This window comes from Danio rerio, chromosome 10 (assembly GCF_049306965.1).
Source record: "Danio rerio strain Tuebingen ecotype United States chromosome 10, GRCz12tu, whole genome shotgun sequence".
NCBI classification, from domain to species: domain Eukaryota; kingdom Metazoa; phylum Chordata; class Actinopteri; order Cypriniformes; family Danionidae; genus Danio; species Danio rerio.
Genome location: NC_133185.1, coordinates 23724327 through 23782786, shown reverse-complemented (window position 1 = coordinate 23782786; position 58460 = coordinate 23724327). Strand labels below are relative to the sequence as shown.

Genomic DNA, 58460 nt, shown 5'->3' with positions numbered 1-58460 from the left:
TAAACATAAAAACAAAATAAATAAAAGTAGAAAGAGTTCATTTCAGGACTTGGGCCCTGTGGCTGCAATTGCTATGGCCCAAAAAAATCACTAAATCCACCCCTGGTCATAGTGGTACACAAACAGACCAAATGAATGGTAATTTACGACACTAAGAAAAACTCAAACAGACTTATCGGAATATTTTTTGAAACTATTTTAATGGTTAGCATTGCTGTAGATAATGCATTTTTGGGGGGATTTTAACCATCTTGTACTTATTTTAGTTTTCTTGATATGCTAACAGCCATTAGCATCGTTCACCAGTGTGTTTCGAGGCCAAGGAAGTGAGGTTTACACTTTGTTTTTATGCATTTTAGCAGTTTATTCTAAATGTCAACCTTGCCATAAAAAAGGTAAAACTTTATTTTGATGGTCCATTTGAGTATTAGTAGACTGTCTGCTTAATATCCGTTTACACTGCTGCTAAACAGACATTTAACTGACTATAAGAAACTTTGCAAGTACGTTAACTTACACTAACCCTAACCCCAACCCTAACAGTCTACTTATAATCTAATGAGAATTAGTTGGCATGTAGATTCAATTTAACTTAATTTCAATAAACAGACCATCACAATAAAGTGTCTGAAAAAAAAAATAGCCTTACTATTTTTTTGTAGGCTTGTATTTTATAGTACTTTTAAATGTCTTTGTCAATGTTTTCAAACAATTATATTTGATTTTCCAAAGTCACACAAGGGCCAAATTCACACCTGTCACATCCATAACAAAGCCTTTTCCTCATGAATGCAAAAATATAAAATAAAATCAGTCATTTTGTTATATAGTGAGCCAACTCTTATCCTTTTGATTAGCGTAATTTCTTTTGGGTTGGGCAGTTTAATTCCTAGTTTCTATGGAGTTGTATACTGCAAACTCGCATACTTGGTCACATCCAAACCATATTTATTTCCCTCAGTTAAACTTTAAAAAAATGTTTACAGAATAATATTTTTTCTTTGTGGATAGCTATTTTTAAAAAAAATAGACAGATGTTTTAATATAATGTTAACATATACTTTGTTCATTTATGTTTTGAGTTTTTACTGCAAATGTCATATCCGTTTTTGAAAATGCTGCGGCCGTTATCCTTTTTGTGTAAACCCTCAAGACATTGAATCTTTGAAAACTGCAACATTATGCGTGTTAAGTTTGTAGTATGCAGACATGTCGATTTTTAAGGTGAGCGCAATCAAACATACACAATAGTGGCAAATTTCATGGTGGTATTGTTCTAATGATTGCCAAAGGCTTCTTTAGCAAAGTGTGAATTTACTTCTCCAACAGTACAACCGACAGCATAGATGGATTATATACACACATGGCAGAATCTAAATAAACACCAGCAGAGTTGTCAATGACACAATCTCTTCTCTAGAGGAACTATTTACACTAACACCCAATACAGCATTGGGTGTTAATAGTGTGTTTTCCCCAATAATTTTCAAAACCTTTTCAAAATGCAAGAGAAAAACTTTTGCATTTTTGGCTATATCATGTAAACGTAGCCTAAATGTCACTCTCTTCCAGGTTACGGCACCTGCATGTCCAGAAGGCATGTTAATAAGCTCACTAAAGACCACAGCTTATAGTGTATGCTTAATTATAGGTTTCTGTTAAATACCAGTAAAACATGGTTCTATCAAACTGGTTGATGAATGGATGGACAATTTGAATGCAAGTTCTGCTTTCGATAAGAAAACTGTGGGGTTTAGGACTTAAAATTAAGGTTTAAAATTTGGAGAACACCGCTTGTCACCAGACAGAAGTCTGTCGTTTCACCATGACATTTGGATTAAATACTACAATCTCAATTTTTGTTTCAGATGAAACCTGTACATGAAGAAATAACCATAAGTTCCAGAACATGCATTCACAAAACGGGATTTTTTTGGTCATGTTCACTTTTTTAAATAACCCAAGTTCTGACCATTTATTACAGGTATTAAAACCACTAAAATAGTAATTTGTACCAATATTGACCACGATTAATGTACTAATTTTAAATAGGACCTAAAGAAAAACAGTTAAAAACTAAATTAGTAAATCTAGAACCAGTATTTGCAACAACTGTAACTAGCCATAAGGAACAAATGTTAAATGTCCGTGCCCTGTTGATGTCCCATTTAGTGGCTTGTATGTTCTTTTTTAGTTGAATCAGATTTTAAAATTAAAATATATCAGATAAAATTGCTGATCTATCAGTCCATAATCATCTGAGACAGGGCATTCAGCTCAAAAAGCTTGTAACAGTTTTTAATATCACTATATGCTGCAAACAGTCAACTTGTTCCCCTCATTGTTCGCAACAATCTTTATTATAATATTAAAAAAAAAATATATATATATATATTTTTTTTTTTTTTTTTTTTTGCAGTTTCTTAACTGGTATGGCAAGAAGACTATAAACCAGGGGTGTGCAAACTCGGTCCTGGAGGGCCAGTGTCCTGCATATTTTAGTTCCAACCCCAATTAAACGCATCTTAACAAGCTAATCAAGCTCTTTCTAGGTATACTAGAAACTTCCAGACAGGCGTATTGAAGGAAGTTGGAGCTAAACAATGCAGGACACCAGCTTTCCAGGACCGAGTTTGCACACCCCTGGTATAAAGGTGAGGTCAGAGCCCGCTCCAAGTGGGTGGGACTTCATAAACCTAGTGTTTTTATTTATGCAATATCATTCTCACAACACAGAATCCAACATTGAGCTTCATGAATGTCTATCCCTACCCTAACCCCAACCTCACACTTACCTGTTGATTTTTATTAATATCTACACCTGCCCCAGCCTCACATAACCTGACTCATTTTTAATGTCTACTCCACCTAAACCCAGCCTACTTGTGCCATAAGTCCTTCCCACTTGGAGGTCACCTAACATACTTGCAGTGTAATCCCTACTTGGAGGTATCTGGGCTGCAGGGGAATCTACTTGGACATGGTAAGCAACAGTTACACATTTCAAAGAAGAGGACACGACTCATTTATTTGTTTGTTCCGTTTATAAATACCATTTCGTTATCATAATCTCTATAATCTTTCTCAAACTGTAACTCTTGAGATAGAGAAGAGTGTTGACAGAAATCGGGCATGGGTCACAAAGGAAAATAAACCCTGTAAGGCTGAATGACTTGTACATGAGTGAGCAGTCCAACTGGGAGTGTATGTGCTTGAACATATGTAGAAGGTCAACTACTACAGCAAACATGGCAGTGCCGTCTGTGCCACAAAGAAAACCAACAAGAAAAAAAACTCTTTGGGCCAAAGCCATGGTGCATGGATATCTGAAACGAAACGTGGCTGAAACCATTTTGTAGCTGTATGGAGTGGAACGGGACAGTATGAAATGTATAGAGTAGTAAACTAAAAAGAAATAAATCTAAAAACGAAAAAAGAAGAGACACTTATTCTTGAAACAGAATTAAAATGAACTAAACAACTTGGCAGTTTCTCTGAAAAGAGTTTAAAAACGGTTACAATGGCACAAACAACATCGAGGATTAAAGGACACAGGGACACATCCATATGAGTTCAAATTAGTTTTTATACAGACACCTTGAAGAAACCGAAGCCAAAAAAATGAAAGAAAAAAAAAAACTAAAGAAAAAAAAAACTGGTTGAAATCTGTCAGAGCTTTGCTGCCCATTTCATCCCTGGGCTCGGACTGACTTGTGGGTAAAGGGGAAAAGGGATGGAGGGTACAGACACAGGTTGGCACAACATCACCAGTGCAAGGCGCATGTCATGGTGCCACAGAGGCCAAAGCCAGGTTGCGCTTCTTCTCCAGACCAGCTTGAACCAGTTATCTCAGTATTGGCAGCCGCTAGTTGGCTCAACTAGTTCATCCTGTCCTGGAGTAGGCCAAGGTTGGTTTATGTGATGACGGTGGTTGTCACAGAAATGATTCTTGCTAGTTCAACTTTTTTTTGTTGGTTTCACATAGAGCGAGAGAGGTTCGGAGGTTTTCTTTCCCCGTGATGACAGTATTAGTTCACTTTTTCCTGGAAGATGTAGAGGTTGTTGGTGGTTGCCACTGCGATGATGTTTTCCTGCGGGTGCCAGGCGGTGTGTAGGATCTTCTTGTTGAAGTCCAGGCTGTCCACGCTGATCTCGTCCTTCTTCCGCTTGCCTCCTGCGCAAACCCTGCGCGGCTTGAGGACCTGCCGGGGCTTGCAGCTCTCGCGCGAAGCCTCCAGGGTGACATCTCGCCGCTGGGTGCGGTCCAACATTCGGAAGAAGTTGTTGTATGATCCAGTCATCACCACGCTGAGACCAAAGAAGAAAACCGGAGAGACAATGCTATTAACAAACCTGCTCTGGCCAGTTAAAGGGATTGATCACCGCAAAACTACAATCCTGTCATCGCTTATAAATGCTCATGTCATTCTAAACTTGAAAGACTTTAAGATTAATCTTTGAAAAGGAAATGAAGGAGCTGTTACATACCAGTATTAACATGCATTTTCTCAAGCCAGAAACAATATTGGCATCTTGTGGCCGCATTTCATTGAGACCCTTCCCTGTTTTTTCAGAACACTCTACGTCTACATCACTTTTATAGGAGTGCTCAATGTGACTCAAGTATTACTAAACGACAAACCCATGTTTTGCAGCTTAGGGACAGGGAAAGTAAGTGAATGAATAGGATATGGATGGCAACAACTTCAAACTTAATCCATGTTTTGGTACAACACAGCGAAATATGCATGACCGACCAGCCAGGAACCGGAATTGGCCAATTTTTCACATGACCTGGCCTGATTTCAGCCAAGCTGTTCTGTTAGCGTTGGAAAGTGTTACTGCAGTGTTGTCAGAGACACCCGCGTTTACACTTACAGCTGCAAATGACAAATCTCTGCACAACTTTTTTCCACAGTGTATAAATGTGGGACTATTTTCATGATTTGCAGCCACAACCACCTTACAAACCTTGGCGTAACCAACTTTAATATAGCAATCAAATCACCTTCACTTAAATACACAATTCAGACTCAGAGTTACATTAAGACCAATTCATATTTCTGCATCGAGTCTGTGTGGCAGGGTCAAGTGTAGCAAATGTATTTTTTTTGTTAATGTGGTTAATTTTTTGGACTATACGTTTTTTAAAATGATTTTAATATTATAGTTATGCAAAAATTGGTATGAGCAGGTCACAGCACGCTTACCAAAAAGAAATTGGAATCGGTCAAGATATGTAGACCAAAGCACTGATGATGATGAAGACAGACAGACAGACAGACACACAAAAAAAAAAAACATACAGAAATAACCTGCTGTCCCATTTTACATGTAAACCAATAGTCCGGAAATATGAATATTAGTTTATTTCTTGGTAATGACACCAAAGCATAATTATTTGCATGTATGACAGAGTATATTATTTTTCATGTTTGATGTCATGCTGAATCAAAAAAGTGTTTTGTTACATTAAACATAATTGGTCAAGTGTTTTTAAGTGATAAAAACCTAAATTAAATCTGTTTATCTTAAAGTGATTAACTCTCTTTATAAGTGTTGGATTCAACCACTGGATTTCTGTTAATTTGCCTTTATGGCCCATTTTGATTATGATCTTTAGTTGTCTGGACTTTTAAAAGAGGGACAGAAATTTGGTCATATTACAGCATGCTAGTCAACATGAGGGTCAGTAGAGCATGACATTTTACTTTGTGGGTGAAGCAAACCTTTAACCTGCATAACTTCCCTGACAATGATTATAACGCGTATATATTTTTAATCATAAAAGGTCCATTATAATAACTTCCAGCAATACTTTTGTTTTTGTTTTTCTTCCAATTTGAGTATTTCAAAAAGTGCCCTACAAAAGGCTTGAAGTTTTAAGTAGGTAATTGGAAGACTCTTCAGTTCAGGGGACAGGATGTAGTTGACTATAGACTAATTGACAATTGAGACTAATTTAGTTGAAGACGAGTGTGTTCAATAGCACTGACGTGTCTTCATGACATTCTATCCCAATCTCCCTCTGACCTTGACCACCGTTCGGCCTGTCTTTGAGTGATTAGAGGCTCCTCAAGATAAGAGTCAGTCCGGGCCCCAATAGAGCGTCATGCAACAGGTCTAAATATTGAGCGCTACTTGACTAAATGTCAGCTAATTAAATCTCAGGAAGCATGTTCTTTAATAGGTTTTCATTTTGTTTTAGTCCTGTGTTCACATTACCATTTATCTTATTTCATGGGGTCTGCTGAATGCTCGATTCTAATTGACTGCTAATCGTTCTAAGGGGCCATGTACACAGAACACATCATTGGATCTTAAAATATACTGATATATATATATATATATATATATATATATATATATATATAAGTATATTTTTAAGTGATATATAATATATATATATATATAATATGTATATTATATATCACTTAAAAATATATTATATATCACTTAAAAATATACTGATATATATATATATATATATATATATATATATATATATATATATATATATATATATATAAGTATATTTTTAAGTGATATATAATATATTTTTAAGTGATAAAAACTTAAATAATAATTTTTTTTTTTTTTTTTTTTTTAATGCCCTCTGCCTATTGTCAAATCAAACAGTTTTCATGTCAACTTGCTACTGGTGCCACATGTAAAAGTTGAAATTCCAATAACTTGACAGTCTTAAAAATTAGATGGTTGTGTGAAATGCTTGTTATATAAAAAACAATAAAAAGTAGGGCACAGAAATGGAAAAACCCATTGGATAAATGGCCCCTAATGTATGAAATTGTTTTCAGGGAACTCAGTCATAGCTTTATTTTTTTCTTAAAATTCAGCAGGCCATTATCAGTTATTTTTTTTATATAGTCAACCTTTCCCATTAGACTAAACTAACACTAGACTGTTTAGTTATTATAAAAATATATATTTTAGAAAATGTGTTTAAATGATTTAAACTCAAAGTTCTGAACAGTATAGTTTACTGAAGTATCGCAAGGGCTAATGTTAGAATCTGTGAGAGTCCATCTGTAAGACTTTAAATTGCTTTACCTCTCTTGGATTTAAAGCTGCATGTACAATACGACGTGACTGAAAAAGGGTTTTGGAATTGAGTAGTTTGGAAATATAAGAGCACAAGGTAATTTTACGAAAACGACAGCAATCTTATAAAAAATTGCTCAACTGTGAAAGTGCAGTGTTTAATTCAGGGTTGAACATTCTCCAACTCTACACATTAAAAACAATAAAACAGCACTTTGCTTAAAACTACTGGAGTCAAAAACGCAGAGCTCTTATAGAAAACAGAAAAAACACCTTTGCCTTGGGGAAAAAATGCTTTGGTTGACACATACCCCATGAACAACAGCAGGATTTTTAACCAGCTGATACAGTAAAAAAAAAAATGCAGATCTCAGTTATTATTTTTGATGCGATTTTTTTTTTTAACTTGTAAGTGCAGTATGGTAATTATTTAGTAGTTACATATGGCCCCATTCCAAAGAGTGGTACGGTACACTTTTATGACCGTTTCCACTGTTAAAAGTTACCTAAAAGCGAACTGTACCGTAATACTTTTTGGGTACCCTTTCGAAAGGGTACCTGGTATAACAAAAGAGTACCAAAAGGCGCAGTCAGATGCGCAGCTGAACACTATTGGTTTACAGAAATACGTCACTCGCTCGTGCAAAATCCAGAAGAATGAAAATAATACAAGTGCCATTTTTAAATACACAGCCGAGACATTACACCGTAATAATATATACATGTAATGACGAGCCACGGTCGACCCAAGCTTAAACAAACCTTGTCGCCGTTTTGATAATTCAACTGATTCTTAAGCTGATTATAATAATGTGAGTGTGATTATTGAAGTGCTTCTGAGATCCGATCCATTCAGACTTGGACAAACATGAGAGTGAATATGCAAAGGAGAAGTAAAAAAAAAAAAACAGAGCAGCATTTGATTCTTACAGCAACCTAAAACATAAACAAACTGCCATGTTTAACTATTATCATCACCTTTTGGACTATTATGAACTAAGAATAACAAAATTATTTTCTAACAAGAAATTACATGTGCTTGTGAAGATCAAAGATAAAGATGAGAGGTTTGCACAGACTTTGAGCTATATGTTGAGTGTTGTTTTTGAAGCCAAATAAGGACTAAATGTTTGCTGTGTGTAGTTTTTCTGTAATTGGTAACATATCAGAAACTGTAAGGGTCTGTGTGTGTTCATATGTTGCATTTAAGTATTTATTTTATATAATTGCAGATGTCACAGAGGGCTATTTCGCACTATCATTGATTTGCAGTTATGATCAAATCATGCTCATAGAAAGGTTAGTAATAAACATTTATACACAAGTATTTCTGTGTATGAAGCATCTGTTTTGTGAGAATTGCTTCTCATACAGTATGCTATGTGAACGACCTGTACAGCTTTACTTTGACATTTCCTTGAGCGAGAATCAAGTCGACTGAAACTTTGTCGTACTCCACGGCCATTGGCATTGGTACAATTTTGGCAGTGGAAATGCAAGCCAGTTAAAGGTGACCTGTACCAACCCGTACGATACTGTAATGTACCACTCAGTGGAAACAGGCCAATAGTTGATATATGTTACAGTTTGAATTTCACAGTCACAGAGTGAATTTCGAAATAGTTTAATTCTGATTTTTTTTGTCATATTTTAATAACATATTCAGAACTCCAGCGAATAAACAAAGATAATGCAGTGTATTTAAAAATGCAGCTCCCGGTGTTGTTATTCTTCTTGTAGCACAACAAATTGATAATCATCTATAAACCCGTCTGCATTTTGCTAGATCAGAGTCTAGATCTGAGGGAGGCAACCTGGGGCCCATATTGAACACTTATATCCAGTCAGCGAAGCAGTTTTTAAAAACTAATAATTTTGGTTTCATAATTAGTAAGTTGATAATGAAGTTGATGTACAGTCAGCGACCACAGTAAAATTAGAACACGCTCTCAGAAATGCACTCGATCATTAATGAGTAAGGGGAAAAAAAGAAAAGTTGACAATTTTGTGTTTTTGAGGAAGAATGGACAACAAAACACTTCAATATCGGACAGAAAGGGGAATTTCTAATGTCAAGAAAGTAACGTCAATGCATTTTTTAATTTTTAAAACCTCAGTCATCATTTTTGAAAATTAAATTCTCATCATGTTAGATTTTTTTTGTCAGGTAATATATTTTCCATTTTCCACTTAATTTTTTTTTTTTATGAGGGATTCATTTAATTGTTTAATGGTATTGATAAGTACATATAATAGTAGTGTAAATTAGTTTGTCTTGTGATTTTAACAATAATTAGGATTAAAAAAAATTCTGTTACATGTTAACGTGACATGCTTCTGTCATGTTCCATGCATACTGGCACTGTAAATACAAGTTATTTAAAAGGATTTGGTCTCTCACTTGGTTCGCAGAATTTGATGAGGCCTTCTGGTCTAAAAAGTTTGACTGCCTCTGGTCAAGATGCAACAGTACATTTGTGTGCTAGGTGGCCTTAGGTAAGGGTCCCAAAAAAGAAACCTAGTACAGTTCGCTATTTTGGTACCACTCACAATTTACAGCAGAAACAAAAATAAGTGTGTAATGTCTCTACTGTACTGCTCAGTGGACACAAGCCTTCACAGACCCCCATTTTTTACTGACACTTTTATAAGAGCGTGAGAGTTGAAACTAGCAGCGTTTACATTTGGGAGGCCACTCTTCCATTAGAGAAATGTAACAATACAGACTCATAGAGCAAAAGTCTAACCTGTCGTTTCCGTTCCAGCAGCACTCGAATTTGTCAAAGATGCAGTCGTTCTCATAAAGAGAGCACAACTTACTCCTGAGGTACTCATGAACCTGCAGAACACAAAAACAAGACAGCGGGACATGAACTCTGATCTCCACTAATAACTTTCACTGCTGTGTCAGAGGCAATAACTCATCCACATGCTCAAGTACAGTAAAACGACACTGTCACATATGATGACTTCATCTAAACCATGAATGCTGATCAGAAATATCTGGGTGTGTAAAGACGCTCCCAATTGGTTGAGCCAAAACTGCTGACTTCTGACATGTTGATTTTTAATCCTACAGTTTTAAACTGTGCATGTAGCGCCCCCTAAAGTTGACTAATTCGTATTTTAAATAATACTTTTTTTAATTGTCTTAATACACAAACAAGAATTCTAGCAACTGAAGTGGATGACAATACATCAGTCAACATTTAAGGGGAAAAAACTTAAGCTAAGACAAGAATGAGTGTTGTTCAATAGTTTTAGGACAACTTTGATGAAAGGTTTTGATCCACTTCAAATGTTGACTACTGTACAGACCAATTGCTCTTTTGCTTGCTTCACTGAAATGCGGACTACATAGGACAACACAAAACTGTAAAATCAAGTCTAGTGCAGTTAAAGATTGCCTACATTTACAAACACACACCACAGTTATTATAATTAACATAAAACCACGAAAACAAAATTAATTTTACAGAAAAATCAATGAACAAAAAACATCACCAGAAATGTTTGAGTAGGTAGCTCACAATTTCATTAACCTCTCATTAACAACTTAAGCAAATCCTCAAAAAACAGGCTAAAACTTGAACATTAAAATAAAAATATTTAAATAATCTTAATTCTAACAATAACACTTATTGTAATAAGTCTGATATGATGTTAAAAAAATGCTTCTAATTATAAGTACTGAAAACATTTCTATTTTCCTTCCTACATTCCTTGTATATATAAAAAGTGTGGACCAAGGAGAGTGTTTTCCAACATTTTTGACCTCAACTAAATAAATTTACAGGAGTGATTTAACATTGCATATTAAATTTAGGTATAGTGTTTACTTTAATATTTCAAATAGCTACTTTGTCATTTGACATTTTTTATATTTTAAATGATTAAGTAGAAGTAGCAGCCTTTTAATGTCATTCACCTGAACAGAGTGCATATAAACGAAATTTCGAAACAGAGTGCAAAAACTATGTACATTTGTATAAAATAGTAGTTAATTATATATAAAGTTAATAAAATATTAAAGTAAAAACAGAAACTAATCTATCCAAAATAGATACCATCATCCATCCAAGTATCAAGAAATAATATGGCAATATAAGTATTAAGTATTTTGTCTTAATGTTATCAAAAGATTCTTCTTCTAAATATTAATAAGATGTTTTTGTTATACAGTGGTCTCTCGCTACAACATGATTTACCTTTCCTGGTCTATTGCTATTTTTTTCTACAGCTCATTGTGTTCTGTGTCCTGATTAGCGCATTGTGTTCTCCATCCTGATTTGCACATTGTGTTCTGTGTCCTGATTGGCTGTTGCCCATTGTCAATCGATCTCATCTATGCTGTGGCTCCTCTACAGTACAGAATGCATTCAGCTTGCAAAATTTACATAAATCCTTGATTCCTAGCAGTGTGACTATAAAACGCTGTACTGTATGTTTGCAAGTTTTCTCCCCACAATGTCGACGAAATGTCCTGCACCACCAAAGGCACCTGTGGTAGCACCCAAAAGGTAGAGAAAGGTCCTAACCATGGCACAAAAAGTTGACTTTCTGGACATGATAAAGGAAGGTACAAGTAAAGAAATAAGGATCAAAGGGTTTTAATCACTGGTTTCATTTTATGATACTGGACTTATCTTTTTATGAAAATTGTAACTTTTAGAGTGTTTAAACTAGAGAGAAAAGTGTGAAAATGTTAATGCCTTACTGAGAAAAGTGTATAAAGAGCAGTGAGGGCTTAAAGCGTCTATAATTGTAAAAAATAAAGCAGACTACTTCGCAGATTTCGAATATTGCAGGTTATTTTTTAGACAGTCCTGGGAATAACGAGGGAACACTGTATAAACCATCAGTACACTGTGACATTGTAGTGGGTTTTTCTATGAAAAAAAAAAAATTAAAAAGAAAAGGAAATGACCACCTTAGTTTTTGCTTAGAAAAATTTAATTATACATAACACTTTTTAAATTTACAAAAAGCAATATTTGTGCTACAGTAACTTATTAAAAAAAGGGTAAATAAACAATAATAATAATAAATAAATATATATATTTATATATTGTTGAAATGAAGATTATAAATTATACCAACAACAATTTAGGCACAATTACTCTAAGCATTTTTCTGAACTCTCACCTGGTATGTCTCAACGGGTCGATTTTCCATATTGAGGTCCCAGATTTTGACTGACAGGTAGTCTCGGGTCATCATGTAGCGGCCATTGTGACTGAACTTGACGTCTGAGATAGAGGAGATGATTTCAGAAAAGAAAGAGCGGTTGCTGGGGTCTTCAGGCTCCTCAAACACTAAAAGGACAAAAAAATGATGCATAAACACCTTTGGCAAGTATATTTTCTAAGTGCTATAACTTTGGATGTTTTCCACAGCCTAGTTTAAAATCAGGTGTCACATATGACAGGTTTATACTTGGTTTAAATCAGAATTCGAAATTCAGTGCCTCATTTCGATCCTACTTAAATGCTGGGAATTTGAGCTACATTTTAAATCCGTAACTAGTAAGTAACTGTAAATAACTGTAGTTTGTATTTGCTAACATGCTTGCTGGAGAAACATAGCCTGATTTTTCTAAACATGCATATGATGTTTGAACAGCTAGCACATGTGCTGTGAATTGTTTTTTTTTTTTTTTTGCATGGCTTAGTTTGGCCATATGTCAGAAGCTGAACTGGTCCATCGTTTGTTTAACATTTGAAAAAAGGAGAGGAAATGGCAACAGTGTAACTGAAGACAGCAATAATCCTTGATTTTTAAGCACGTATAAATATTTTTAACATTCCTAACTTTTGAGGGCTATAGCATGATAGACTGTGACTGAAAAGGTACGACATGAGTCTTTTGATTATTTTAATAGTTAAATATATTGTGTACACTCCATCTTTTTAAACAATCTCATGATAGGGCAGAATATGCAGTGAACAGGGAAAGAGGATGTTTTAATTGTACAGATTTTTTTTTTTGTAATTTTCTGCAAAAAAGTGTGTTGAAATAAATTAATACTTATTTAATTATTATTATTTTTTTTTTTAAATAAAAAAGCTGTTCTAATCACAATTGTTTTGGGGCCTTTTCAAAATATTAGTTTAAGCTCAATTCACATATTTTTTTTTTAAAAAGTTTTAATTTGCACTGATATAAGATATCAAAACAAACAATACCTTATCTGAGACTGTACCAAAGAGTCAGAGCTCTCTTTTTTTTTGCTGCTTTAATGTATAAAAGCAGTCTCATGCTGTACAAATTCTCTATCAAAAAATAATGTATTTCATTAATCAACATCAACAAAGAAAAATACTGTAATAAATGTATTGTGCATTGTTTATTCATTTAAATAAATACATTATCCACGCATACTGTAAAAATCTCTATCGACTGATACCCTCATATATATATATATCTCAGTGGGTGGTGTGTCATTTTTTCAGCTTGACTATTGTTACATACAAATATAAAAATAAACACGGCCTGATTTCACTTGTGTCAAATTGCAGAGCTCAAGCACAAGCACACTGCTATTATTACAGTATTTCCTAACTGCTGTCATTTTAGTTTATATTTATAATAAGAGGGAAAACACACAGCCCAAAGGGCATTATTCTAAAAAGTTGCTTTCAGCAGTGCGGATTTTACAAAACACTAAATCCAGTACTTGATTCAGTAGTGTAGATGACGTGGTCTGCTCCTATAACTCACATTTAGAGTGCTTGTCACAAAGTGCTGATGCACGCATGTCACACAGGCGGATGGTGCCTTTGCTGCTGCTGTAGACAAACGTGTTACATTGGTGAGGGTGAAACTCTGCGGCTGTGATAACCTCCGTTAGGTCCTCCATGTTGGCTGGTTTAATGTCCACAATGTCTGACACAAGAGTTAAAGCCACATAACACTGTTGAACCGACATCAAAAGCCACATCAATAAAACACAACATTTTAAACCACAGGAATTCTCCTTTATCTGCTGTATTTTGTAGGATACTGAAGCTGCGGTCTGTGATCTCCAAGTGCCACAAGTTAATGCGCAGGTCGTCTGCAGACAGATAGGTCTCATTGTCGCTGTTGACCGAGATGGAGTTGATGTGGTAGGTGTGAGCGTTGGCAAAGACCCTTCGCGGACTGGCCTCCACCATGAGATCCATAGGCCTAAATACTGGCACCTGCACAAACCGTTCACTCGCTTAATTGTTGAAATAGGCAGATGAGCATGTGACTCCTACATTTTTCTGTCATAGAAAGATGCAAGATGTAGAACTGCTGCAAAAACATTGCAAAATGCACTACTGCTTTGGTTATTTGAGACCATGCACCACAAACCTAGTGTTATGTTGCATGGGTATATTTTTGGGAATATCCAAAAATACACAGTAGGGCTCAAAATGATCTGATTTTAATTTGATCCCAAAAATTATGAGTAAATTTCTCTAAATTTCCTTCCACCAATAAATAAAACATGATTGTTAGTTAGTAATATACATTTCTAAAAAATAGTTGTACATCAAACAGTATGTCACACCACACATCAATGAAAAGCTTATTTATAATAGTATTTATATGATAAAGCTTATTTTCAAAAAATTGAGCCTTATGATTGGTTTTGTGGTCAAGTGTCACATTGATTGAAAATTAACACATAAATTTTACAAAGATGAAATAAACAGATCAAAAGTGAGATTAATGACAATTTTAATCTTGCTAAAGCCTTCTATTTTAAATAAGTGATATTTTAAAGCTTGCATTTATCAATACTTTGATCTAATATTACAGAATAATCATGTACTGGATGCAGTGTTGCCAACTTAGCAATTTTGTTGCTACCTTTAGCAACTTATTACCCTAGTAATAGTAGTCATATTACCCTAGCAACTTTTTTTCAAAAAAGCACCTAGCAACAAATTTAGCAATTTTTAACATTCATTTGGCTACCTTTAGCAATTTTAAAAGAGTAAGTTGCTAGCTCAGATTGTTTTTCATAACTGCTCATTCACTGATATTTGTTAACATGTATAATTGTTAGTAATTTAGGTAGTAATAAATTCCAATAGTGCTATAATTGTTGTCACTTTCACAATATTGTCAAATATTTTAATTTCACAAGTTAAAAAGAGTTAGTACACAAGCTGTGATTGTTTAAAAGAATGTAACTATTTATTAGCAGTTTTACAGATGAAAATATACAATTATTATCAAAAAGTGTTTGTATTACTTTTACTTTTAATACAAATCTAAATGGACATATTTTGAATAATGTTTTTGCTGAGATGGCCAGTCAACTTGAGAAAACATTAATTATTTTGTATACTACATGAAGATGTAGTTTTGAGTTACGCAAAGTAATATGTTAATAAAAACCTATTTATTGTGCATCTGGATGTAATGTTTTAATATAGTATAATACACGGCACCACAGAGAGTAGAGACATGACGGGCTTACGCTTGTCAGATATTATGCGATGACGTCACTTATATGCAAATTAGTGTGTGATGTCATCTGGCAACATTTAGCTACTTTTCATTGGAAATAGTTGGCAACACTGGCTGGATGTCTGAATGCATTCAATAACAAATGTTTAGACTATGAAAGTAATTCAATCAAATTTGTTTTTCGACTACCTTTGTAATTGGTCAAGTGGATGAGCCCAAATCATTTCAGTAGAGATGCACCAAACGCAATTTTCTTTACAATTTTTTTGGTAAGTGTGACTTTTGTAATTAATTTGTTAGTACAGATTTTTGCTGATTCCATCGTTTTTTTCTTCTTCTTCTAAGTACTATAATTCACAGTATACACAAACAAAAACAGTTTTATTGCATATTGCAAAATTAACACATTATAAAAATTAACACATTACTAAAAAAAAAAAAAAAAAAAAAAAACATTATCAAAAACCCAAATACACCAGTTTTCTCTAATATGCTCGACAAAAAAAAAAAGTTTTATTTCCACTCTTTGTAAACGAAACTTTTTTACATTTCATTAAACAAAAGTCCAAAGATTAAATATGCATATGTAATATGTTGATTAATATTTGTATGTATTCTTTTGCTCTACTATTTTATAGATACTTATTTTCTGATATTTTCAATATTGTTCTAATGAAGCACTTACTAAAAACTTAAACATAATTGTTTTTTTTCTCCCTCTGAAGGCAATGAGTAGAACAGTAGTATTTATCACTCATTTAGCAAATGCTTTACAAATACTCAGCAAATGCTTTAAAAAAGACAATATTTGAAAGCTGACAGTATTAATCTGTCAAATTCTGTCAGTTAATGGGTAACTGGTCAAAATGTTAGAATGAATGTCTCTGATGTCATTGCCTGCACCGCCATTAACATTATGGACCGTCTGCTCAACAGTCAGGCTGATTATGCAAAATAACAGCTAATTCCAGTTGTCAGCTGGTCATTCGGTCCATCTCTACATTTCGGTCACGATTTACACCTTTATTTAAAATTTTGTACTCGTAACTCACCCGTAGAGTTGTGATGGTAGAAGCATCTCTATAGCGTCCATCCTCTTCTTTCAGATTGTATCCCTCTGGTCTCTTGTCCCGCTCACTGATCTTCCACAACTTTATAGTTTTATCTGCAATTATAATATTATAGAATTTCTCCCCAAGTGCAAGACCAGCAATACAACTCATGCTGAAATAATCATGAAAAAAAAGCCTATTTCCACATACAGTATAATAATAGCAAGTATGACTGGCATAACGAACGGAGTTGACAGTTCCCCAAATTCTGAAAACATCTGGACATTTTTCCCATGTCTAATTTGAACTCTGCCCCACAAATATCTACCCATCTTCCAGTGTGTGGGTGAACAGAAAACCCAGCATTCAGTCTATTCAAGACAGCCTTAAATACACACCGGTTGCATAACACAACAGAGAGTTTGTATTTTTAGACAGAATGGAGATGCATGGGTGAGTCAGGAAAAAGTCTGGAGAATTTGCAGGGTTTAAAGCAACTTAAGTAGTTATTAAATGGTTCTCCAGTAAAGAAAAAAAGAAGAAATATTCTGTATTTACTATTGTATAGATGCATATATCAGTCTGCACAAACGCTATGTCGATTACAAACTAGAAATGAAAAAGGGTTAAAAATAGGAAAAACTGCACTTTATGCGTTTTAAATGTCAATTTAAGACCTTAAATTACTGTTATTTTGTATTTTAAATGGCAATTTGATGATTTTATATCTAATAAATCACCAGTATTTCCCATAGCTCAGTGTTAATCATATTTATGGTACAGGGATGTCGAATGCTTGATTCTAATTGACTGATGGAGATTCTAAAGGGGGGAAGTGTCTCATCTGGACAAGAATTGCAGCCCCACATCATGTCTTTAAAATTCTACACATTGTTTTCTATGAGTGTAGGCAGTGTGTATCAGTCCACAACACATCTAAGACTCAGGACGTTGTTTTATTTCCTGTCACATGAAAGGACAGCATCTGCAGTTTTATATTAATTGTACATGAACTAATGCTATGACTTGTCATAAATGTGGCAGTGCACTTTTCGTCCTGGTTGTGACCAGATAAAGATGTGCAATTATCTTCAGGGAACTGCACAGGGAAAGCAGTTCCAGGCAGGTCTTGACCACATTAAAGTTCCATTTCACTACACTGGATCATTCGGTTACTGTACAACCTACAATTGTCAACAATAAATCAAAACTAAAGCAAAATGATTTGATCATGAATGTGCCAAGAAGTAGTTTCACAGACCCGTTACAAAAACTTGACATTTTAAAATGCATCTGAACAATGTATTTAGCTGAGGTAAACATAGTATAAGTTTGAGAACGAACAAAGCAACATCTGCTATGTGTTGTGGCCGCATTACCGCCTCAAGTGTGTATTATTTACCTAATAATTCAACTAGATGTAACCTTCAGTAAAACAGACTGTGGACTGGTCAGTGTAAAAGACTGTACAGATGCCCAGTGCTCTACTTGCCATTAGTGGACAACAAAAACTGTGCAGCGTTCTTCTGTGGTAGCCAGCGAATCTTGTTAATCTTCTCCTCGATTTCCAAGCTCTTCAGGTAGTCAAACTCAGGCTCGTGGCTCTGAAATGTGCTGTAAACATTGTATTCACTACGGCACTGTGGCTGACTCTTGTTCTGAAAAACAAAAAATACATTTTTGTCAGAACATTTGGGTTAGCGATTGCAATGTTAATAATGACATTAATGGCAGGAAAGGTACCATTGGCATTGCTTGGGACAGATTTGTATTTTTTGATACTTAGAGTAAACTAATTTAAAACTGAACAACATTTACTAAATATTAATAAGTAAATAATACATAACATTTGCATCTAGCTGGTAAACAACCTGAAAGATGAATTAATTATTTAAAGAGTCATATTTGGATTTTTACCAGACTAATAAAAGAAAAAAAAAAGTATAAACCATTAAAAAAAAAAAAAAAGTTAGTTGCAGCCATAAGTTTAAATACTAGATTTATTAAATCAGAACAATAATTAAAGGATTAATCGATAAAACAGTGAAAAAAAATTCTATTTTTAACTCTAACTGAACAAACAACCTGAAAGATAAATTGATTATTAAAACAATTGTTAATTGTAGTTCCAGGCACTAAGATTTTACTTTTTACTATTAATAGCTAAATAATAGCTGGGAGATGAACCAATTAAAAATAATAGTCAGTTGCAGTCCTAAACAGTACTTTGATTTTAACCCAAACACAAACATTAATGTCCCAAATTATAATTTTATTACTACTTAACAACTCATCCCAAAAAAGGTCTGTATTGGCAAATGTTGTATCTCGGATATTTATGGCAACATATTAACCTAAAAATAAAAAATACAAATATTTTTTGTATAACCATTTTGAGGGATGTAAACAAAAACAATGGTCCTAACTTATTTCCTGTTTTACTAATTTAATCGCCTCTTGTTACAGTTATGAAAGGTCTATAGCTTTTAAATTTCACATTTTGTAATTTACTTAAATTTATATTATTTTTATTAAAATAGTTTTATAATCAATAGCTAGACTGCTGTCAGATTAACCAAAGAAATAATAAAAAAATGTAGCAATTACGTAAGTTGCTTTCCAAATTGTGTCAATTTGCTCCAGAGTTTGGACTGTCAGAAGTGAAATTTAAACCACACTGAACTGAACTAAACTAAACTTCAATTCTGTAAGCTGGTCTGACACAGTTTTTATTTACTAGTACTTTTATGTTAAGCTGCTTTGACACAATTTACATTGTAAAAGTGCTATAGAAATAAAGATGAATTAAATTTAAAATGGCAACCCAATACATTAAAAGTTTAATAAAAAAAAAAAAGTATAAAAAAATCATCAAAATAATCTTTAGCTCTGGTTCATCCTGTACCTCGGTCTCTTGCTGGAAGATGACTACTCGTCCGCCTTTATCTCCTGTGGCTAGCAGCTCCCCTGAGTGGTTGAACTCCACAGTAGAGATGATGTCGGCTGTATGACGAGAGGAGCACACAACATTTGTCAGATTTCCTTCACTTCATCCTAACAGCTACAACACTCCTGCCAAAAACACCCTGAGGAGTAACAACTTAACGTGCGATTTGCTTCCAACAGATTTAGCATCAAAAGCCGGAGAGACACTGACTGACTCGATGACATGAATCTTTAAATAAAAAGAGACGCCGCACATCTGTAACCTAGATTTCTGCCACAATATGCACTCTTGGGACAGCCATAGACTGACTCTCGGATGAGTTTAACCCTTTGTAGGCCAGCAGAGCAGAAGAATGCAGGAGAAAAAAAGTAAGGTCAGGGCCCTTTGTGTAAGTCTGACCCTGCCTGGGGGACAATAGGAGGACTGGAGCATGTGTTTGTGTGAGCTAAAGGGAAATCAAATCACTGAATCAAGTCAAAAAGATTCTCATAAGAGACCATCCCATTTGATATGAAAACAAGAGACTGAAAAATAATACTGCGAGACTTTACTGAAGACCATATTTAAGGTTTTCACAAAAACCTGCCATTGTGAAAGTCTACAGCTATGAAAAGGCAGAAAAAGGCGTAATTATCAGCCCTTCTGTGAAATTTTAAATTACTTTTTAAATATTTCCTAAGTGCTGTACAATGGAGAAATTCTAATTTATATATACATAATGATTTTAATAACTAATATTTGTCTTTGTTGTAATGACAGTACACACTATTTTCAGTTATATTTAGTTATTTTTGAAGATGCTAGTTTTGTTCGACTTAAAAGCGCAATTTAAAAGGCTAACCAGGTTAATTAAGCTAACTAAGCAAGTTCAGTTATTAGGAATGTCAACAGTGTTTTTTTTGTAGCCATTAGAAAAAAAGCAGATTTAGATAAGATAATTATATTATGTTAATTTTATTAATATTATAATAACTACTTATTTTAAGCTAATTATATTTCATACGGAATAAACTTTATTTTTTGATTAAATACTGCTTTTGTGGCAAAGCTGAAAAAAATATGCAGCAGAAAATGCCATGATGCGTATACATTTTGAAAATGCGCATAAAATTTTTTAATATTTTTATAATTGAGTAGAATAAACATTTTATTCGATAAGAAAAGATGCGCATAAACTACGATGGAAACAATTATCTCACAAATTTCAGTGTGCGCATTGAAAAAATGTCATGTGATTTTGTTACAAAAAAATCATGTCATGACAAAAAGGTGCATAAATAGATAAACCAGCAGGCTGAGCACACTGTAAAACATCTGAAATGTTGTTTTGGTCATTCTAAATGCCTGAACCATTTCAGTATTAGTGTTATTATATTATTAATGACCTCCAGAATCAAGAGCGTCTCCGCTTCTGACACCTTCAGACGCCACTGCGCGTTCACTGCGTGTCAGGATGGCTTTCTGAGGTGCAAGTCATTTATTAGATGAAGAAAAGATTGACACAGCTTCTTCTACTGCAGCAAATTCAGTGTTTACTGTTGATATTTGGCACCAGTTAATCAGGAAGTGACAATTTTGTTTATTTTGACTCGTTAGATAAAAACGCTGCTTTATTCACCTGTCTTTTATGCGATAATCCAGTTTTCCGCATAAAGTTCATTCGCATTTTTGGATGGAAACATAGCTAGTCACACAGAACTCACCTCTTTAATTCAAATGCATAAAGTGAAGGGTTGAAATATTTAGAAAGTTGACTCATTGCTTTTGAGAATTGAAACAGAATCAATGTTTAAAACAAACAAACATTTGATTAAATTGCCCTATCCTCGAAACAAAACCAAATACAGCGAAGTTTCTTTAAAGGGCACCTATTTAACCCCTTTTACAAAATGTAAGATAAGCCTTTAGTGTCTCCAGCATATGTCTAAAGTTTCAGCTCAAAATACCCATCAGATTATTTAACGTAGCCTTCAGAATCTGCCAATTTTTGTATCTAAGGATACTGTAACTGTTTCTGTAGCTTTAAATAAAACTAAGCTGCTTTTCCCCGCCCACTACTCCCACATGCATGTCTGCTTTTCATCATGTGTTACGTAAGATAAACAGCACAGAGACAGATTTTATAAAGCTGAAATACAGCTTATCAGTTAATTCAAGCCTTTCTGACATGACGAGTCTCACACAAATGCTGTTTGCAGTACACACACACATACATTTTTGTTTTGCTGCGCATTTACTGACACCAGGTGGCTGTGGTGATTATAGTGGTTGAGAATTACAAAGTGATTTCTTGTCTGTGCATGTACAAACATGCTCTGTTTTAAAAAAGTTTAAACTTAGAAAAATCACAGAGAGTTGTAGCAAATATTTTAATTCCAGTTTATTTGAAAAAAATGTATACATGTTATTGTATACATGTAATTATACAAACATACCACCTGTCAATCAATACAGTGGGTGGGGAAAACTGCACTCCTATGTCACGTCGCGGTGGGCCGCAAAATCATTTAACATCACAAAAAAATAAAAATAAAAATAAATGTTGGGTTTATATCACTTTAATATGACAGTGGACACACTATACCTTTGCACAGTTCTGTCCAAATCAGCTTATGGAGCTGATTTCATCATAGGTGTCCTTTAAAAAAAATACTTGGTAAAGTAAAGAACTTAAGATGCATATAAGCCTGAAGTCTAAATTGGATGTGCTTTGGTCTCTTGCAGAGTGAGGTGTGATGAATTAAAGGTCAAATAATCTACCACACATAGTCTTTCACTTGACATCCTGCTGCTGACAGGAAACTGGTTCAATACGTCAAGCTGCTGCCTTCAACACTGACTAGCATTCTTAATAAGCATGACAAAAGGTGTTTCCTACTTTGGTGTCTTATTCACTGTTCTATTACATTTTGCAGTCGTTCATTCATTTTCTTGTCGGCTTAGTCCCTTTATTAATCAGCTGAACGAACCGCCAACTTATCCAGGATATATTTTACACAGCGGATGCACTTCCAGCTGCAACCCATCACTGGAAAACATACAAACACACTCGGTCACACACATACCCTATGGCTAATTTAGCTTACCCAATTCACCTATACCACATATCTTTGGACTTGTGGGGGAAACCGGAGCACACAGAGCAAGCAAACGCGAGGAGAACATGCAAACTCCACACAGAAATGCCAACTGACCCAGTCGTGGCTTGAACCAGCAAACTTCTTGATGTAAGGCGATTGTACATTTTGTAGTGTCTTACTAAAAAAAACATTTGTGTTTCTCAAATACTTGTGTATTTGTGTTTTCAAATATTTGTGTATTTCAAAAACCTAATGTTCTAAGATGACATAGCAGATCCTGGATCTGTTAAACATGATAATTGATCTATGGCTATTTTGGTTCTTCAAATCAAGTTTGCGAATTAGATTATAATATCTTTTTTTATTAGAATATGCAAAAGGTACACAAAGATTACAATATCTTAGTGAACTAATCTCAAATTTCTGCATGTGCTTGTGTTTGTTGCGAAGGACAAATGAATCAACAAAATCATGAAAAGGATTGCAGATTAATTCAGCAGTGATAAATAACATGAACTGATTCATGACGTGTACAAACATTTTTTGAGATGTGTGCGTCCGCATTGGCCACGGCGAGGGGGTCAGTGACTGCGCAAAAGCTGTGGCAGACCATACATGTGTGCTTGACGCAGAAGTATAAATCAGCTGTAACTGGGTTTTAAAATCAATTTTGCATCATTTTTTTTTTTTTTGATTTTCACAGTGCACATATTTTCTTCTGTGCTGCATCCAATCACATGCATGTTAGGTCTTAACATTGTGTATGCATGATTTTATTGTGTGCATTAATTAAATAATTGTTGTCACAAAAAAAGAAAAAAGACAAGAGATAAATCTCTCAATGAACTATTGACCATGTCTTTGATCATACACTGTCAGAAATTTAACTAAACCGGGGTAGTACCAAATAAAAGTTTGCATTTAAATCTAAAAGGTCCATATTGTTATCCTAAAAGTAAAGATTAGTACCTCAATGCAAATATTAATAACTTAAGCGAACAAAGATGTTCTCTTTGTACCACTTGAACGGTACCATTATGGTTTTGTACTGGTTATTGTGTACATCACAAAGTTTTTTCCATAATTTTACAATATTATCTCCCCTAATTTATGGCAGTACTCTAAAAGAAATATCAGCATTTGGTAGGCTACATACATTCAGTATCACCTTTGCTTGAAATGACAATCAAATCCAGTTTATAGTAAATAAGCTAATCCCAAGCAAATTTGAGCCCCATACCTGTTGCTAAAGCCTAGTTCACACTACATGATTTTAGGGCCTACTCACACTATGCCATCCGTACCGTGCCCAGGCCCGTTTCCCGGATCGTTTGAGAAGTGTGAGTGCGCTGAATCGCGCTCAAGCACGGTTCACTTGGCCGGCCCTGGCCCGGTTGGAAGAGGTGTGCCTGAGCGCGGTACACTTGGGCTTTGGCGCGGTACGCTTGAGTATGAGCGCAAAACGCGCCAAAGCCCGAAACCGAAAGCGAGACGTGACTTTTAAGGGACTATTTAATATGGATTAATAATCATTCTTACTGTTCAGTGAACGCTAACTGCCGTAGTTTATTAAAGACGCAAACTCCTCACAGCACGCCAGCTGCACGCCTTCAGCAGAACTCCTCATTCCTGCAGCACGAGAGCTTAATGATTGTTTATGAGCGCCAAAAGTGGCGGATCTGTTCGGCGAAATATCTGACTGCGTGTCCCCACATCCCTAAGGAGTGTTTGGCGAAATATTTGACTGCATGTCACTGCATATCAAACGACTGAAACGATATAACTAGAGAAATCTCCACTGTGCTACTGAGTGAGAGCGTATGGCAAGCCGTTTTAGCATTTAAACCTTGTTCTGACTATCCATAAATATATTTAGAGATATCTCTAATTATATTTTGACTAGTCATAATTATAATTCGACTAGTCAGAATGACAATTAGAGATATCTGCAATTACAATTGTACTAGTACGAAATCAGATTGGAGATATCTGCAATTATGACTAGTCATATTCCTCCATTGACTTCCATTGAAAAATATTTGCAGATATCTCTAACTGAGTTTTGACTCATCAAAAATCCAATTCAAGATATCTACAACTGTAATTCAACTATTAGTAAATTAATTAGAGATATCTTCAAATATATTTGTAAATATCTCTAAATATGATGAATTAAAGACATCTCCAAATGTATTATGACTAGTAAAAACTCAGAGATATCTCTAATTACAATTTTGACTAGTCAATCATTTAGAGATATCTGCAAATATTTTTCAATGGAAGTCAATGGAGGAATATGACTAGTCATAATATATTTGCAGATATCTCCAATCTGATTTCGTATTAGTACAATTGTAATTGCAGATATCTCTAATTGTTATTCTGACTAGTCGAATTATAATTATGACAAGTCAAAATATAATTAGAGATATCTCTAATTATATTTATGGAGTCAGAACAAATATTTAAATGCTAATAAGGCTTGCCATAGAGAGCGCTTCTGAACAGCGCAGCAGCGATGACGTAAGCGTGCCGAGGCCCGATATGGTGTGAGCGCGGGCCGTCGGGGGAGACGGGAGGGGGGACAAGCGTGCTTTGGCCCGGTTCGAGGCAACTGTACCTAGTGTGAGTACGGCCTTAAACATCAGCAGATCGCTGTGCCGTTCACACTACATGACTTGACTTTGTGTCTTTTGATCTCTGTGGTGTTCACACTACGCAACACTCCGTGAACGATCCACAAGAGGGGGGTCACACACTACGGCCCCGTTTACACTAATGCGTTTTAGTTTGAAAACGCATAAGTTTTGCTACGGTTACGCCAACCATCCACACTACGCCGGAGTTCTCGAGCGCCGAAAACGGAGCATTTCGAAAACGCTGGAGAGGCCGTTTTCATTCTGAAACGCTGCTGCTCCGTCTCAGTGTGGATGATGGAAAACGGAGACATCTGAAAACGGAGGCGGGGCTGCAGACGTTCGCCTCTCTGATTGGGGTTTTCCTGAATAATAAGTAGCCTAACACGCACAGTTCAGTCCTGAATCTTCTCCGTGTAAGTTCAGACTTCGCAAGTTTGATCAAGGCTGCATCTCTTCTTCTCAGTTTGATATGGAAAAGCAGACTATACCGAGGACACGGGTAAATCTTCAAAGGGAACAGTGTACTTTATAACTTCATTCACATTACCCTGGCTTCGTTGTTTCACTTTCTCAACAATAAAATGTAAACATGATTTAAGGAACTGCCTATTTTCATTTTAATATTAGCAACTTAGACAGCAGACATGTTGAGGCGTCGTGCTGCATAAGATGAGCATCATCTTCACTGTGTGGATATTTATAACAAAACGGAGCCGATAACAACTGCCTCCTTTCAATTTCAGTGAAAATACGAAACACAGCCTCTCTTTTGCTGAATATCAGTTTTAATAATCGATAATGGCCATTTTAAAAGTATAACATACAATAAGTTTATACATTATAGGAAATAAAGGCAAGCGATCAGTCAATATACAGAATGTACGTGGTTACATTAATCATTAACTTATCTTTGCGCTCAGCCAAAACACGTTACCTGAGAACAAGTAATAGATTCCAATGCCCAAAGTCAGGGAATATGTCGTTAGATAAAGACAACAAGATAAATGAAATATCCCGTTTAATAAATATAGTGAGATTAGATCCAGCGGGAGATGCTTGATGAGAAGTCCGACTAGCAGAGCTCTCATCTGGGTAGATGGGGTGCAGCGCTTGCCCGAGAGCGTCTGTGTGGTCACGTGATGTGCGTTTTCAGCGTTTTGGTGTGGACGGAGAGCAGTTCAGAAACGCTGGGTAAAACGCGAGTGTGGACGCGGATCGTTTTCATTCTAAAACGCCGTTTTAAAACTAAAACGTACTAGTGTAAACGGGGCCTACATGATCTGACAACATCTCATTCCCCATCAGCTCATTCAAGCTACCAAACCACAGCCAATGAAAATTTGAGGGAGGAGTCGTCAGAAAAAGCTGAACACTATTGGCTGCTTGTGTGCTGATAACATCACTGACAGCGTTTCAAGCTTTGGAGAAAGCATTTAAAAACATTGTCAAATCAGCTGATTTATGAGCGGATTAATCACTCATCTGCAAGGTTTGAGTGGATAGATACACAGAGAGTTTTTAATTTTTGTAATTTTATAACTCTTTGAAATAAAACTAACATATTTATAACACCCTGCCGTTTTCTAACCATCAGTGTATTTCTTTCTGACATTGTTATTTTTTTTATTACAAAACAGTAAAGAACTGATCATTTCTGCCTTAAATTACCATATTGGTTAAAATGACTGCATGCATGTCTGATACTTTTTGCTGTGACTTTAAATATGTGTGTATTTTCTTGCCTGGCAACTTCCTGCTAACATAAACAAAACTTTCTGATGGCAAAAACATCAATTTACTTCAGATATCTTTCAAAACAGCATATTCTGTGCTGTTAAAAAGCTCCTGTTTGAAAGTGAAAATGAAAGCCAAGCCTTTAAGTGTTTTAGTATCTTAACTACATATTTATAGGCTGTATTACCAAAAAAATATTATATTTTTAGGGTAATGGTGTCATTAAATATGATGCCAGACATTCAAAGCTTAATTTTAATATCTCAATAATAGCTTTGAATGTAAATATGTTGTGACAATATGGCGTTTCATTAGAAAACGATCAGAATGAGCAGTATGGTAATTCTAATAGTTACAGAATTATAGTTCCACTGTTAATATATCCTACTCTCATGTCTGTGTTAACACAGAATGAAGCGAGTGCACTGATGCCCATTCTGACCAATCACAGATGTTTCTGCTGAACTCCTGAACACACAGGCACGCGGCTCATGCTGATATGCTCTCTCATTGGCTGTAGCTCGTCACTACATCTGACCACACGTGGGGTTGAGTCGGCCGACTGCTCTGGAATATTTAGCATGCTGAATGTTGGATTTCCGTCTGCGAGGTGTCGGCGACGCATCAGCGAGCCTCGTTGATGCGTTGCTCAGTAGTTCACACATAAAGAGCGGCAAGCGCCGTGCACCCGCAGATTTCTTCCCGATCACAGCCCCATCTGTCGGCGAGCTCGTTAACTTCCAAATCGGGCTCAAATCAGGCTTAAAATCTTCTAGTGTGAACTAGGCATAAGGCAACAACTCCTGGATGAGTTTTGAAGAACTAAACTATTATGGATTGTGTTCGATTATCTATAATCAAATCCAGCTAACTGAAAAATCTACATATGAAGAATGGACGCCTGGACGACTTTCAGACCTCTAAAAGGCTATATAGCATATAGAGCATTATTTGGGACACAATTTTTATCTTTCTGCAAGCAATTTGTTTAGTGCCATAAAATATATTTATAAAATTTATATTTATAAAATCTGATCCACGTATCATCCACTTAGATATTAAAGAGACATGTACTCACCTTCGGCTACGTCATCATCAATTGCCCCTTTCACTTGTGAAAAGCACCATTGCACATCGTTTCCCCCGCCTCCGGCTCCTGAAAGCATTACAGCTGAGGGTTAAAATTAATTGTGGTCTACATGTTATTACAAACCTTGAGACTAGTCTGAGGAAGACTCTTTTGATGCCTTTTGCAATATCAAGAACCTCTAAATACATTGCTAGCATTCTTCCATTTTACAAAACACCCCAATAATACGACATGAAATACATTAGAGATGTCAGCAATCTGTTATGAAACAAAGCAACATTCTCATGCCCTGACTTAACAAATCTGCCACATCTTTTGCACACACAAATAATACTAACACTCTGCCTCCACTCAGAATAACTCATAGAAAATTTAAATGACAGCTCTTGCATCATTTTTTAATGAGAGTAAAGAAATAGGCTAAGCCAAACCCCGGGTGGCTGTTTGAGGCAGTATGAAACGGGTTGGTTTTGTTCACAAGACAAGTGGCTACAGGACACTGAATGAGAGGAGCAGCCACCACTCCATTGTGAATTAAAAGGCTAATATTAGCAGCGGTGTGAATTGCAATAGTTACTTCACAACTAAAGTACTAGTTTTGAAAAATGTAAAAAAAAAAAAAAAAAAAAAAAAAAAAAAAAAAAAACATTATACATACACATACTTGTAACTATTAAACATAAAAAGTGATCATACAAAAGTATCATATTGTAAGCTTTTAATTATGATTTTAAATGACAAATAGTATTTTGGTACTGCACAATGAAGGAATATTTCACTCCAAAAAAAATACATTTTTGTCATTATTTACTCATCCACAGCTTGTTCCAAACCAGCCTGAGTTCTTCTGTTGGATCCAAAAATACACTGAAGAATGCTGGGAGAAAAAAAACCCACCGACTTCCATAGAATTTGTGTTCCTACTATGGATGCCAATGACAGCTTTTTACCCAACATTCTTCAGATTCAGAATATGATATTTTGTGTTCAACAGAAGAAAGGCATTCACAAAAGTTTAGAACCACTTGAGTTAGAGCTGCACGATTCTGGCTAAAATGAGAGTCATGATTTTTTTGCTTAAAATAAAGATCACGATTCTGTAGATGTAAAATAAATCTTAATATGAGTCAGCAATTATTATTGTTTTTTTCTCAAACATATGGTAAAACAACAATAATAATATAATGTGCAGCAGACCCGTCCGCTACGCCACTGATTTTGTGTAGGTCTATTGCTTTCTATAAATAATTCAATTCTACTTACAGGGTTCAACGCTAAGGACATTTTCTACTGGCCTGACTGGACCAGCAGTTCAGATTTTTACTTGCCCTGCCAAAATTTTCACTGGCCCCACCAAAATAAATAAATAAATAAATAATAGCTATTTTTTTTAGCCACATATTTTAAATAACGTGTCAAAAATAATGTCTTTGAATCTAGAATTTAAATATTTTTAAAATGTTAAAATATTTAGCAGTAAAATACAGCAGTATAGTATATGCAAAACATCGCTACATTTTTTTTTGTTGTGTTGTACCCATGTAAATATCTTTTTTCACAACGTTGGAAACAGACGTTTTCTTTTAGACTCATAATTTGATGTTGCCGTCTCTTCACTGTCCTAGTTTTTACCAGGTTGTGGAAAAAAATAACGTGCTCACAACAACCAATCAGATAAAAGGAACCAAAAAGCAATATGGTGTTTACGACTTCACAGAAAAGGTAGCATTCAAAGACTTAAAAGCACAAATTGTTTCTCGATTCTAAGACTGTAATTGCACACAATTGACAAATAGTAGCAGGCACATTAAAATTTGATGACAAGGCGGCACTGGCCTGATCGGGCCAGTAACGATTCTCTCTACTGTCCCGAACATCTCTCATGCTGGCCCCGGGCCATCCTTATTGTTGAGCCCTGACTTATAATAATTCTGATGTTGAATTATGTTTGAGATAGAGCTGCACAATTAATCACAAAAAGATTGCGATTTCGATTCGACCCCCTGGACAATCTTAATCCAGCATTTCTACAATTCTGCCAGTCATATTTTAAAGTTCAGGAGAGAAGCAAAGGCAGCTGTGCATGAGTCGTTTTATTTTTTAACATATATTGCTCAGTGACATGGACACCTTCAAATGATGTTACAAGAGTCACAACTGTATTTACAAGGTATAATTCACCTAAAAATGTCATTTTTGTCTGATGCTGTATTCGCACCCGGGAAATGACACGTGACGTAAGCTGCTGACTGTGAGCTGTTACCATGGAGGTCGGGCATGCGCTCTACTTAATGATAGACGTGCGCACGTCTACTTTAGTGAACAGAACCTGCATATGTTGTGAGTAACAGGTAATAAAGTTGTTAATAATATTCAGTATGTGGCAGAGAGTGATCGTGAAATGCTGGATTGAGATCATCTAGGGGGTCGAATCGAGATCGCGATCTTTTTTCGATTAATTGTGCAGGTCTAACTTGACTGTAGGAATGGGTCGGTATAAGATTCTGACGGCATGATAAAATATCACGGTTTCACTACATTGTGATTACTTCTCTAAAATTTATTATTTTTAAACGTTTGGGTAAAAAAACAAAAACTTTTTTACCTTTAACACAATACATCTTATTTTGAGAAACATTTGAAATATATTGGAACAGTGAACATGTCAGGCTAAATAATTCAAATTAAATCACAGATTTCTTTACAATAAAAAAAAAACATATTTGGATATATTTTCTGTTGGAGATAGTGTTGTCCCAAAAAACAAAACAAAAAACTTTAAATATAGCGTAGGTATGGTATAGCTGACAATTTCTGCTTTTTTAAAACCGGTTAATCTCCAGTGAGTGGAAGTAGTAAATGGCAAGAAAAAATCAGTTTTAGGTAAAATGTCCCTTTAAAAATAATATTTTGATTTCGATAAACAATTGTTGTCCTGAATACCTGAAAATCTGTTTTGGTATATAAAACTGTTATTATTACGTTGCCATTTATTGTCTTTTGTAAACCATGATAAAAAAAAGCTGTATTATTTTTTGCAAAAAAAAGTTAATGAAAACCAGCCAAATTGTGAAATAAATACATGCACAGTGTAAAATACTTTGTTCTGTAAAGCTTTAAGCCAGAGATGGCCAAAGTAAGGCACACAGGCCAAAGTTGGCTCGTATCCTTTGATTTGGCCCACCATCCCATCTGAGAGTAGAGGGAGTTTGATGGAGAGTTGGGGTGAATGCCTTTAATACAAAGATCGTCATTTCTAATTTGACGTAACCTCCTTTGCTTGTTTTATTGCTGAACTACAAAAATGTTCACATAAATTAAATGTTTTATTTAATTGTAAATGCATCAATTTTTTTTGTAAATGCAAGTAGTGTCACTCGACGGATAGACTATGCAGAAGACATCAGCAACCAAATCAAGGAAAAACTAGTATAATTTTGTTATAAATTCGATTTTTACTATGATGGGTTCATTATAAAATATACAAAATACTGTAGTTAACATAAATGTTTTCTAGTAAATTTTAAACATTATTAAATAAATTTAAAAAATTACCCATGGTAAATTACCCCACCTATATTTGCCTTCGGCCCAATAACAGTTAGCCTCAATCAATTTGGTTTTCCTTCATGAGAAAAAGTTTGGGCACCCTTGCTATAAGCGGTAATAAAATGTTTTGTGGAGGACGCCTATATTCCATCACTGCCATAAAACTGAACCCTCCCACTCCTCACAGTCACGACTCTGACCTGTAAGATTTCTACGTTACTTATCGGGTAAGTCTGAATAACAGCGTTTAATGAATAAAAGGCGTTCGTCTTTGTCATCCCTGCGGATCCTGCCGCTTTTAGCGGCTTCCAGTCTCTCTGCGAAGCGCGCGGCAGTTTGACTGCACATGACTCTGCAGATGCCGGTTAAAGTTCTCCAGTTCAATGGAGGAGATTTAAAGAGGCCCGCATTTCCAATATATTTATACACCACACCAAATAATACACACAAACAGAAAAGAAACCGGACGTGTTACTCAGTGCCTACTCATTTACACAACCGAGATATAAAAAATCCCGCAGCCTGACCGCGCATCCCGCTAACAAATGATGAAAGGGTTAGCAGCAGACATGTTTCCACTCAAATGAAGCTCATCGCTGAAACACACCTCTATCACAGAAAAAAACAACAGTATTGCTTAAAACATCCTCAAATGATCTTTGCACTATAAATAACATAAGATGGAAATCAGTTTTGTCGATTTACTGGCTAACTGGAGGGAACGAGGCTGCTAGGCGGCTAGGCTACTGTCAGTAGAGCAGGAACGCGATGGTGGCTCCAGTGCAGCCGCTGCGCTCATTGAAACAAACAGAAGCGATTCCCTAGTTCACGGTGAATTGGAACAATCTCTGCTCAAGCAGCTCATAAACTTGTCGAGTTACCTGCCATGGCGAGAGTGGCGATGTCGGACCCTAGTCTTGATAAGCAGTGTGAAGGCGACCAGAGCAAAATTTCCAAGAGAGTCGCCGGAAATGCTGTTTTTCAAAATAAAAGTGCTTCTGATACTTCTGGATAAAAAGGGAAACAAGAAATAAAAAGCAAACAGATTTGTTAAAGGTATAGTTCACCCAAAAATGCTAATTCTGTCATCGTTAATTCACCATTTATTTATTTCAAACCTTTGCATTTCTATAATCTGTTGAGCACTATGCACAAATGATTTTGGAAACCTGTAACCATTGACCTCCATAGTATTTGCATTTACTACTATGGAAGTCAATGGTTACCGGTTGTCAGCTCTCTATAAAATATTCTCTTTTGTGTTCAACAATAGAAAGAAACTAAAATAGGTTTGGAAAAACACGAGGGAGAGTAAATACTCAATTTTGGGGCGAACAAGCATTGGGCGAAAGCATATATTACAATATTTCTAGTTATTCATGCAGGTAACCCAAATAAAAAGATATAGCTGACAGTAAGGTTTTCCCTGTTTTATGAGTTATTATGAAAATCTCTATTAATACACTTTGTTTAACATTGGTTCTGCTTTTGTCAGGACTGATAAATACTAACCATTTGTGCATAATTTATCAAACCAACTTATTAGTGGTCAATAACACTGAAATATTCATAGTGAAGGTAAACAATGCCAAGAGCTTCATATGACAGGCATCTTTGGTATGCAGCTTTATTTACTAGAGTACATTGGAATCATGCCCATATGATTTAATATGATGCTAAAAATACATGACGTGCCAACATTCAATGTTCCTTTTGATTTGGGAGGAAATGCAAATATGCAAATATCAAACATAATAAATAACTAAAATGTATTGTCTATTTACAAAGTTATGTATTACACTGATATCTTTAAACTGAAGTGAATATAAAAATATTTAAATGATATGCAAAAATTGTAATATGCTTTATTACATATAAAAAACAATGTAAAAAAATATATATATCCTTTATTACATAACAAAAAGTAACATATGTCATTAATCTTTCGGTTACTACAATAAAATTGTAAAATACTACATAATAGTTTAAATCAATACTATAATAAAAATCATTTCAGGTTTTAAACAATTTTCCCAGTACTGGGTTGTGGCTGGTAGAACATCCATTGCGTAAACATATGGTGGAATAATTGGCGGTTCATTTCTCTGTGGCAACCTCTGATAAATAAGAGACTAAGCTGAATGAAAACTGATGAATGAATACATTTTATACAATGTTTATATTAAACTTACTTTAAAATCCTTTTCTTGTACTTGTATTTTGAAAGGGAATCACGCTTTCGGGTCCGCTGTTGCGTCACTTCCGGCTCTTACCTTGGCTTACTGCTGCTGCTGCTAGTTTTTGCTATCAGAACTGTCCAGAGAACTTTGCAGGGTTTATTTTATTGCAAGCAGCTCCTCTGCAAATGCATGAAGAGGAATGTCGGAAAGACGCTATTTTTTGTCGGTAGCCCTTCAGTTCGCTATTAAATGTTGAAATGTTCTGTCTTTCCTCCTCAGCTTTCTCCTCCTACACTCCTCTCAACATTCAAAATGGCGCAACCCCGCCCTGTCATGACGTAATCGGCGCTGGCCATTCATCAGTGGGTGCTGGAGTAATGATGTAACGCCACTGAACTTGTGTGGGCAGATGAGGATATGAAATGCGTTTGTCACAAAGTTATGTGCATTTATTTAAAACTTTTTTTTTTTTTTACTTTAAGAAGAGGGAAACAATTATGCCTAAACTTTTTTGGATGGAGTGTCTTTTTTTGATAAAAAATGTGACAACAGACATGTCAGACGATTGTTACATTACTCTGTATATACCACCCCAAGATGTAATTTTTTTTGGACCAACTTCTCTGACTGCATTCAATGGAAGAGAGCATGGTTATTACCTGAAAAATTCAGCATATCCAACAAAATAAGAGAGATACATTTTAAGATCTTGCATAATGTTTATCCTACAAATTCCCAAATTGCGAATTATTTTGATATATCTAATTTGTGTACTTTCTGCAATACACATGAAGAGACTTTATTTCACTTATTCTATAGTTGCACTCACATTAAACGTCTTTAAAATGACATTACTTTTTATTTATCATCCATTTTTAAACATGATTTAAATTTGTCTATAAAAGATATATTTCTGTATTTCTCGGATGATGGTCATGCTCTCGATCTTATTGTAAATTTTTTTGTGTTACACTGTAAATTTTTTATACACAAAAATAAGTTTCTAAAAACAATACCTGTTTTTAATACTTTCCTTGTTGAAATTTCGTATATATTGAATCTCTTAAGCTTATTAATAATAAGAAAAATAATAAGTTTCTTAAAGCTTATGACAATCTTTTTTGTTAATGTTTGAGGCTGTGTATTTTTAATTTTTCTCTCTGTCTTCTTTCTTATTTTTTGTTATTGTATTTTTTCTTCAATGCAGTGATGTTATTATTCTTGTATTCAATAAAAAAAAGATGAGGATATGAAATCTTTTTATTTAATTTTTAAAGTTTATATTATTTATCCTGATCTGTTATTGTCATTGTGTTTTTCTGTGTAAATTGAATTTTGTATGTTTGTTATTGAAGTCAATAAAAAAAAAAGATGAGGATATGAAAAAAATTTACTCCAACAGCATCAAATATTCTACAACATAAAACAAGCTTGTTTAATATCTGTTTTGAATAACGGTTAACACTAAAACATTTTTTGCACATTTCCTCAGTCATTTGTTTTTAAAGATAGAATTATTAGTATTATTGATAATTATGTATCTCACAGCAAGAAGGTCGCTGGGTCGAACCTCGGCTCAGTTGGTGTTTCTGTGTGGAGTTTGCATGTTTTCCCTGCGTTCGTGTGGGTTTCCTCCATACTCCGGTTTCCCCCATAGTCCAAATACATGTGGCAGGTGAATTGGGTAAGCTAAATTGTCCGTAGTGTATGTGTGTGTGTGGATGTGTGGATGTTTCCCAGAGATGGGTTGCGACTGGAAGGGCATCTGCTGCGTAATAACGTGCTGGATAAGATGGCGGTATGTTCCGCTGTGGCGACCCTGGATTAATAAAGGGACAAAGTCAAGAAAATGAACAAATATATTCTATTCGTTCATTATTTGGCCAAAACCAAAAGTGTTACTTTGTGCCCCGCTCTTCACTATGTCTTGCTGGATGGATCACATTGAAGCCGAATACTTCAAATTAATTTTTATTATTTCAGTCAATATAGGCTATGTCAGTTTTGTGGTTTGAGTTTCACAGACCCCTCTCGCGCTTTATTTGTTGTTCTTCTTTGTCTACAGTTACATCAATTTCTAACTGATTATGTATTTAAGACGGCTTTTGATCAATTTATTTAGCAGAGTTTTTCTTATATGTGATTTGCACATGTCCTCAGTCATTTGTTTTTAAAAGAAAACATTGGTTAGTGTAGGGTCTGGTTACCATAGAGAAGCGTGTTCTGAGAATAGAACGCATTCCAAAAGTGTACTCTAAGCCTTGTAGCACAGGAGAAACTCTTGTTGGTTTGTTGTAGTGGCGTTGAGCGGGTGCGTCTTTTTTGCGGCTGAATATCTAACTCCTCTACAGTGTTTCTCAGCGATCGAACATCTGCCAGTTTGAGTGATTCACGGTGCAAGACCGAAATCCTTATTCTATTTCAGCTACCAAACCCCTAGTTTTTGACAGAAAGCCTGAAAACCAAATTTCCATCATGGTTGAGCATCTTCCACCGGTGACATCAGCTGCAGAAATGGAGAGATCTTTCCCAAAAGCCAGCAAGATCTCCAAGAGCCAGACAGAAATGCAGCAGCTCAAAGAACTGCCTATAAACGGCACTAATAGTGAGTCATATTTACATTCTGATATTAATCCAGTGTTTTCCTGACATAATAATATACAGTACTTACTATTAAAACCTAATGTTTGATAGACAGCTGTTTTCTTAAAGAGTTCTGTTTACACATTCCTGTAAAATCCACAGTAACTAGCAGCAGTTCGCCAGTAACAGAACAAAAGTCCTGTATTTACTCTATTTATCTTGTGGTGTTTACAGAATTATTTGTATATTTTCACTGTCATTTTCACAAAGCAACTTTAAAATACAGAAACACCACATAAATACAGTAAAATACAGTTCAATAGTGTGCCATTTACAAAAACAGTGAGACTATAGCAAGATGTATGTCATTATAATAACTTTTGGCATTATTAGTTCATATTGATGATATTATCTCATCGGTTGGCTAATCACAGTGCTGCAGTTAATGAATAGCAGAAACAGAATTATAGCCTATATTATTAGGCCATTCAAGTGCATCTTAATGAAACGGTTTGATATTGAATCTCATTTTCAGCTTTTCTGACACAACTTTAGTCTACAATCCCACAGTAAAATAAAGTATTCGCTTTTCTGTTTTAAAATAAAGTGCACTGAACGTGTATTTTTATATTGTTTGGTGTATTGACCATTTATTTGTGTCGCCAGTTTTATAAAACAAGAGAATAATTACATATTATTATAGTTGATTACAATAAATAATAATAAAATACAAATTAAAAGTGAAATTTCATGGTTATTGTATGTTTAAATCATGGTAAATGTGTGGTTAGTTTTGTTTTTGGTAAATTTAATTTAATTTTCTCTTAAATTACTGTGGAGAAGTGTGTCAAGATGTGTAATTGTTTCCTTTAACAGTCGACAAGAAGGAGAAAGTGAAGGAGACGAAGAAGAAGAAAAAGAAGAGCAAAGTTGCTTTGTTCATCAGAGCGGCCTTGAGATGGTTCTGCTTCTCTCCCAGCTATGAGCCTTTCAGCTTTCCATCCTCTGATGGTAAATGATGCTTTTGGCATCTATGTTTTAGACTATAATGTTGTGAATAAACCGTATTTTACTGCCCTCACCTGGAGTTTAACATGAAACTGACAGTGTGTATGTGCAAACTGCAATCATTTGTCTTTTAACAGATTATGAGGTCTATGAGAAGACGGTGGTCAAAAAGGAGGAAGTGAAGGAGATTATGCAGAAGGAGGAGGTGGTGAAGACTGGGGAGGAGGGGGTGATGACGGAGGAGGAGGTGGTGGAAAAGGAAGAGGAGGTGGTGGAGAAGGAGAAAGTGAAGGAGATGATGCAGGAGGAGGAGTTGGTGGAGAAGGAGCTGGTGATGACGGAGGAGGAGGTGGTGGAAAAGGAAGAGGAGGTGGTGGAGAAGGAGAAAGTGAAGGAGATGATGCAGGAGGAGGAGGTGGTGGAGAAGGAGCTGGTGATGATGGACGAGGAGGTGGTGGAAAAGGAGGAGGAGGTGAAAGGACAGGAAAGTGAGGAGGTGGAAAAGAACATGAAGGAGAAAGAGACATTAACTGACATTGTAAGGAAGGAGGAGGTGGAAGAGAGGGTGGTGAACAGGAGGAGGATGACAACAAGGACAATTTACAGTTTGAAAGAGGAGTTGAACAGAAAGTTCCCAATACAGAAGCAGCATATGTGGCCCAACAACAGACCTGCCTCCAAGGCCCAGGCTGCACGGCGGGGGAAAAACCGCCATATTCTGTTATGGGGACAGAGAAAAGTGTGAAACTCAATAAAATTGTGTTGAACAAAACAGAAGAGAGTGTGTTGTGTTTATCTGCTTAATTTCTGCTTCAAAAGTGTTGAATGTGTTCTTACAGGTTTTGAACATTCTTACAAATATCTTCATTTCTGTCCACCCTAAGAAAGGGAGTCAAACTGGTTTATAACAGGCTGAGGAAATGAGGACAGAATTATTATTTTGGTTGAACTATTCATTTCAAGGCCTAAAAAATTGTATATATATACAACAGTTCTGTTTGGTTCTCGAATCTGATTGACTGATAGCTGTGATATATTTAAGTAATATCAGCACCCGTACAGCCTTTTTACCCTTTGTGTATTACTCCGGCCACACACAGTACAGCCAGCAAAAAGCAGACACTACAGATCAAAAGTTTAAAAGATACTTTTAACTGTTTTAACAGCTGTCTAACTGTCAGCTTATGATTTGAATCCATCGCGGAAGAAAGTAGTTCCTCATACAAAAGGGTTTTTGAGACTTTTTCGTGTTTTATTTTGTTTTTATTTACACAATTATGCCGTCAAACTGTTGTATAAACGCAACATCACACTCGTAGTGGTGCGATATGTCTGTTTATACACCCCTCCCATCAGTGCCGATATACAGCCATATCAAACTGCTACTCATGTGCCATTGTTCATATATACAGTATATATATAAATATATATATATATATATATATATATATATATATATATATATATTAGTAATAGCAATGTCAATGCCTAACTATTTATAATATTAATTCTTAATTTATAAAAAATAATTTACTTAGTAATTTTACTTTTTTATACACTTTTTTATTTGTGGTTGTTTTCCCAAGCTTTAACAAAACATTTTGTACAGTCAAGGTTGTAATTTTTGTTTTTCTTTTTTGACCCTTGCTGCCGAAATTAATTAACAAACAGTTTAAATTAAAATAAAATTACAACAGAAATGCATGAAAATATAGCAAAAAAAAAAAAAAAAACTGTACAGTATTGTATACATTTACAATTATACAATATAAACTGTGAAAGTAATATAAATAAATAAATACCTACATGATTATACAAATCAATAATCTTACACATTTGCAGTGGTCTTTACATAAATATGAAACCAAACCACATTGGTGATCACATTTATACCTGTTTGCACAGATTTCTTTATTTAAATCAGTTAAAGGGGAGAGTCTTCATGTTTTAAAAATATGTAATCATAGGTTGCCATGTCTCACATTTTTTTTCCCTGCAGATTTATATATAATTCATTATATATATATTTTAATATTCTCTAATTTCAAATAGAAAACCAGATCACACATCCACACTGAAGCTTTAGGTGAAGCTGCTGATTTTCACTCAAGTAGTATTCTTCTCAATTACAGTAGCTAAGGCGTCAACATTTTAATTTTTTTCAAGAGTTCACACTTAGCTGATGATTTACAAAGCTTATTTGGCATGCTGTCCCGGGAGAGAGCCCCGAGCTCAAGGGCTCCTCGAGCCCGGGGCTTCCTCCCGTTGGCAGAGCAAGAAGGGAGCCTGAGCTCGGTGGATCTCAGAACTCCCCTGCCGCTGTAGCTAAGGTAACGTAAGGAATTAGACCAGCTTGATTGTTAAGTATGTTGAATGTCTTTGGATGGTGGGAGGAAACCGGAGAGCCCGGGGAAAACCCACGCGGACACGGGAAGGACATACAAACTCCCCACAGAAACACTCACCGGTCCTAACGAACTAGGACCGGCAGTATTCTTGCTGTGTGGTTCACAGTGCTAACCACTGGACCGCCGTGCCGCCCAATTACAGGTAAAGGAGGAGAATAGGGGAGGAGGGGGGTTTCTTCCAAACGAAGATAAAGTGAACTGAAAACTTAGACTATTTATGGTGCCTTAGGGCTCATATGATTGGAAGATTAGTGATTAGCAAATGGAGACTGGACGTGATAAATCATAAGCACGTGATCCTCTCGAAATTAGTTTATGAATAAACTTCACTTCAAGAGTTCACACTTAGCTGATGATTTACAAAGCTTATTTGGCATGCTGTCCCGGGAGAGAGCCCCGAGCTCAAGGGCTCCTCGAGCCCGGGGCTTCCTCCCGTTGGCAGAGCAAGAAGGGAGCCTGAGCTCGGTGGATCTCAGAACTCCCCAAAATGCAGAAATTAATCGCTCTGGACAGCAGCCGCGTATTCGAAGAAAAAACCCCCCAAAAGGCAGGAAATTTAGAGCTATATCCGGCTGCTGGATATAATAGAAGGAAAGAGGTTAAATGCATGGGCATTAATTAGATAGGATTAATAAGGGTGAAAAGAGGATTCTAATAACTCTTGCTGGAGTTAGAGTTTGAAGGAACCCCTGCGGGGTTCATGGTTTTCGGGGTTAAGAAGAAGGGGAGAATAGGTGGTTTGAAGCAGTGAAAGAGAACTTTGAGTGAATCTTGTGGGAGTTGGAGCTCTAAGTGACCCCTGCGGGGGCCAGAGTAGAGTGAAGGTATGGAGCAGAGAGTGGAGGAGAGTAGCTTTTACGAAAGATGGAGCTTTTGTGAGAGTTTGAGTTTAGAGCGGCCTCTGCGGAGGTTAGAGCTTGAGGGTAGGGTGTAGATAGGAGTGACCTCTGCGGAGGTTAGAGCTTGAGGGTAGGGTGTAGATAGGAGCGACCTCTGCGGAGGTTTGAGCTTGAAGGTAGGGTGTAGATAGGAGTGACCTCTGCGGAGGTTTGAGCTTGAGGGTAGGGTGTAGATAGGAGCGACCTCTGCGGAGGTTTGAGCTTGAAGGTAGGGTGTAGATAGGAGTGACCTCTGCGGAGGTTTGAGCTTGAGGGTAGGGTGTAGATAGGAGTGACCTCTGCGGAGGTTTGAGCTTGAGGGTAGGGTGTAGATAGGAGCGACCTCTGCGGAGGTTTGAGCTTGAAGGTAGGGTGTAGATAGGAGTGACCTCTGCGGAGGTTTGAGCTTGAGGGTAGAGTGTAGCTGGGAGGAGCAATGAGTGGGAGGGAGTAACTCTTGTGAGAATTTGAGTTTAGAGCGGCCTCTGCGGAGGTTAGAGCTTGAGGGTAGGGTGTAGATAGGAGCGACCTCTGCGGAGGTTTGGGCTTGAGGGTAGTGTAGATAGGGGCAACCTCTGCGGAGGTCATGGCTTGGAGGTAGCGTGTAGATGGGAGGAGCAGAAAGTGGGAGGGAGTAACTCATGTGAGAGTTTGAGTTTGGAGCGACCTCTGCGGAGGTTAGAGCTTGAGGGTAGGGTGTAGATAGGAAAACATAGATATCTGTGAGTGGGAGAGAGGATTTGTATAACTCTTGCGAGAGTTGGAGCTCGGAGCGACCTCGTGGAAGTCTGAGTTTGTATAACAAATTGAGGTTGCTGGAATGCTAACTGTAATGGCCATTGGGGCGTCCTTGGCAAAAACCTGTAGGGGTGCCATTGTTGGACGATTAGGCTTTTGCTGAGTTTGGTTAGGATGACTCTAGCGAGAGTTGAGGCTCTATTAGGTACCTTTGTGAGTTGGAGCCTTGTGGGGAGTTGCTTGGGGGTTGGTTAGAGCCTGTTGTGCTTCTTTGAGGTGGTATTTACTGAGGCGTATGTAAGATTTAAAAGCTTCAGAAGACCAGCGACCAAGGGTCTGGATCTGATTGTGTGAGAGCCCGTTAGAGGCTGCTGTAGTGGCTGCGCCAATCCTGAATGAGTGGCTGGAAAAAGGCTCTGGGGAAAAACCTGATAGGCGAAGAATTTCTTTAAGGTGTTTTTGGAACCAGAATCGAGATACTGGACGGTTAGCGTCGTCAGTAAAAAGCGGGGCCATAGGGTTAGCTACTTGAGATTTTCTTAGATTAAGATAGGCTAGGAGGGTTTGGAATGGGCGAGTAGGTGAAGGTATGTCGAAAATGAGGATAGAGTGTCCTTTCTGGATTTGATCTGTTTTGCTTTGTTTGATAAGGAAAGAGATAGTTTCCTTATCTTGCAAGCTAGATCTGAGATGGTGGGGTGGAGTAGAGGGTTAAATTTAGATGTAACTGTTAATTCGAAACATCTAAGAAACCCAAAAATGCTAGATTAAACATAGCATCTAAGGTGCGGGCTGTATGGGAGGAAATATGCCCTTTGCGAAGGGTGTAGATGCATGAGGTAAGGATTTTGAGTGTGATGGGTAGTCTAGCATCAGGGCTGGTGGGGTGGTTTTTCTGAATACCCTTGATAAGAAGGGAGGTTTGCGAATTTGTGATGGCGTCGGAAGGAGACCCATGGATTAATTTGTGAAAGAACTGGATCCCGCTAAGGTAGCTCTTTATTGAACTGGCTTGTAGGTGATTTGCGGTGTGAAGGTGGGATATAAAGGAAGTGATAGAGAGGAGAGAAAAATCAGGGAAAGGAAGTTGGTGTAGAATATGGAATTGTTTGAACAAATTCCATGCTGTGAGGTATGCATTGAGGGTTCTAGGAGCTATTGCTTGCAGGATGAGAGATAGAGAAGTTTGGTGAAGATTATGAAGTGGGTGGTTTATGGCAATATCGTTTCTGAATACGGAGGTACAGGCGTTGGGTGAGGGTCTGCTTCCGGGGCCAGTTGCCAGAATTTCTGTAGAGAGAAGCGAGAGAGAGAGTCAGCAATTTGGTTTTTGCAACCAGGTACATGTTCAGCAATCATGATAAATTGTTTTTTTAGCAGATATCCAGATAAGGCGTCTTAAAAATGGCATAAGTGCTTGGGAGTGAAAGCGCCTTTTGTTGATGCAATGCACTGTGGCTTCATTATCGCAGTGAATGAGAATGCTAAAAGTAGACCATTCGTCCCCCCACAAGATGGCTGCTGCGACAATGGGGTAGAGTTCGAATAGGGCTGAAGAACATTGGTCTTTTGGGATGGAATTGAATTGGGGTGGCCATGTTGAGGCAAACCAGTGTCCTTTGTAGTAGCCGCCGAAACCAATTGAGGGGGCAGCGTCTGTGTATAGGTTAATGTCGATGGGGGATGTTGTTAAGTCGCTATAGAAAAAGGAACAGCCGTTTCATTGCTTAAGGAAAGAGATCCATAAGCAGAGTTCATCGCGACTTGGTTTAGAGAGAATAATTATTTCTTCTAAACCTTGAACTGTGGTAGATAGTAGAAGGAGGTGTGAAATAAAGGGGCGGCCCTGTGGAATGATGCGCATAGCGAAATTTAGATGGCCGAGAATTTATAGGAGTTCTCGTTTTGTGCACATCTGTTTTTCGAGGAAGATTTGGGATAGAGAAATGATCCGATCGATCTTCTCTTTGGGGAGGGATGCTTGAAATTTGTGCGAGTCTAGATTAATGCCCAAAAATTCGATTGAAGTACTGGGACCTGAAGTTTTTTCCTCTGCTAGAGGAATTCCGAGATCAGCGAAAACTTGTTGGGTGATCGCTAAGTGTTTGGCTGGTGGAGATGACGGGGGAGAAATAATGAGAAATTCATCTAGAAGGTGGATGAGGTATGGAATTCCGTAATTATTGGATAGAATCCAGCATAATGCTTCTGACATCATGTCAAATATTTTTGGGATGTTTTTGCATCCGAAGGTTAGTCGGACTGCAAAATAGAATTGATTGCGCCAATAAATGCCAAAAAGGTGCCAGAAGTCTGGGTGGATTGGCATGATTTTAAAGGCAGAAGAGATGTCTACTTTGGCTAGCCAGGCGTTGTGGCCGGCTATCTTTATAAGAGAGATTGCTTGATCGATGTTGTGATAGTTGAGCGTATATTCTTCTACTGGTATCGTGCTGTTAATGCTAGGGAAAGAGGAATTATGTGGGGACGAAAGGTCGACTATGAGGCGTTTTTTGCCGGAAAATTTTCGAGTTGCGACACCAATGGGGCTAATGCGTGAAATATTGAATGGAGGAGTCTTAAAAGGTCCGATCATGAATTTGTTGTCGATTTCTTTTTTAATAAGATTATCGACTGTTTCGGGTTCGGCGGTCGCAGACTGAAGGTTAGGACAAATTAGATAAAGTGAAAAATGGAATATATCCTTTGTGAAGAGGATGTGGAGTGTAGTAGGTTGGATGAGGGTCAGCTTCTGGAGCCAGCAGTCATGATCTCTAAAATAGAAAAACAAAGAGAATCAGAAATTAAATCTTTGCAAAATAATACAAGTATGGCAGACATGAAAATTGTTTTAGATGATATCCATGCGAGGCATCTAAATAAGGGCATGTAAATGGAAGCGCTTTGTTAATGCATGGTCTGATAGCTTTATTGCTACAATGTGCAAGGATGGTAGAGGTGGGTGTTCGTCTCCCCACGGGATGGCAGAGGGATAGAGAGCTGAGCATATGGGGTGTGGCTTGTCTGGTGGTCCTGGAAAACTGGTATCTCTTGAAGAGTGAGCGTGTGAAGTGATAGTGAAGTTCAAATTTTTATTTATAACAGTCAAGTGAGAAGTTTGTTGTCTTGCCGTTTTCACACCCGACTGACTTGCTACATAATCCTATATGACATTTTGTATGGCGTATTACACTTTTCCAATAGCTTGCTATAATTTACTGGTTGGGTAATAATCTTTTCAGAAGTTAAATGTCTATTGGAAATTGTTTTTTTTTTTTTTTTTTTTTTTCTTCCTCTTCTTAACTAAATTCACAAGCGTGTCTGGCCTATTCATTCATAAGGTCTTTGCAACAGAATCAAGAGAGAGGGCGGGACCATCTCCAGTCTTTTAGCTCATTGGATGGTGATGCTTCTCTTTACAGCTATTGGCTTAACGGAGTTTCAGTCAGGCAATGCAAAAGGTGCAAAAAGCCTGGCGGCCATTTTGTTAATCAAATTCAACATTGTTTATGGCTGGATCTGCTGTTCTGCTGAACACATTCCAGCAAACAATCTGTTAAACGATGGATCGCATGTGTACTGCTAGGAGAAGGTAAAGGTTCAGTTTTTGCAATAGCTTTGGAGTTTTGGCTGTTATCTTGCTGGGAAATAAGGTTGAAGACACAGCAGATGCGTTGTGGAGGCTCTTTGAAGTGGAAGGTTTTGGTGTTGTTGTTTAAGCTGTTGATGAATTGTTGGAGTTGTTTGAAATGGTAGTAATAGTTGTTGTTGTTGCTGTAGCTTGTATATTGTAGCTTGTAGATTGAAGCTTTTAGATTGTATATTGTAGATAGTAGCTTGAAGCTTGTAGATTGAAGCGTGTAGATTGAAGCTTTTGTAGCGCTTGTAGCTTTTGCAGCTTTGTAGTTGATGAGCAGAGCAGAGCATTCTTCCAAACAGAGATCCTGATGATGTAGCTTGTAGCTGCTTTGGTTGTCCATGCTGGTTTAGAGTTGTTTTTTCAACGGAGCTAGCTACGGTGAAGCTGCTTCTTCCAAACGAAGATAAAGTGAACTGAAAACTTAGACTATTTATGGTGCCTTAGGGCTCATATGATTGGAAGATTAGTGATTAGCAAATGCGAGACTGGACGTGATAAATCATAAGCACGTGATCCTCTCGAAATTAGTTTATGAATAAACTTCACTTCTTCTGTTTGTCAATGATATTTTGTGTTCTGGTATGCAAAAATAGCTAATTCAACACTAGCTTTTATTTCTAGTAATTTAATTTTATGGCAAAGTACAGGTTATTTTTATTGATTTTAACATGAAACAACTGAACATAATATACAGTTGAAGTCAGAATTATTAGCCCCCCCTGTTTATTTTTTCCCCCAATTTCTGTTTAATGGAGAAAATATTTTTTTTCAACACATTTCTAAACTTAATAGTTTGTTCTGTAGGCTAACGAAAAAAAATGTATAGCTTAAGGAGGCTAATATTTTTGACATTAAATTTTTTTAAATTAAAAACTGCTTTTATTCTATCCAAAATAAAACAAGTAAACATTTTTCCAGAAGAAAAAATATTATCAGACATACTGTGAAAATTTCCTTGCTCTGTTGAACATTATTTAGGAAATATTTAAAAAAGAAAAAAAATTAGAGGGGGGCTAATAATTCTGACTGTGCGTTTATATATATAATTCAAGTTTATTTGTATAGCGCTTTTTACAATATTGGTGTGTATTTTTGCATTATAATCAAATTCTAAAAAGTTATAGTTACCTTTATTAGTTACTTTATTCACTACTCGTCGTATTAACTAATTAACTATTAACTAATAGCTTTTAACCGTTAGTTATTATATTTAAACATAGTAAGAGTTAGCATATAAATGATTACTACAGTATATAATTTATTTATTTAATACACACATTTATTATGTCAAAACAAACTTTTATTTTGGATGCGAGTAATCTTTGCCTACACACACACACACACACACACACGCACACGCACACGCACACGCACACGCACACGCACACGCACACGCACACACACACACACACACACACACACATGTTTGCATATTATTAGTATTATCAACAATTTGATTTATAATCAAATTTTAGTTTAATTATAACTTATAAAAATAGGTATAAGGCATGCTTTAAAAAGTATACAATAAATGTGAAATAATTAATAAATATCATATAATAGTATAATAATGATAATTGTATTATAAAAGTATTATATAAATATACTTATAATTATATTTTATTATAACATATTTTAAAAACATAGGTCTAAATTTCATCATAGTAAATTCAGTATAACAATAATAGTAATTTGTAATTAATATAAATAAAATAAAAACTTTAGAACTTTATTGTTGATTTATTTTTGCAGCTTATTATTTAAACTTTACCCATAATAAATAGACAAAATTCTTGTTAGTGATTTACAAAGTGTATATACACATATATACTGTTAACAAAAATTAAGTATTTATATAATAAATACCTAGACACAACAAGTTTCACACACCCAGAGCAAGCACAATCAACTAACAAACTCAAAACAATAATTCTCTTTATCTAAGTATGCATTACGTTGTAAGTGAAAAGACGGCACTGAGTTGAGCACAATAATAAAGCTTTTCTTTCTTCAGTCAAGGCCCTTTATTTCAAGAAAAATAGATATTGAAAAATTGACAAACCTTGCAAAACAACATAGTAATTATATTTTACTTATCTCACAAACAGCAGTATCTGATTTGCTTTGGCATGATTAATTGAGCTTTTTCCATTCAGAACATATTGAAATCACATATCAACTCGCATATGTACAAGAGATTAAAAAGAATTAAAGATAAGAGTCTCGCGGTGTGCCAAAACACTGATTAGGAAGACCCAATCTGAAGGATGCTGTGGTAAATATAACAAGGAATATGGTAACAGATGGTTGCATTGCCCATCCAACAGACGTACTGGCAGTGTGTGTTGTTCAAAAACTCCTAACAAATATGAACGGCACTGCCTGGCATAACGAAAACCCGCCAGCAGGTGCCAGTCTTGTGCCATCCAAATACTTCAGTATTGATCCGTCCTTTCTGAACAATGAGCAGATTTCTCTTGCAGACCATAACCTATTGCATTATTTCCTCAAAACTGATTTCAGATCGCTCTAAATGGATAAACGCTGCCAATACTTGCCTTATAAAAGTTGAAAAGCATTAGATGCAAGCAGGAAGACAGCCATCGTTTCATGTGATGGCGGCTGAAATCTAATACACTTCACTTCTGATATTTGCAATAGGTTTAACACTGAAGTTTGAGGAAATGAGAAGCTTGAGGGACTATTACAAAAGTTTGTTTTCTGTTTTGGGCTGAAGAATTTAAAAAAAGAAAAAAAAGTAAATGAAACTTTTTCGAATTCAGATTTTTTTCTTTCAATTTTGAATCTTATCATTCAAGTTATTTTGAATGACTAAATCAATGAATTTATGAATGAATGAATGAATGAATGTCCCAGAGATGAGTTGCGGCTGGAGGGCATCTGCCCCGTATAAACGTGCTGGATAAGTTGGCGGTTCATTCCACTGTGGCGACTCCGGATTAATAAAGGGACAAAGCCAAAAAGAATATGAATGATTGAATGAATGAATAAATCAATCAATAATCTGGAACTTCTTTTGTTCTTAAAATTGGGATCTGTATCTTACAATCTTGAGTTTTGAGAGGTTTGAGTTGAACTCCAGCACTTAAATAAAGTCAAAATCTTGCTAATTTGAAAGATGAAAGACGTGAAGTCGGCATTCTGAGCAAAAGTACTGTATGAACTGCAACAAAGAACTAAGACATAAATTATCAATTGTGGCTCATTTCTTCCAGTTTTGAGCCTATATTGCACCACTTCATATCTTGCAATTATAAGTAAGCTCAGAATTGTTAAAAATAATGTGAATGAATTCTGAGAAATACTATAAACTTGCAATTGAGAGAAACAAAGTTGTAATCAGAAATCAGAATTATTAGCCCCCCTGAATTATTATCCCCCTGCTATTTTTTTCCCCAATTTCTGTTTAACGGAGAGAAGATTTTTTCAACACATTTATAAACATAATAGTTTCAATAACTCATTTCTAATAACTGATATTTTTATCTTTGCCATGATGACAGTACATAATATTTTACTAGATATTTTTCAAGACACTTCTATACAGCTTAAAGTGACATTTAAAGGCTTAACTATATGTTAAGTAGGTAGGTTAGGGCAATTAGGAAAGTTATTGTATAATAATGTTTTTTTTTGTAGTCTATCGCAAAAATATAGTCTAAAGGAGCAAAAAATTTTGACCTTAAAATGTTTTTATTTTTTTTTTATTAAAGAAATAAATTAAGAACTGATTTTATTCTAGCAAAAAATAAAATAAAAATAAAAATAAAAAAAAACAAGACTTTCTTCAGAAGAAAATATATTATCAGACATCTCATTAGACTCTGTTAAACATCATTTGGAAAACATAAAAAAATTAATAATTTAATAATTAATAGTTTAATAATTCTGATTATATATATATATATATATATATATATATATATATATATATATATATATATATATATATATATATATATATATATATATATATATATATAGTTGAACTCGCATGAGCTTCTTCGACTGCATCCATTTATCTCTATAATTGCTCATTTAACTAATTAATAAAGTCATCTGGAACGGCAAAGAATATGTTCTTGCAGGATTCCCAGAGTTCATCAAGATTCTTTGGATTCATCTTCAATGCCTCCTCCTTCGTCTTACCCCAGACATTCTAAATAATGTTCAAGTCTGGTGACTGGGCTGGCCAGTTCTGGAGCACCTTGATCTTCTTTGCTTTTAGGAACTTTGATGTTGAGGCTGAAGTATGAGAAGGAGCGCTATCCTGCTGAAGAATTTGCCCTCTACTGTGGTTTGTAATGTAATGGGCAGCACAAATGTCTTGATACCTCAGGCTGCTGATGTTGCCATCCACTCTGCAGATCTCTCGCACATCCCCCTTATGTAACCCCAAACCATTTTTCCTTCATCAAACTTGACTGTTTTATGTGAGAATATTGGTTCCATGTGGGTTCCAAAAGGTTTTCTGCAGTATTTGTGATTATTGTGATGCAGTTCAACAGATTATTCATCAGAAAAATCTATTTTGCTACTTTTCCAAATATTTAAATAGAAGTCAAGTTTTTGTTTGCTCTTACGACTAGGATCGACGACAAGACTTTTGTCACGTAATATAAACTCAATTTTAGAAATTAAGTCAAAATTCTGAGAAAAATTATACACTTGCAATAGCAAGAAAAGTTTGAAAAAAAAAAAGAAAATTATGAGACAACACCACAAATGCTATTCATTAAATATATATATATATATATATATATATATATATATATATATATATATATATATATATATATATATATATATATATATAATTATGAAAATGAATTGGGGTCTCCCACAAGCCCAAAGACATCTGCTCTAAGTGAATTGGGTAAGATGAAACTGTCCGTAGTGTATGTGTGTGAATGCAGGAGTGTAAGGGTGTTTCCCAGTGATGGGTTGCAGCTGGAAGGGCATCCGCTGCATAAAACACATGCTGGATAAGTAGGCGTTTCATTTCCCTGTGGCGACCCCTGATTAATAAAGGGACTAAGCTGAAAAGAAAATTAATGAATGAATTTAGACTTTTTCCCAAACAATTCTGAGTTAACATTTTGCCATTCGTTTTCAGAGTTACCAATCTGTGACTTGTAATTTTAAGCTAAACTTCTTCAAATTTAGAAAAAAAGTATTTGGAATTTAAGGATTTCTAAAACTTTGAAAAAATGGGTAAATATAGGAAATGTCAAAATTTGTCATTTGTGAGAAATGATAAAGTTGCAGTCATGAGAAATTTTACGAGGAATCTTATAATTTATGAAAAAATTATAAGATTTTCCCTATAGCAAATCTGAGTTTACATCTTACAATCTCACATTTTTTTAGAACAGTTTGGCATTTCTTGCAATTTGAAGTTTACTTGCAAATTTAATTTTAAAATGTAAAATCCATTCGAGGGTAGAATGACAAGAAATTAATGCAGAATTGAAAGAAAAAATATCTGAATTGGTGACACAGTAGCTCAGGGGTTAGCACAATCACCCCACAGCAGAAGGTTGCTGGCTGGACCAGTTGGCATTTCTGTGTGGAGTTTGCATGTTCTCCCGTGTCTCTCACAGTCCAAATACAGTACATGCACTATAGGCGAAGTGAATAGGCTAAATTGGCCATAGTGTTTGTGTGCAATTGAGTGTGTATGAATGTTTCCCAGTACTCGGTTGCAGCTGGAAGGCCATCTGCTGTGTAAAACATGCTGGTTGGTGGTTCATTCCACTGTGGCGACCCCTGATGAATAAACGGACTAAGCTAAAGGAAAATGAACTCTGATGAATTCTGAGGGAAAAAATTCTCAATTCTGAATGAAAAATGCATTGTGAGGCATAAAAAACTAAATTTCAATATACATCAAATAAGAATTCTTACTTTTTTCAAGACAATTCTGAGTAAAAATGTTGCAGTCAAAAGTAAGTCAAACAATTCTGCCAAATTTATTTATGATGTGGGGAGAAAAAAATTTAATTGCAAGATATAAACTGTGTGAATTTTCTGTACTGTATGAAATAAACAATGATTTAATAAAAACTTGTGAGAAAAGTTGGAATTAAGAAAAATGTTCACATCTTGCAATTTTACTTCATAATAGCAAGTTAATATTTCAGTTTTTTTTTTCCAAATTACAAGAAAACAAGTCAGCAATTTTGCATTTTTTTTTACACAACAGGCATCTATACAAAGAGGGCAGTGCATTTTGGCATTGAAACGTTCTCTTGGACCGCTCTCTGGTGTTGACAGACTTTTGAGGGACGGCAGTTTAATTACAGTGTGGAGAGGCTCGTGCTCACACAAACACACACAGAGACACACACACACACAGAGACGCACGAGTGCCAGACCTCCAGGACACTCGGCCTGCCAGGGCTGCGAACTTGACCACCACAGTCATTCATCCATTCCAGAGAGAAGCTCCTCCGCTGAGGAATATCTGCTCTGATTGCCCTTGCTGCGGTGTGCCAGAGCCTGGCTTTCTGTAAACAGCCCTCAAACGTTTCATGTGAAATGAGTTGAGCACCCGTGAGCTTTTTATATGGCCACTTTTTTTCAACTGATAGCCTTTTAACTCACTGTAGAAACCATGCCAAGCGAAATTACTGTGGCTTTGGATTTTTATTTAGGAATTACCCACATAGCAAAATTTCTCTGGCCCAGCTCTGGCCCACACAATCAGGTTTTGCTTGGCCCACATGCTGCTGTGAATTACGGTACATGACTGGACCAAATCTGGCTTCCAGACAGGGGCCAAACACAGACCATATCTGGGCCAAGTCTCAGCCAAGTTAATAACTCATAACTGGGCCTGAACTGGGCCAGTAAGGTTGGTGTGTCACGATTGCAATGAAATTAATAAACCTATGAAGCGTTGCGCTTTAGGCACACTATGGGCCTTGTTTTTTCTCAGTGACCTGATTGGTAGAATTGATTTATTTCATCAAAAATTATTTTTATGTATTTTAAATGTGGGTCAAGACTGGCCAAACTCACGTGGCCCACAATCAATTTTTAAAATCTGGACCAAATACTACGTTTTACATCTGGCCCAAATCTTGTGTGCCCAAACCCAGACCATGGTTGGCCCACATGCTGTATCCCAGTGCCGGATGAATGCCTGATGTCCCAGCTCTATGCCAAATCTGGGCCAGAATTCTTTGCTACTAGGGAAGGTAAAGAGGCATCAGTGTTGGTGCTTTTAAATACACAAAACAAACACACGTTGTTAAAAGGTCTACTCAGTAATTTATTCCAAAGCCATACACTTGCAATTGTTGGAGAGTTCACATTCTTGAGTTACCACAATTTTTTAGTTGAATTTGTTTTGCAATTTAAAGCTAAAAAAAAAGTTGAGTTAGAACAACTACTATTACACTCAGAATACAGTATACCTTACAAAAATGTACAAATATCTTGCAAACGTTCAAAATTGAGTTCAAATTGCGAGATACAAACTCAGATCTGTGAGAAATGATGATTTTGAGAAATTATATGTTGCAAGTACAATATAAGTAGCAATTCTAATCAAAAATAATTATATTAACTCAATGATTCGATATAAACATGTTTAGTTTTTCATAGCACTTCAGAGTTTACATCTTGCAATTCTGACTTTTTTCCCTCACTGCAAGTTTACATTTTACTTTTCTTGTTCCAAGGTGTGTGAACAATCTTTAAAGATGCCCAAAGTGGCTCCCCCTGAAACAGACGATAGGACATGTACATGTAGGAATGATCCACCCATTTTTAAAAATACACAATAGTATTTAAATAAAATCACAGTCTTTCCAGTCAGAGTTGTTGAGGTTCAGAGCATTTATCTTATGACAGCAAGTCCATAACAGCAATGCTGACTATTTCTCTGCTTTCAAATACAGAATTAAATGTAATTCAAATGGATTCTATAGTTTTTGTCATCTGTGAGATTTGCTCATAAAAGCTGCTCTGCTTTGTTGTGTCTTGGGACCAGAGCAGACTGTGCTCTGTAGTAGTTTCAGTAGTGTGATACAAACTTGAAATCAAACCTTTTACCTCAGTGGAAAACACACAGAGTGAACTATTGATTAATAAATAAAAAAATAAAGAAATATTCATTAATTAATTTTCCTTCAGCTTAGTCCCTGTATTTTTTTTTTTTTTTTTTTTTTTTTTTTGATGAGCCACCATCTATTTCGGCATATGTTTTACACAGCAGATGCCCTTCCAGCTGCAAACCAGTACTGTGAAACACCCACACTATGGCCAATTTAGGTAATTTTATTCCCTTATACCGCATGTCATTAGACTGTGGGGTAAACTGGAGCACCCGGAGGAAACCCAAACATGAGGAGAACATGCCATCCACAATATATATACAGTGAAGTCAGAATTATTAGCTGCCTATGATTTTTTGTTTTATTTAAATATTTACCAAATTTTGTTTAACAGAGAAGGGAAATTTTCACTGTAAGTCTGACAATATTTTTTATAGAAGAAAGTCTTATTTGTTTTATTTCAGATAGAAAAAAAACATTTTTTAAAAAATTTTAAATACCATTTTAATGTCTAAATTATTAGCCCCTTTAAGCTATTTTTTTTTTCGATAGACTCCAGAACAAAGCATCATTATACAATAACTTACCTAATTACTGTAACCTGCCTAGTTAACCCAATTAACCTAATTAAGTCTTTAAATGTCACTTGAAGCTGTATAGAAGTGTCTTGAAAATTATCTAGTCAAATATTATTTACTGTCATCATTGCAAAGATAAAATAAATCAGTTATTAGAAATGAGATATTAAAACTATTATATTTAGAAAAGTGTTGAAAAAAAAATCTGCCCTTCGTTAAACTGAAATTGGGGAAAAAATAAGCGGGGGGCTGATAATTCAGGGGGGCTAATAATTCAGACTTTAACTGTATATATATATATATATATATATATATATATATATATATATATATATATATATATATATATATATATATATATATATATATATATATATGAATCAGAACTGTGCCATTCACCATGTAGAATGTAGAAACTGTATATTTTTCAGACTCCATTTTAAATGTCTTTTTTTCACCTCAAGCTTGCTGTAGATACAGATAACTGTAATAATCCATTACATGTATAAAGCGCATTTCAAACTCAAAGTGCTCTGCACATTTGGTTGGCTGGGGGGTGGGGGGAATTTTCTAAACCACCAGTATCTAGCTCCACCTGGATGATGGCAGCCATTTTGTGCCAGACTGCACACCACACAACAGCATTGGTTTGGAGGGGATAAAGTGATGAAGCCAATTAGTGGATATGAGGACGGTTAGGAGGCCATGGATAGAGGCCATTGGGCAAATTTGGCCAGAATGCTGGGAACACACTTCTTTTTTCGAAGGACATACTGAGAATTTAAATGACAACAAATAGCCTATAGATTCATAAAGCAGGTTTCAGCATGCCAACTTTTGGGTATCTTCCCTATGTTGTTAACAGCTAATAAACATAGAGGAGTTATAGTCTCGGCTATAGTTATTATGTTCTTACAAAAACAAAAACCTCAATTCTTGGTGGTTGATTTTGTAAATAAGTCACTGATTTCAGCTGTGTGTTAGGGGAACCAGATGTCCATTTTTTCCCCCCAGTAAATTCCTTATTTTCAAGGACAGTTCCTTATTTTGGCTCTATTGGGAGAATGGTCCACTCAAAGGTAGTAACCAGGTGCATAGTACAAAAAATAATAACAACAATAAACAACAAACAATATTCGTTATTGCCTGGCAGTAAGACAAGCCAGGATAGTCGGAATCATGCTGTATAATGGACTCGTAACTGAACTGCTGTCTCGGCCACGAGCCCGTGCAATCCTGCCCTCAAATAATGGAAATGGTGTGCAACTAAATCAAATAGCCAACAGTTATCAAAAGGTATTAAAAGAAAATAGTTTAAGTCTAACTGAGCCAGTTAGAAAGAAAACTTTTAAATTAGTGAATTTCCCTTTTATAAAAAAACGGCAGTAATAACAAAGAGCAATGAAATATTGGTGCTGGCTTTCATCAGACAATATATCTGAGGAAAAAAAACATGCCAACCTTCTGTAATTGATTGACTCAAAACTAAATGGAAAATTAGAAGAATGGCTTTTAAAGATATTTTAGGGATTTCTGCCCAGCTAAAGTAAAGATAGCCTTATTTAAAGTATTTATTGTAAAGCACTCATTTAGTAAGTATTGCAAATGAATTTTTTTTCTGTGATTTTGGCAGCCTGTTCAAAATTCACATGAATAATTTAGTATGCTTGTATGCCCACTTTTAGTTAGATAGAAAATATTTAAATGATAAAAATGTTATTAGCAAAGTAATAATAATAATAATAATAGCAAAAAAGTTACTTTCGTGGGGCGATAAAATAAATGGGGACTGTTACATTTTATAATTTTACTTTCTTCTTTCAATTTACAGTTTTAGGTTCATACATCTTATTTTACATTTGTAAGTGACTGATTTCAGAGGGGTGCGATTCTTTAGATATAGAGGGCCTTTGACTGGTCAAAAAAAAAAAAAAGGTTGAGAAGGTGAAGTGAAAACCCCAAAAAGCTTTAAAGGTCCCCATGAAGTGCTTTGAAATTTGTATTTTTGTTTGATGCCTGATGTGATTACAACTGAAACATGAAGACACGGCGGGATGTATAGTAGCGCCTTCCCTTTATAAACAAAAACAGCCAATAGTGGTTCACTTTTATCACAGTTCTGCCAGTGAGAGTGTTTAAGCTCAAGGACATCAAATGAACATATCAAAAGCAAAAGGGGGCGAGGCATTTTATATACCAGAGAGCATTTGATTGGTCAGAATATTTGATGAGAAACTAAAATATGAGGTGATGTCCAAAACACATTGATCCATTTTGAGGACGTGACAAACTGCAAGATTTGGATGTTTATATTTCCCTAAATGCTAATTTGGTCACTGGAGCCAGCATACATATTCAAGACCAACATACTAATACTAAAACCTAAAAACTTTATTTTAACATGACGGGAACTTTAATTTTGATGGGGGACTTTAAAACTCACATGAGATTAAGACACAAAAGTCGTTCTGCATAAAGTGGGTCCTTTAATGAGGACAGACTCCAGCTGTGAGCGATCCTGGCTTGATTATGGTCCAGCTGGGTTGAATTAGCGACCAGGGCGACGTGGCATGTATATATATATATATATATATATATATATATATATATATATATATATATATATATATATATATATATATATATATATACTAACATTCCTTTGAAATCCCCATTAACAGTTTTAATTTTTTTTTTAATTTTCAATTTTTGCAATACACAAATTTTATTATTCAGAATAGTGAGTTAGTTTTACATAATCTTTTTTTTAAACTTACAATTAATTTAATGTTTTATATATCTCACAATTCAATTTTAATCTATTACTTGTATTTCTCTCTCTCCTAATTCTGACTTAAGTATATCTCTCATAAATCTTTATGTTTTGTCTTGGATTTGTAAGCTAAAAACTTATATCTCACAAGAGTATTTTTGAGTTTGTCAGATATGATGTCAGAAGTGAAAATTCACAATTATTATATTTATTATTATTTTCACTGTTTTCTACCAAAAGTTATTTCCCTGACAGAACTTCAAAATCAGACAAAGTCAAAATTTGAAGAACTTTATGAAAGCATCATTTTTTTAAATGATGATTAATTAACAATAAAAAATGTGACAGCCACCATGAAACATGTATCTGGCATAAATCCAGTGACAGGCTCTCTTTGTGAGATTCCTGTGGGGATATGAAGCTGTGGGGTCTCATAGCCCTTCATTATTTCTCATTAAGGCCTGTCTATGAGGACCATTAGGCAGACAAAAAGATAATCACTTCCCTAGAGTACTGACCTCTTTATGCTTCTGTTTAGGGTTAAACAGAACAGCCACCTCGGTTGTAGTGTGGTCCACTTCCACAAAAAAGCGTCTGCAATAGCTGGTCTGGACTCTTGACACATCATTAATTTTGTTTACAAGAAAGCCCGCACCTTCTCTGAAGCCATTCGCCTGTGAGAAAACAGATAATTCGGACTTTAAATGTTACAATGAAGATCACAAAGCTGAGTTTCTGATGAAATGATCAAAACATATGTAGATCTGGAAGTATTGTATGATTTGTTATCAGCAGGTGTTTAATTAATGCTCTAGGACTCAACATCTGGTATCGCTTTATGCAATTTCTTAACACAAAGCTATCCTAATGATGCTATATTCATACATAACAAGCCACCATGTGCTTTTTTTCTACTAATTAACGAGCACCTGCACATTCCATTCAGTACGTTTCTAGTATATCATATACATATACATACCAAGTGTTACCTTATAATAGATTGTGGATTTATAAGGAAGTTAGATCAAACTGTTAAAAACAAATAAAAACTTAATGAAATAAACACTTCATGAAAACAGTTTAACAAAGGGATCAGAATAACAAAAAGATTATAAATATGTAATATTCACTGACCGGCCACTTTATTAGGTACACCTGTACAACAGCTTGTTAACGCAAAATTTCTAATTAGCCAATCACATGGCAACAACTCAATGCATTCAGGCATGAAGACATGGTCAAGACGATTGCTGCAGTTCAAACCGATCATCAGAATAAAGAAGAAAGGGGATTTAAGTGACTTTGAACGTGGCATGGTTGTTGGTGCCAAATCTGCTGGTCTGAGTATTTCAGAAAGAGCTGATCTACTGAGATTTTTACGCACAGCCATTACTATTACAGAGAATGGTCTAAAAAGGAGAAAATATCCAATGAGTGCCAGTTCTGTGGGTGCAAATGCCTTGTTGATGCCAGAGATCAGAGAAGAATGGTCAGACTGGTTCGAGCTGCTAGAAAGGCAACAGTAACACAAATCACCACTCGTTACAACCGAGGTATGCAGAACAGCATCTCTGAACACACAACACATCCAACCTTGGGGCAGATGGGCTACAGCAGCAGAAGACCACACCGGGTGCCACTCCCGTCAGCTAAGGACAGGAAACATGATGCAACAATTAGCACAGGCTCACCAAAATCAGACAATAGAAGATTGGAGTCTTGATTTCTGCTGCGACATTCTTTGGTAGGGTCAGAGTTTGGCATCAACAACATGAAAGCATGAATCCATCCTGCCTTGTATCAACGGTTCAGGCTGCTGCTGGTGGTGTAATGGTGTTTTCTTGGCACACTTTTTTCCCATTAGTACCAATTAAGCATTGTGCCAACGCAACAGCCTACCTGAGTATTGTTGCTGACCATGTCCATGCCTTTATGACCACAGTGTGCCCATCTTCTGATGGCTACTTCCAGCAATATAACACGCCATTTCAT

The 58460-nt window shown here is 35.8% G+C and overlaps 2 protein-coding genes and 1 long non-coding RNA gene across 4 annotated transcripts; 1 reads left to right on the top strand and 2 right to left on the bottom strand.

Annotated features, from left to right (window-relative positions):
* Positions 1–3001: 3001 nt before the first annotated feature.
* Positions 3002–34076, bottom strand: ppp2r2ab (protein phosphatase 2, regulatory subunit B, alpha b). The gene is given in 11 exon segments (NM_001309438.1): positions 3002–4308; positions 9810–9901; positions 12208–12377; positions 13783–13947; positions 14066–14243; positions 16560–16672; positions 18052–18217; positions 19465–19562; positions 28038–28115; positions 32480–32605; positions 33791–34076. Coding segments are annotated over 10 exon segments (1347 nt in total). The 5' UTR covers positions 32487–32605; positions 33791–34076; the 3' UTR covers positions 3002–4028.
* On the bottom strand, positions 20519–23695 carry LOC141376351 (uncharacterized). Its single transcript, XR_012386249.1, has 2 exons — positions 22971–23695; positions 20519–22601 (listed from the first exon to the last, which is right to left on the bottom strand). It is a non-coding gene; the product is annotated as an uncharacterized lncRNA (long non-coding RNA).
* LOC137490369 (uncharacterized) lies at positions 33857–38166 on the top strand. Of its 2 annotated transcripts, none has more exons than XM_068223942.2 (3): positions 33857–36383; positions 37238–37372; positions 37507–38163. In XM_068223942.2, exons 1-3 carry the CDS (start codon positions 36254–36256, stop codon positions 38112–38114), a joined length of 873 nt encoding a protein of 290 aa, XP_068080043.2. In that variant the 5' UTR covers positions 33857–36253; the 3' UTR covers positions 38115–38163. The 2 variants fall into 2 exon arrangements, with proteins under 2 accessions (XP_068080043.2, XP_073770729.1); XM_073914628.1 differs by having other exon boundaries at positions 36062–36383; positions 36473–37372; positions 37507–38166.
* Positions 38167–58460: the final 20294 nt, after the last annotated feature.

What these genes read in the sequence shown, in the direction of transcription:
- LOC137490369 (XM_068223942.2), top strand. Translation starts at nt 36,254, where the DNA reads ATGGTTGAGCATCTTCCACCGGTGACATCAGCTGCAGAAATGGAGAGA. An exon ending in GCCTATAAACGGCACTAATA is followed by an intron (nt 36,384 to 37,237) that starts GTGAGTCATATT and finishes TTCCTTTAACAG; the next exon opens with TCGACAAGAAGGAGAAAGTG. An exon ending in CAGCTTTCCATCCTCTGATG is followed by an intron (nt 37,373 to 37,506) that starts GTAAATGATGCT and finishes GTCTTTTAACAG; the next exon opens with ATTATGAGGTCTATGAGAAG.